Below are 63,346 nucleotides of genomic sequence, written 5' to 3'. Positions count from 1 at the left end.
CAAAACCAGCTTTCAGAAGGATTTGGATTATCTTTTCACCTTTCTCAAAAACTTCTTCTGCTGTGTTGCCCCATACAATGATGTCATCAATGTATTGCAAATGTTCTGGGGCATCACCCTGTTCCAGTGTGGTCTGGATCAGTCCATGGCAAATAGTGGGGCTGTGTTTCCACCCCTGGGGCAGTCGATTCCAGGTATACTGGATGCCCCTCCAAGTGAAAGCAAACTGTGGCCTGCATTCTGGTGCCAAAGGGATTGAGAAAAACACATCAGCAATATCAATTGTGGCGTACCACTTCGCTGCCTTTGACTCCGGCTTGTGTTGAAGTTCCAGCATGGCAGCACTTAGTGGCAGTGTGACTTCGTTCAGGCCACGATAGTCTACTGTCAGTCTCCACTTGCCATTGGACTTGCACACAGGCCATATGGGGCTGTTAAAAGGTGAGTGGGTCTTGGTGATCACTCCTTGGCTCTTCAGTTGTTGAATCAACTTATGGATAGGAATTAGAGAGTCTCGGTTGGTACGATATTGCCGTCGGTGCACTGTTGTAGTAGCGATTGGCACCTGTTGTTCTTCGACCCTCAGTAATCCCACAGCAGAAGGTCCTCTGAGAGACTGGGGAAGGTAGACAACTGTTCAATTTCCTCTGTCTCCAAGGCAGCTATGCTAAAAGCCTGCTTGATACCCTTTTGGGTCCTTGAAATACCCTCTCTTAAGGTAGTCTATGAGCAAGGAAAGGATTAATGGTAGGATTAACTCTCCCACTTGGTTTAGGAAACTGCACATTGGAGACTGGAGCAACAACCTTCCTTGAAGAACTGGAAAAGTTCATTTTTCTGTTTTTTCCTTGCAACTGGCATACCCATGCCTCTAGGGCCAAGGTAGGTTTTCCATTACAACTTCTCATGTCTTCTCCATGATCACCCAGGTAAAACCACAGTCTGCCCTGTGGTGTGTACCATCTCTCTTGAGTAGGGGAACACTTGTTTCTAATAGCTGAAATGCTGGAATATACAGGTGGGGGGGAGGACATTTCTTCTTTAAATTTTCAGAACTCCTGGGACAGTTTCTCCACAGCCAAGATACAGGCCCGTAGGGAAGTACTCTCTTCATATTGCTGGAGTTTGGTAACCACATCACCCATGGGTGGTGAGTCTTCTCTGAGATCCATTACTGTCAGTGAGGAAGAGTATGATGGTGGTGTGCCCTGTAGAACCTTCTGCCACATGGGTCGTGTGCACCAGACTTCATCCAGATCTTCAGATAACTACGTGTTTCTCAGGTCGTAACAAATCACCTCTCACACGGCTAGTTCCCTCTGGTACTGAATACTCTCTATGTTGACTCACTTGCCTGGATTACATGCAGTTTCTTCCTTGAAGGGATACCTTTCCCTGACACCTGCCAGGAGCCATCTCCAGAGGCTGTGGGCTTGTGCCCCTTTTCCAATCACTTTATCAATGCCTCCATCCCTAGCAAGAGATCCCAGCTGCCCGGCTTCTCTGCCACCTAAATCCAGGCTACTGGCCCCCATGTCCCAGCATCTGGGGAGATTCAGGTTGGATGTTAGGAAGTATTTCTTCTCTGAAAGGGTTGTCAGCCACTGGAATAGGCTGCCCAGGGAGGTGGTTGAGTCCCCATCCCTGGATGTGTTTAAGAATAGGGTGGATGATCTACTTGAGGATATGGTTTAATGGGGATTAGGGACGGTTGGACTCGATGATCTCTAAGGTCTTTTCCAACCTAGAAATCTATGAATCTATGAATCTGAGCAGCCAGGTGACAATGTGCTCACCTTGATGATGGCTGTAGTCTTTTCGAATGTCTTGCAGCTCATTCAGGGATAGGGATCATGTGGTTATCATCTCATCAATGAGATCTTCCTCTCTCCTCTGCCGAGTTCTTCCTTGAGGGGGAAGTGGGATGTTCCTCCTCTCTTTCCCATTGTTGTGACGGCCCTGCTTTAGAGTAGCCTGCCTCCTCCTCTTCTTCGGTCTCCAATTCTGTCTCTGCTCTCTTCCAGTGAGTTGCTGCTCGAGAAGAAGCGAAGAGGAGAGTTCTTCCTCCTGTTGTCATGATGGCCCTGCTTTCTTCTCCTTCATCCTTTTTTAAACATGCCAATTTTCATGTACGTTTTTTCTTCTGTATGGAGGCAACTGATAATGACACGGACCATGCAGTGCCTCTCATTGTGGTCTGAGTATCTGCAGTACTTGTGCTCAAGGTTTGAGTAGGCATAGCAGGTGTCAGGGGCTGAGTAGCTGTGGTGCTTATTGTGGGAGTTTGAGTACAGCACCTGCATTTGCACTGAGTACAAGTAGCAGAAGCTGGGGTTTGAGTAGCCACAGTGCTTGTTGTGGCGATTGAGGTAGAAAGTGAAGTAATACTGGTAATGAATTGGTAGAAATTTCTATATAGTTGATTAACCCCAATTATATACATTTGTATATTTGCATTATATGCAAAAACATGGGAAGCCGAAAGGTCCTTGCTGTCTCATTTACCAACTATAGACATTAATGCGCTATCAACATTCTTCTCATAACAACTCCTATACTAAATCCAGAACATGGAGCTCTTCTACCTGTTAAAAGGAAAAACTAGGTCTGTCCTAGTCGAAACCAGGAGAAAGGGCCTTTCTTGTCCTTTATTTGTGTGAAATGTTCTAGCAAGATGTCAATTTGTATGCTATTCTTATTAGCCAGTTTGTTAGCATTGCATTACTGCCTGGTATTAAAATGCTGGAAATCTGTGACTGGGATGGCTGTTACTGGTAAATCATGCTCCTGGAGCATCAGTGCCAGCTTCATGCAAGCAATTCTTTTTTTTTTTAGATATGTTTTTCCAAAAATCACCTTCATATTTGCCACTTGGAAATATATTTTTGGTCATTAAGATATTTTTTGCATTAATTCATTTCTCTCCTCCCCCAGTATATGACTCCTCAGAATTGCAGGCTGTACATCTTTCCTTTTGACATCATATGGCACCATAGACCTTGATCTGGCTGTCTCTTTGTTACTGCAGTATACATGTTTTTATTTTCTTTTTTACTTGGAAGCTTAGACATTATGAGCTGCTTTTTTGAAGACCATAGTGGTAATATTCACTTAAGTCATAGCTCATCACAAAGGATATTCTGCCTGTAAATTTGCTGACTTGCTTAGACCCTTCTAGAATATGTTACAATGGATAATGGTCAAGTTATCTTAAGATTCATAGCACAGATAGAAATGCTGTGTTGTACCTGGTGAATGCTATTAGACACACTTACCTTACGTTATCATCTTTAGCATCTCTCTATAATTTTTGTAGCACCAATCTTTAACACGGATATACCAGTACCAACATTTCTCAGACTTATATATTTATGTGCATCATAGAACGTTTTTGCATATCTGCTGCTAAAAATCTGTGTTCATGCTATTTAAAATAGAATAGTTCAGTTGGAAGGCACCTACAACAATCATGTATTGACGATCATTTGAAATAGTCTAAGGTGACACAGGACTGTTGTCTGATCAGTTTGTACAAAAAGATGGCAAATCTCTCTCTGCCTTTCTGTTTAAAGGCTTCCTGACCCTCAAATGTGTCATCTGATACTTAGCATTTGTAAAATCTTTTTTTCTTTGTTTTTTAACTTTGCAGACTAGTTGGATTTCCATTAGAACTGTTTCTTTCAGGCTTCTTGTGCATGTGGTTGCAAATCCATCTTGCATTCTTCATTTACTTCTGATGTGTCAGTGTATGCTGCATGCATGTTCCCCTGCCTCCTCTATTTGCTGATTTTTATCGGTCTTCCCCACTATCATCTCTGGACCTTCAGCACTGTGTCTGTATCTGCAGCCTCTTTTCTGAGCTGATGTGCAAGACTACTTCCCTTTCTCCATCAAAAGCTTTTCAAAGGGCAGCTGCTGCCCTGACACCTGCAGGAACTATTTTTCCAGTTGTGCCAAGGCTGTACTATATTTTTTTTCTTTAAATACAGCACTTCACAATTCTTAGCATCTTAGTTTTTAAAACAAAGTGTTACTTGATCACTCTTCATCACACTGCTTCTCATGTAATTTTTCCTGCAAACAACAAAATCTCCAAGACTCTCAAGTTGTCTCTTGTTTGGAAAATATCTAACTTTCTGGAGAAACTTAATGAATAAAATATATGCTAAGAAACTGATATGGAGAGGGTTTTGGCCTTTTGCCCATGTCTTAAAGCAATTATCCAGTGGCATTTGGACTGCCACATTTTTAGACTGAGTTTCTTGGTGAATTTGATCCCTCCGCAGCTGCGATTGGCTTGCACCCTACTGTAAATGAATAGGGTAGTGTACCGTATCAGCGTCGGGCCTGGATTAACCGTCTTGCCCAAGCTGTTGGATTGCTGATTGCCTGGATTGTATTCCTTTGGGCTACGTCCCTGACTTCCAGTTCTATCCATAACCACCTGTTTTGTCTGTGTAAGCATGCTATTTCGTTTTCTTGTTTGGGATTGATTGTTCTCCCAAAATTGCAAAGTGTGGCTTTTGTGAGAGGAGAGGGGGAAGATAAGACTTGTGAGTATAAAAATTATTAATTTAAGGTTGTTCTTAATATGTAGAAAATAATTTGAGTTCTTTTTAAGAAATCTGGATTTGTAACTTCTCATCAAATTTCAAACACAGAGAATTGGAAATGGGAATTGTTTGGAGGAAGGGATTTTTCAGATAAGCTTCAAAATTTACTTGACTGAATGGCTAAGGCACATTGACAGGTATTTAGATGAAGTCTTTGTATTTTTTAGCAGCCTCTGCCCTTATGTCTCAGTTGAGCTTTTGTACAACTGTAGTAATACCTCTGTAAAAGCAAGGAAATCAAGTCCATGTGTTTTTTCTAACCATCAAAAGCAGAAAAACTTTTTTATCTTTCTAAAACCTTTGTGCCTTCTTCAGACTGTGCATGCGTGTGTGCCTGTCTATGCATCTGCATGCTTTTTTGATGAAGAATTTCAAACTGAAATATACCTCAGCAACTCTTGGGCCTCATGTGAGGCCTTCCAAATGATCATATCTCTTAAATACCTAGTATGCTGCATGAAGAGTTGGTGCAAATATTTGGAAGCCATGACTCTTACTGTTTTTGTTACTCTTGGTTTTTGGCATGTAAAAGCACTTGTTCTTAAGCTGTGCTAGCTTATGATATTATCTTGCTGGTGCAGCTGAAGAGATACTGGCAAACAAGGTGGAATATGAATGTTCCATAAATGCATTGATTATCCCTTTGGTTGAGATCTCATCTACTTCATCTGCTTTTTGTACTTTGCTCCATTTTTGTCTAGTGGATCAGGAGCACCTTGCTTCCACAAGCAGGAATGCTTTCCTAGAGCTCTGAGCTAGCACTGGGTTTTCATAGCTTTTGCAGAAGATGCTGAACATTAATCCTGGTCTCTGTTTTCTAGTCATGCTAGTAAAATGATTGCTGTTTTGACAGAGAGAATGTAGCAGTTGATCTGGGAACAATGGAATAGTTTGAGTCAGTATGGTGCTTATTTTGCTTTCCTGCCCATAAGATAAATGTAAGTGCAATGAGGGCACTAATGTGAGAGCTCAGTAATGATACTTCCACATAGATAAGTCATTAATATATTTGATTTTAGTTATATGAGGTAGCATACTATTATAGATGCCTGTTTTTAGAATCTATTTATATTGTTCAGGTAAACATTTCTGGCAGAATTATCCACAGACATGAAAATGAGGCATGTGGCACCAGTGTTACATTTTTAATTTTAGACAGCTGCTTCGTGTTTTGAATTTCATTGTACAGGCTAAAAAGATACATCACCCTTCAGCAAGGCAGCCATAGGGATGGAATGGATGGAATAATTATGGTATTTGTTCAAGTCTGCATCAGTCTCGAAGGAAGAGTTTCAGTTAATGGTTACTTATCAGTTCTCTGAGATAGTAGCTTGTTTGCTACAGATCATCAAAGGTGTTTTTAATTATCTTAACTGCTTTTGTCTTTCAGATTTATATCCTCTTCAGAGGATCTTATTCTTGTTACAGTACTTAGACTACAGAACACTAGTTGTTCACTTGTTTTGTAACATACCTGTTAATACTTAGTTGTTGAAAGAAATAAATTGCTTTCTATAACATAATGAGGTATTTCTCTCTAACTTTGTAACTTGTTAGCATTTGACATTAGCTTGTCCCATTTTTTTTTTTCCTGTGTTCTGCTCACATCACACTATAGTAATAGATTTTTGTTCATTGGTAGGTGAAGCTGAGAGCTTTGCTACAAGCGCTGTCTCCTGCTGCTGCTTTTCTCGAGTTCCCTGTCTCTTCTCTCTGCCCCTTTTTCCTCCAAAGACATACTCTCACCCATTGCTGTTTCCATGAAATTCCTGGGTGGAGGGAAGTAAGAAGATCTTTGTTCAATATATTTGGTCCTACCTATTCTACTGTAAATCTAAGCTTGAGCTGTAGTGTTGGGATCACCTACTTGGGCAGGGGCTGTGCTAAGGAATGATTTTGAAGTTTCATGCTCACGTCAAATGTTGAATCACACAAGCATACTGTTGTTTTGTAGAATATCTAGCACTCCATGTCTGAGGGCATGATGGAACCTTATCTTCAAAGGCAATCTTCTAAAAACATAATACATTAAGATTGCGTTTTGCTTTTATTTGCACACATGAAAGTAATATAGTAAGAAGGTGTTAAGGCACTTCTTGAATGTGTGACAGTCAAAGATCACACATAATCACAGAATGTCAGGGATTGGAAGGGACCTCAAAGGATCATCTAGTCCAATCCCCCTGCCGGAGCAGGACCACCTAGATCAGATCCCACCAGAACGTGTCCAGACGGGTTTTGAACATCTCCAGAGAAGGAGACTCCACAACCTCTCTGGGCAGCCTGTCCCAGTGTTCTGGTACCCTTACTGGGAAGAAGTTCTTCCTCATGTTTAAGCGGAACCTCCTATGTTCCAGCTTAGATCCATTTCCCCTTGTCCTATCATTGGGTGCCACTGAGAAGAGCCTGGCTCCATCCTCATGGCAGTCACCCTTTCCATATTTATAAACATTCATGAGGTCCCCCCTCGGTCTCCTCCAAGCTAAAGAGACCCAGCTCCCTCAGCCTTTCCTCAGAAGGGAGATGCTCCACTCCCTTCATCATCTTTGTGGCCCTGCACTGGACTCTCTCCAGCAGTTCCTTGTCCTTCTTGAACTGAGGGGCCCAGAACTGGACAATAAAAACTATAATATTTATTTAAATGTTGTTACTAGGGGAAGAAAATAATCTTATCTAAAACTGTGCGAGCAGCGTCTTAAGCATGTTTTAGCTATCATGGGACAAGCAATGCAGTTTTTTCATGTGCTTTTAACATCCTACACTTATCTTGAAAATAAAAGAAAAAAGCCACAGACTTCCTTAGAAACATGATCTGCAATTTGTTACAAACAATTCTAATGTAGATATTTTTTTTCTTCCTAGGTTTTACCAAGAGACAGTACATCTAACACTTAACTTGGATCATCTCTTGTTCATCAGCTTGAAAATCATAACAGCCCCCAAAACTGACATTTGATCCGAAAGAGAAAGCTGTGACAAATGGACAATATGTCTATTACTAACACGCCAACAAGTAATGATGCTTGTCTGAGCATTGTTCACAGCTTGATGTGCCATCGACAAGGTGGAGAGAGTGAAACTTTTGCAAAACGCGCAATTGAAAGTTTAGTTAAAAAGCTAAAGGAGAAAAAAGATGAATTGGATTCTTTGATTACAGCTATAACCACAAATGGAGCTCATCCTAGCAAGTGTGTTACAATACAGAGAACGCTGGATGGGAGGCTTCAGGTTAGTACCAGTGAAAATCAGATGTTTTCCTCCTAGTGAAGCCGGAGCAGAAGTGAGTGACGCAGGATCCTAGAGTGTTGAGGAAGAGTAGCTCTTCTCTTGCGTCCCCCCTCGCCCCCATTTGTAGGCATGTCTTGTGGCTGGAGCTCTGGACTGCTGCAGTAGTTGATGATTTTTTTCAAAAGGAGCAGAAGGGATGAGATCAGCCGTTCTAAACGAGTGTGTGTGTGGCAGTAAAAAGCAGGGTCACGTAACAAATTCGGCTGTTTATCCTGGTGTTTTCACTACAAGCTTCTGTTAGCTCTGTGTTGGTCAGCAGTGTGAAGAAAGACCTGTGATCCCTTGCTAAGGTACTCCAAGGAGTCTGCGCTGAGGACTTACGTTAGCCTTATATCGTCAGTACTCAGTACCTGTATAGCTTGGGTCGCGAATTCCTTGTTCCAGGACAGATGTCATGTTTGCTGGCTAGCTTTCTGTCTACCCTAGGAGCATTGTTGGGGTTTTTTTCCCCCAGTATAATGAATTGGCATTCTTCTACTTGTAAATTCCTTATAGTGTAGCTTAGTGCTTCATTCCTCCTCTTCTGGGGCAAAGCTCCTTCATCATCCATGGTGGGGAAGGTGACCATACATACTACATAAAGCACAAATTCTGCTTCTGACGTTTTGTATCTAGTATTTTTTCTGAAGAATCACAGTGTTGACTTAACTGTAGCAAAACCTTAATAAAAATTTATTTCTGTTGAGTACAGAACTTGGGTAAGCTGTACACCAGCTTTTTTTTTCATATTTTGATGATGGAGAGAGGTTGTGGTATTGTTTGTCCTCTTCCAGCTTTGCTCCTCACTAAGTAAACCGAAATGCCTTGCTACTTTCCCAATCAAATTTTGTGTCTTAACTTTTTAGGTGGCTGGTCGCAAGGGATTCCCTCATGTGATTTACGCTCGTCTTTGGAGGTGGCCCGATCTTCATAAAAATGAACTCAAGCATGTTAAATATTGTCAGTATGCTTTTGACTTAAAATGTGACAGTGTCTGTGTAAATCCTTACCATTATGAGCGTGTAGTATCGCCTGGCATCGGTAAGTAGACTCTTGATTTAAAATGGAACAGTGGGAATAGAGTGCAAAATGTTTTCCTTTTGAGTGTAGAAAATACAGGCCTAAATTATAAACATTAACTTTTAATGATGATCTAATTATAAGTTACTCTCATATGCTCTTCTCTGTCTTCTTAATACAATTATTCTTTTACCTTTATTCCAAATTTGAAAGAACAGTTTGTGGCTTTTGTTTTAAGCCTTCCTGTTGGCTTTACACGTGGTTCTTAAAGTTAATGTGTATCCTAGGAATAACTTAGCATTGAGACACATGTGATGGAGGGGGTATAATATGTACAATCTGTAATACTAATTTGTAAAAGCTTATAAACTTAATGTTCAAACATTGTTAAAGATCTGTGCATATATAATCTTCCACATTCCCTTTTATTTTTCTTCTTTTTAAAGATCTCTCAGGACTGACACTACAGAGTTCTGGTAAGTAATTCTGTTTACTATTGCATTTCTATGGGCACAAACTGTGTTAAACTCTTCAGTATGTACACAGTTTATTCCTGTGTATCTCCTTGGGAGGGAGTATAGAGAGCAGATGGAAATTCATTTGTCTCTCTGGTTTTAGAAAACCAGGTAAGTAGCATATGAGAGGCAAGTATTGATAAATTTTTTTAAATTGAGGCTTCAGCTCAGCTTGTAGGTATGTTCTGTTTTCATTGCCTGCAACTTATAAACCCCAACAAAAAAGAAAAACACCTCACTGTTAAATGCTACTAATTGGAAAAAAAAAAGCACAACAAAAACCAAAACAAACACCCAAAAATGTGTGCACCTGTATGATTGAATTAATTGAATTGGGAATTGTCGTGGGTTAGGCCGATCTGGCAACTAAACCCCACGCAGCTCTCCCACTCCAGTAAAATGGAGAGGAGAAAAATATAATAAAAGAGCTGAGGGTCGAGACAGGAACAGAGAAGCACCCACCAACCATGGTCCCGGGCAAAAGAGGCTGTTTTCTTAAAGCAAAACTATTTATTAACAGCTACCTACAAAGAGAAAAGCAAACAAAAATGGTTACTTGAGAGGATAACAAGAAAACAAGGCCAGGTCTTAAAAACAACACCACTCCCCCCCTTTGCCTTTTCTTCCCAGCTCTACCTCCTCCCCCCAGCGGCGCAGGGGTACAGGGAATGGGGGGGTGCAGGTCAGTTCATCCCATGCTGTTACTGCTGCTTCCCTTAAAGGAGCAGGAGTCCTTACACCATTGTCCCTTGCTCCAGTGGATCCCCTACTCACGGCGAAAGCGTGAATCCTGCCCGCTGGGAGGCAAATCCTTACCCCATTGGATTTGCCCCAAGTGCGGGCTTTACCAGCCCTGGGCTTTAAGGAGCCGTAGCCACTCGCTCCGGTGTGGGTCATCATACAGACTTAGATGCGTAAACGCGCCTCGCCCTGTGCCCGTGAGTCACAACAGTCTCAGGCTCGGGCATCTCCTTTAACGAAACCCCTCCCCATCGGCGGGGGCATCCCACGGGCTCGAGATGCACCGTGCTCAGGCTCTGGCATCTCTGCTCGACGTGGGTCCTCCACGGGCTGCGAGTGGGTCTCTGCTTGCCCCACTGAGGGCTGGTTGCAAAGGGGCTGCTGGCAAGGGGGACTCAGCCGCGGCACACGTTGTCCCGTTCCATCTTCACTGACCTCTTATCTGTGTGGCCGTTTCTCCCAGATTTCAGTCCTCTCTGGGTGAACTCGGCCCGGTGGGCGCCCCGGGAGCGGGGCTCTCCCCGAGTGCCCCAAGCGGCTCCGTCGGGGCCATCCTCGACGGGTGGAGTACCAGCCCGGCCGGGAGCCGGGAGCGGGGGCCGTGCCCCCCTCCCTTCCCCTCGCCCCTGGGCACAGGCACACACCTTCCCGGTTCCTTTGTCCGACGTAAATAGGGCAATTCGCAGGGGCTCTGATTGGCTCAAGCCCCGAGGGGGACGGGAGTCCAGTCTGATGGGCAGCTTCTGCCACCCGGACCTCCCCCCCCACTTCAAACCATGACAGGAATAATAGATGCTTATGATTTAATAAGTACTTTAACAATAAAATAATAGAAATTCTGTAATTAATATGCAATTGAAGTTGTCTAATATTCTAGCTCTCCCTGAAACTTGAGAGAAACTGGACATTAAATGTCCAATGAACGTTATTCAGACATCTGAGATTGTGCAGCTGGTAACTGCTTTATTTCAAAACTGAATTTTTTTTTTTCCTTCTAGAAGAAATTCATAGAGAAGGAAACTTGGGTTATTCAATGCTTTTAGCATATTATTAGAAGTATTCAAACAAAAACTACTTAAAACCTACCAGACATTCCAACAAAGTGTTAACTTCACAAGTTTTAACTTGTGTGCTCATCTCTGCTAATTTGCATTGTTACCCGTGTCTTCTGAAAAATAATAATTTTGTACGGTATCAAAGTTTACTAGCCAGCAGTTAAATACATAATAAATGTTTCATTGTTGTGCTACTGTTTTTGCAACAAGAAACAGAAAATTACTGTCGGATTTTAATATATTTAAGGCTGCTTTAAAAATGAGCATGGGAGATAATATAGTGCGTTGTGCTTTAGTCCAACCAGCAGCAAAGCTACCATGCGGCCCATTGCTCGCTCACTCCTCCCCCTCAGTGAGGTGCACAGGAGAAAAATGTAACCAGAGGCCTGAGGGGTGAGATAAGAACAAGGAGGGATCACCTACCAATCGTGGCCCCGGGCAAAACGGACTCAGCTTGGGGACAAATCAATTTAATTCCTTAACAGTTACTTCAGAGAGGATAAGGAGAAACAAAGCCAGATCTTAAAAACACCTTCCCCCCTACCTCTCTCTTTTCCCTGGCTCTACCTCCTCCCCCAGCAGCCCAGGGGGACAGGCAATGGGGGCTGCAGGTCAGTTTGTCACATGTTGTTTCTGCCGCTCCTTTTCTTAAAGGAGGAGGAGTCCTTACACTCTTTTCCCCTGCTCCAATGGATCCCCTACTCACAGGACACAGTCCACAGACTTCTCCAACATCAGTCCTTCCCACAGGATGCAATCCTTACCCATCAGATTGCTCCAGTGCAGGCTTTTCCCACAGAGCCATTGCTTCTTAGGGTGCTGCCACCTGCTCCAGCATGGGGTCCTCCACTGACTTCAGATGCATCTTTGCTTTGTCATCAGTCTCCAGCAGCGTAGGGGGTCCTTCCCACAGAGACAATTCTCTATGACCTCCTTCAGACATAGGCATCTCTGTTCCAGCATGGGCTTCTCCATGGGCTGCAGGTGGATCTCTACTCCACTGTTAATCTCCATGGGCTGCAGGGGGGCCACCTGCTGTCTCATAGAATCATAGAATGGTTAGAGTTGGAAGGGACCTCAAAGATCATCTAGTTCCAACCCCCCTGCCATGGGCAGGAACACCCTCCACTACACCAGGTTGCTCAAAGCCTCATCCAACCTGGCCTTGAACACTTCCAGGGATGGGGCATCATCACGGGCTGCAGGGGAATCTCAGCTCTGACATGCCTCCTCCTGCCCCATCTTCACTGATCTTGGTGTCTGCGTAGCTGTTTCTCTCAGATATCATTCCTCTCTCTGCTGCAGCCATGTTGGGCCCAACCAGCCCAATGAACTTCCGCAGTCCCAGCAGGACAAATTCTGCCCAGCGGGCACCTCGGGAGTGGGGCATTTTGGAGCTCTCCAAGCAGTGACTGAGCATGAGCAGCCGCCTACCTGGTTGGCTGGGGGCCAGCCCCTTGCTTCCCCCCCTCTTCACTGTAGATCCAGGCTGGTTTGGGTTCCTTTGTCCCCATCTTAAATAAGACATTTGCAGAGACGCTGATTGGCTCAGCCCTGGCCTGAGGGGATGGGAGATCTGACCTGGACAGAGACCAGTCCAACTGGTTTTGGAGCTGGGGAAGCTTCTCACAGCTTCTTACAGGGGCTATCTCTGCAGCCCCTCTCCTGCTACCAAAACCCCACCACATAAACCCAGCACAAGTCTAAGAGTTTTACTTTAACATGCTCAATAGGATATATAGAAATAAATTCTTTTAGTGGTGATGGTAGTAATTTCCTTATGCTGTATGTGGAATATTCTGAATTACTGACTACATTGTTAAATATAGAGTAGTATTGTCTTTGTGAATTTGGTGGGTTTAGTCAATTTGGATGGTAGTTGCTTAAAATTACTTAAGGGATGCATGAAGTTTGTGCCATGTTCATGAATTACTTTTTTCTTAGGAGCTTGTTGTGGGTTAGGCTGCTCCAGGAACTGAACCCCCCCACACAGCCGGTCACTCCCCCTCCCCCACCCCCAGGGATGAGGGAGAGAATTAAAGGAGAAACGGGAAACCCGTGGGTTGAGATAAGAACAATTTAATACAGATGATTTAATACACAGTGTAGATGCTCACCACCCCCTCGTATGCGAAGCCCGTCTCGTCCCGAAGCTGCAATCCCGGACGAACGCGAGGCCCCGAAATAGAGAGGGGCAGAGAGGGAGAGAGAGAGAGAGAGTACTCCGAGAGTGGGAGTACTGGGAGAGAGAGGGGGAAAAAAAAAAAAGCAATAGAGCAACAGCGCAGCAAGTGCAAAAGAGCAAAAGCGGCGAAAGAGCCAAAGCGCAAAAGCCCTTCTGTCCGGCTGCCCCTCACTGTTATACTGGGCATGACGCTGCATGATATGGAATACTGATTGGCCAGTTTGGCCTCAGTCTTAAGTTCCACCACAAATCACAAGGGGAATCGTGTCCCCCTTGTCCCAGCTGTGCTCCCCCCTTATCCCGCCGTGCTTCTGCACTCCGGCACACGGAAAAGCCCTTGGAGTCTCAGGTCCAACCACAAACATCATCTTGCTATCAGCATTCTTCTCAGAGTGAGCCTCTGAGTAAAACCAAAACACGGAGCTCTTCTGGCTGCTAAAAAGAAGAGCTAACCTGGTCCCAGCTAAAACCAGGACAGAGCTTTATGTATGTTCTTATATACTAGGAATTGGTTTGTTGGCTATTGCATGAACGTATATTTAGGTGCTTAACAAAAAGCGTTTTTTTTCTCTTTTTATTAACCATGTCCAATCGCACAATGATGGACTAGAAAACAAAATGCTATTGGAGTCTGCTACTGTGGGACCAAACTGCTTGTTTGACAGCAGTAAGCAAAATAAACATTTTGCTTTTCTATCCAGTTATGCTTCAAAATCTTCTACTACTGGCTTGAAGTGTTTATTTGTAATTTAGAGGAGTACTTTAGCAATGTTTATATAGGTTAAATTCTTTCCCTAGTTGTTTTAATAACATTGTTATTGCTTGAAAGTAATAGTGCAATTTGTAGTTAAATGCTGAAAATAGATTTGCTTTGCATGTTTAACTGTTTGCTTCTTCACAGCTCCATCAAGTATGTTGGTAAAAGATGAGTATGTTCATGACTACGAGGGGCAGCCGTCGTTGTCTTCTGCTGAAGGCCATTCAGTCCAAACCATCCAGCATCCACCAAGTAACAGGGCATCTACAGAGCCTTATAGCACCCCGGCCATGTTAGCTCCTACTGAGGCTAGCACTACCAGCACCACTAATTTTCCTAACATTCCTGTGGCTTCAACAAGTAAGATCATTGAGATTATGTGAAATGCTAAACTGAAAATGTGAAAGCTCAAAGATAACCACTGATTTTTGCCAAAGTAGATCTTACACTGGAAATGTGCTGCTGCCACACTACACTGGTAAAGCATGTGGCAATATGATCTAGGCAGTCTCATAAGTGTTAATGTAAGGGTTTAATTTCGAGCATAATTTGAGTAATTTTTCCTGGTGACCCAGTCTTTTTCAGTAAGACTTGCACTACTTGAATGTTACAAGACTATTTTGGATATGCCAAAGGTTCAGTGATAGAACGTTAAAACAATTGACCACTGACAAAACATTATGGCTATTATTGGAATAATTGCTGTAGGAATGGAAGAATTTTATTATTTTATTACAACAGCAAGCAGGACAACAAATGGATATACTGTAAGGTGGCAGTATTGAGAGGTTTTCAGACAGTTCTTTAGTGTTCTGCAGCTGACAAAATGAGTCTTCCAGTTTTAACTTGATTACTTTTATAATGACCCACTGTACTACCAAAGTGACAGTCCTAATTAATATTTTCATGAGTCTGTTGGAGTGCTGCTTTGATATTTTTCTTACTTTTCTATGTGTATTTGGTACAAGTGGAAGAGTCTGGTTTACTAGCATCAAACCTCACACTTCACTCCAGCAGGACAGTAAAACAGTTATGTATGCAGTGTCCTGCAGCCCTAATGTAGGGAAATGTTGTGGTTTAGGCTGATCCGGCAACTAAACTCCACACAGCCACTCTCTCACTCCTTCCCCAGTGAAGTGGAGAGGAGAAAAATATAATAAAAGGACTGAGGGTCGAGTCAGAACAGAGGGAGCACCCACCAACCATGGTCCTGGGCAAAACAGACTCGGCTTGGGAATAAAGCAAAACAATTTATTAACAGTTACTTGAAAGGATAAAGAGAAACAAAACCAGTTACTTGAGAGGATAAAAAGAAACACAGCCAGATCTTAAAAACAACACCTTCTACCTCCTCCCCCAGCAGCGCAGGGGACAGGGACTGGGGGAGTGCAGGTCAGTTCATCCCATGTTGTTACTGCCACTCCTTTCTTAAAGGAGGAGGAGTCCTTACACCCTTTTCCCTTGCTCCAGTGGATCCCCTACTCACAAGGAAAATCCACAGACTTCTCCAGCGTGAGCCCTACCCGCAGGATGCAATCCTTCCCCATCGGATCGCTCCAGTGCGGGCTTTACCACAGTCATGGATTCTTAGGGAGCTGTTGCCACTCGCTCTGGCGTGGGTCGTCCCATGGACTCTGGATGCGTCTCTACCTTGTTGTGTGTCCCTTTCTCCACGACCTCTCTCAGGCTCAGGCATCTCTTCTCCGACATGGCTTCTCCGCGGGCTGTGAGTGGGTCTCTGCCCCACCGAGTCTGTCCTGGCTGCAGGGGGGCTGCCTGCCGTCTTGCCACCAGTTGCAGGGGAAACTCAGCTCCAGCACACCTCGTCCCATTCTATCTTCACTGACCTGGTGTCTGTGTGGCCGTTTCTCTCAGATCTCAGTCCTCTCTGGGTGAACTCAGCCCAGTGGGCACCCCGGGAGTGGGGCGCTCCCTGAGTTCCCCGGGTGGCGACGGCCTGGCGCAGGCAGCTGCCCAGCCAGGGAGCGGGGGCAGTGCTCTCCTCCCTTCTCTCCTCACTCCTGGGCAAAGCACCTTTTCTGGTTCCTTTGTCCCGACTTAAATAGGGCAATTCGCAGAGGCCCCGATTGGCTCAACCCTGAGGGGGATGGGAGTCTGATTTGGTGGCCAGAACCAGGTCTGACCCGATTCCAAAACCAGGGAAGTCACAGGGAGCAAATCCCCTCTCCTGCCACCAGAACCCCTTCACACAAACCCATGACATGAAACCATGAAGTTTGGAGGGGTTTCACATACTCTTTGTCACTTTAATATCAAAGATGTGTGAATATAATGGATTTCATGTTATCTAATTTGAATTATGGTGGTATGGTGTTTTGATAATATTCTTTAATTTTAGTTGATAACTTATTTTCTAAAACTAATGATTTTCCCAAGCTGAGGTATGACTTCTGTATTTGTCTCCAGTAGAGAAAAAAGGAAAAGGCAGTTTAATTGTATTGCCTTTGCACAACAGTTTATAGTCAATAAGTTTTTCTCATCAATGCTGTAATTGTTGGAGCCAAGTGGGCAAGAAAAAAACCTTACTTTTAGGTTTTAGTTCAAGCTTTCCGCGTGTTAAATTCTGCTAGCCAGACCAGTTTGAGAGTGCAAGTGTACTTGTGAAACTGCTGATCAGTTTGGTGTTGATGGCTGAGCTGAAGCCTTGTAAAATCAAATTGTTAACCCCTAACCCCTTCTGAAATATTTGTAGTTTTACTTCAAAGCTTAGACAATTCTTGAAATATTTATTTGGGAGAAAAAAAAAAACAAACCAGCAACTTTCTCAGGAAGGAGTCCAGTGATGTATGCAGCTCTATTCCAGCACACTCTTTAAAAATAAAATACTGTTCAGTATGTTCTGGAGGAATGTAAATTTAAGCAAGTGTCTTCCTTAGGAACAGTAGTTATAACATGCTGAAAATGAGCAACTTATTGGACCTACTGTTGGCCTCTTCGGATTCATACCAAATCTAGAACGAATGCTTCCAGGGATGGGGCATCTACAACTTCTCTGGGCGACCTGTGCCAGTGCCTCACCACCCTCAGAGTGAAGAATTTCTTCCTTAGATCTAATCTAAATCTCCCCTCTTTCAGTTTAAATCCGTTGCCCCTTGTCCTGTCACTACACACCCTTGTAAAAAGCCCCTCTCCAGCTTTGCTGTAGCCCCTTTAGGTACTGGAAGGCTGCAATAAGATCACCCTGGAGCCTTCTCTTCTCCGGGCTGAACAGCCCCAACTCTCTCAGCCTGTCTCCATAGCAGAGGTGCTCCAGCCCTCGGATCATCTTTCTGGCCCTCCTCTGGACCCGCTCCAGTAGCTCCATGTCCTTCTTGTGCTGGGGACCCCAGAGCTGAACACAGTATTCCAGGTGGGGTCTCAGGAGAGCAGAGCAGAGGGGCAGAATCCCCTCCCTCGCCCTGCTGCCCACGCTGCTCTGGATACAGCCCAGGACACGGTTGGCTTTCTGGGCTGCCAGCGCACGGTGCCGGCTCATGGTGAGCTTCTCATCCACCAGCACCCCCAAGTCCTTTTCCTACTATCTACTCCAACTATGTTATTCAATAAAACCTGTGACATCTCTTCTTTCCTTTTGAACTGAAAAATGAGATGTGAACAAAACAAAGATGTGGTTGATTAACAGTTCTCTGCATGCTTCTACTCCTAAAATATTTTGTCAGAGTCAGAATTAGCTGATGCAGAGCATCTTGCTTCAAGTTTCCTAAGACACTGGTGGGTGGAAAAAACTCCTGAAACCACACTTGTAGGAACTGTGCATTACAGCGCCTTTCGTTGGGTGTGTTTTCCTACCCAGTAGTGCTGAGCTCTTCTCAATTAAAATTTTGGAACGCTCACGAATAGGTAGTGTGTTCTTTTACCAGGTCAACCTACCAGTATATTGACAGGTAGCCATAGTGATGGACTCTTACAGATTGCATCAGGGCCTCAGCCAGGAGCTCAGCAGAATGGGTTTACAGCTCAGCCAGCTACTTACCATCACAGTGAGTATATACAGATGTGTGCTGCTCTTAGTTTTCTAAAACCAGTTTCCAAATGTTCAGGAGAAATAGAGGGTTGGAAGTGAGACGCAGGAAAACTCCCTTAAAAACCAACCACTGCTTTCATTTTTCTAGATAGTACTACAACTTGGACTGGAAGTCGGACGGCAGCCTACACACCCACCATACCTCACCACCAGAACGGCCATCTTCAGCATCATCCACCCATGCATCCTGGACATTATTGTAAGTAGTGCAGGTTTTCAGATCAGTTTGTTTTCAGTTTTGTTGAATGGTGGGGGCTCATTTGTGATTGTGATTATTCTTTACCTTCAAATCCTTTTTTTTTTTTAATTATAGAACTACTATTTCTGTGTTTAGTATATTCTGATGGTTAAATATAAGAGCTTGATGGACTTTCCTCTGTTAAAGAAGCAGAGATTAGAAATTTAGATAGCTGTAGTGATACCATCTATATTATAGATGTCTTACTATACCTAACAAAGCTAGCATTTCCTTTCTAAACTTCCGTTTTTAAAGCTTTGCAGTCTTGTAGTAAATATTTACTTTGCAGAAAAGGAAGTTGATTCAGAATATGTTGTTTGGATGTTTTTCTTTCAAAACTTGGAAGTTTCTGGCTGCGTTTATTTTCTAGAAATTTTGAAGTCATGCCTTAATGATATAACAATCTACATTAAGCTTTGGAAGACGTGTCTGTGTACACTAGCCAGTTTAAAAGAACTTTGTGAAAGCTCATGCAGTAAAGTATTTGTCAATTAAGTGGTCTTTCCGCAGCCTGATTCACGAATGCATTTGGCACACAAAATTGACAATCTTTTTCATCTAGAAAATAGGACCACAAATTCTTGTTTTAAGATACAGGATATGGGAAGGAAAAAAAAAAAGCGATCAAAGTTCTAGTGTAAGTGTCTAGCACAGTATATACATTATAAAAGTATAGTGCAAAAACAAACCCACCCAAATTAAAGGTTTTTTCTAATTTCTGTGGCAAAAAGCTTGAACAGTTCTTTATTTCCTAACATAGTACTTAACCAGATCACCTGTTTGCAGCAGTCATTGTTAGTAGAGGGGAGAATATTCTGTGAGTTAGTTAGAATAACTTTTCAGCTTGTCTCTATCAAGAAAATTGCGGTTTAGACTATTAAGTTTCATTATTTTGTTATGTTAGGATCCTGCTTCATTTATCTTATTTGTCAGAAATACCAGGATGTCAAAACTTCAGTGGTGCTGTAGATACTCTATAAATGTCTCAGTGCATGTATCTTTCCATAATTAATATTTGTAACTAGCTGGTGATGCCACACAGAGCTTTTCTTGGCTGCTGCCTCTTCTCACTTCAGAAAGTCGCATGTTTTGACACCTACCAGCGTTGTGCCTGTTTTGACATCTTGTTGCAAAAGCTGCTGTTAATTATAATACTATGTTTAAGTCTTTCCTTCTTGTTCTCTGCTGCCTGTAAGGGACCTAGTGAGTTTATAAAAGTGGAGAGAATAAACTGACCCAATACCAAGACCATATTCAGTATTTTTTTCTTTAGAAAGTGAGTTCTCTAGGGCTTTCTTCCATCTTCAGAGAGTGTTTCTTTTAAGGTTAAGTCCACAGCATGCTGGACAACTTGTTCTGTGATTGGTGAAACTAATGAAGTGTGGTTTCTGACAGATTTATATCACATTCCTTTATACAGTGATTCTCTCCTTGCCCAACTTGGGGGCAGATGTGAAGCCTGAGTCCTGTTTCTATTACATCTCCATGCTACATCTGTTTTCTGCTCTCTCCTGGATCTGGGTCTGGCTTGAGCAGCATGTAGCCTTTTCTCCAGGGATACTAATGGAGCTCTTTGCTCTACTCAACTTCTGAATTTTTAGGAAACCTCTAAGAGTGTAATTTTTCTGTGGGTGTTTTTCTCTCCTGTCAGATTTGGCCATTTGATTCAGAAATTACTGGGATTTGTAACATCTGGCATCCTGACAAGTCTCTTTTATAGGAAAACAAGTTCAGAAAGAAAACCTTATTGTTACTCATGTAAAACAAATTGCATGTTTTCTTTTAAAGGGCCAGTTCACAATGAACTTGCATTCCAGCCTCCTATATCAAATCATCCTGGTGAGTAAAATCTAACATGTAATGCTAAGTATTGTGAAAATTAATAACTTTCTGGTTTGAGTCTGATTTTTTTTTTTTTTTTTTTTTTTAGTATTGAGTACTCTGAAATTTGAGATACATATTTAAAAGGGGAGGAAAGAAGGAGAGGAACAATTTTGTGATGAGCCTTCTTTTGAATTCGAACCTCTCTGTTTTGAAATAGTGATGTGCTCTGTGAACTGAATTTAATTTAGATGCCCAAGTCAAAAATTGCAATCCTCAAACCCACACTAAGCTGGTTCCTACCCTGAAGGCATCTGAACTCTTAATGTCCTCAATCCTAAACTTTGCAGGGTGCCTGAAGTTGTACTTTTTGCCTGCTTAGAAACATCATGGAGTTTGGGTCATGCCAAAGCCCTCTTGGATCCATGATCTAGGAAGTCCATCATCACAGCCAGATACCCTGAAAGATAGGTATTGCCCTTCTTAGCATTTCAGTGCTGAAGTTAGTCTTTGGACCTTTGCATACAAGCTTGCTCTTTCCAAGAGTCTTCATTAATGGTAGCGGTTAATGGAACCAAAGAGGTCTTGTCTTGCGGTACAAGCTAGTTCCATTGCAGGTGCAAGGTGGTATTCTGTTTTTAACAACAGCAGAGCTGTTGCCTGCACAGGGAGAGTGACATAGTTGAAAAGCCTAAAAGTTGAACTCATTTATTCATTGGCCAGTGACCGAATCAGTGCCAGAAATAAAACTCTTGATAATTGCTGGCTGAATCCAACTGTAGCTAAATTGTATTTCATATTATTTAGTATGTCTTTTTCACCCTATTGATTTCACCCTATTCAGTCCTCAGAGACATGAGTTATTTGAAGATAAAAAAACTTAAAGGAGTTCAGGCACCTTGGTTTATTCTTTTCTAATAAAAGCAGAACAACAGTTTCTTAAGATAAGTAGCTGTGCTGTTGGATGCTGCAGTTTGTAATGAATGAGTACCACTTATGGCACTGAGAGCGCTCTCTTTCCTATTGGCTCATCAGGCTGCTGTGTTTAGGTTAGTTCTTCTGCTTCCTTTATTTTGAGTATGCTGTAGTGCTGATTTTTCTTTGCCCTACACAACAAGCTGCTTAAGTGCCAGCTGTGCTACACTTTTGTGGAAATGGGGCAAGTGCTGAGTCCCTGAAATCCCCAGTGACTTAAGCTTATGGCAACTTTAGGTTTTAATGTGTCTGAAGAGAGAAACTCTAACACTGAAAGCACACACAACAAACCATGCAGAAGGCTTGACAGGCCGTTTGCTCCCAGATAGCACACAAGCAGCAGATATACATATACAAAGTCACTTTGTGTGCTTTGTCAGGTTTCCTGACTTGAGTGTTTAGGTTTCAGTAGCATCCTCTTGGGAGCCAGGGTTTCCTTTCCTCACATGGTAGCTTCTTCCAAGTACCATCTTTCCTTTGTAGCCATTTTTTCTTTTTAAAATAGTATGAGTTAAAAGGCACCTCTTTGCTATTAAAACATGCCATTTTGTTCTGTTCCCTTGCTTAATACTTCCTTGTTTTATCCCATGCCTGACTTGTATGCAGACAAGATCAGTACGTGATCTTTGATGTTTTTTCCCTGTTGCCCTGCTTTCCAAATCTGATTTGCTTTGCAGGGAGGATAGAGAAAACTGACTTCACCTAGGAGGTAGTTACTCTTACATCTTAAGCCAGATCTGTTTGAGAGTTAGTTTCTATCAGCCTAACCATGAATATATGTATTACTACTTCATGCTAAAGGAGGACAAAATCAAGCTATAGTCATAAGGTGCAGGATTTTATAAAATCTAACTGGAATTATAAACTGTACAAAGACTTGTAAGATCTTACCTACAAAAAACCCTAGCATTGATGTGTGCTCAAATAAAAATGACAAGCCCATGTTTGTTGTAGTATGTAGTATTTTTTTGCGCTAGCAGACATGTCTCTGTCTATCTGAATTTGCTTCTGTGAATGTGCACTCTTACTCTGAATGACAAATGCAGTTGCAGAAGGCTTGTCTGGGAATGGATTTATAGGGGTTTTTTGTGCCTTTCAGTCAGTTAATTGTCTATGTTCTTTAGCTCCAGAATACTGGTGTTCAATCGCATATTTTGAAATGGACGTGCAAGTCGGGGAAACGTTTAAGGTCCCTTCAAGCTGTCCAGTTGTTACTGTTGATGGATACGTGGATCCTTCTGGAGGAGACCGTTTTTGCCTGGGCCAGCTTTCCAACGTCCATAGAACAGAAGCCATTGAGAGAGCAAGGTATTCTGCAGATCCCAAAAGCTCTGTCTGTGGTATTAGATAATATTTTGTTTTGCCTTCAATGTGTGTCTCCCTTTTGAAATTACAAGTATGATATGTTTCTTTTAACTAAATTAGCTATAGTAGAGTATATCTTTCTAGGCCGCTATTGTAATGTATTCAAAATGTGAACTGTGTGACAAAGACCTTCAGTGCTTTGCAATAGCACATTGCTTTCAAAGACTGCCTTCAAGGATAAAATTAGCAACTCATGCCATTATGTATGCAAGCTGAATATTAGCTCTTCACACCAGAGAGTGATGCGAGAATAACTGCAATATATAGATTTTTTTCAAAGGAGCAAAGAAAGATTGATAGAGAGCTAGTTGGATTTTCATTCATTCTCACCATGCATGTGCTAGGCTTTGATGTGGAAGCATAGAGAACTGAAGCAATCTTGCAACTTTTTTCTTCTTTGGAACAAGAAGGAATAAAATGATTCCATATCTTCAGAAATGTTGCATTATGACAGTCAAAATGCTAGATTGCTGTAATGTGATCCAAATGAACGTACAGTTCTGCATTAAAATGTGACTTTGTATATGTACTTGAGTGACTTTATATACTAGAATACTTGTGGGATTTTACACTTCTGAACAGAACTGAATGCATTTGGTATCCTAGCTCTATATTGAGAGTGAGTTAGTTGCTACTTGAATATCATTGCCTTCTACGTTTTGTGTTTCCCATAGATTTTTACATGGTATTACAGATGGCTTTTTGCTTTACAGATTTTGTGTAACTGTATACTAACTTATACCTAAGATAACTACAATTTCAAGTCCTTGTATGAGTGAAGTGTAAATTAAGATATCACAGATGACTGAGAGCTGGAGAATTGTTTATGGTTTATTTAGTAAAGGTCTGATTTATAGTATGTATACGCAAGTGCATTAGAACTGTTTTTAAGATTGCACATAGGTAAAGGGGTGCAGTTGGAGTGCAAAGGAGAAGGCGACGTGTGGGTGAGATGCCTCAGTGACCATGCGGTCTTCGTTCAAAGTTACTACCTGGACAGAGAAGCAGGGCGTGCACCAGGGGATGCTGTTCACAAGATTTACCCAAGTGCATATATAAAGGTTGGTTTGGTGTTCCTAGACGAAAATTGTGGGGGAAATGGCATATATTTGGTTCCCGTAAATCTTAGGGAAGCTATGAAACACTGAAATAAATGTAACTTTGCTTTTGATTATCCTTTAAAAAACCCTAAAACTTTCCATTTGACAAGTCACTTTTGGTCAAGATGGCTTTTTAAAATTACTCTAAACTAAAAGTATCATCTAGATACTATGAAAGTAACTAATTTTGTATTTTGTCACAAACAAATCTTGATAGCAATTTTTTGTATTTTTAGCCTTACAGTTTTAAATTAACTGCTACTAAAATTTTTAGCATAGGTTATCTGTTTCTTTATTCTCTCTCCAAAACAAGAAAAGTTGGGAAAGTATGTATAAATGCAGTAGAAGTGTAAAGTGTGCGTTAACATGTTATGAACATGAAGTGATCACAGAAAGTTGCATGGAAATAAATTATTTTCAGGGGATTATTACTTGGACAAAAAAATCATTCTTGAATTAGATATAAACTGCTTGAAGTTTGCAGTGTTTTTTTTGTTGGAATTTTTTTGGGATTTGTTTGTTTTGTTAGTTTTTTTTTTTAATCCTTAGTTTTGCAGTCAGATTGTATAATGAAGATGAAAGAAACCCCCACCGGCCTCCGTTATGAACTTTATCATAGAATCATAGAATGGGTTGGGTTGGAAGGGACCTCAAAGATCATCTAGTTCCAACCCCCCTGCCATGGGCAGGAACACCCTCCACTACACCAGGTTGCCCAAAGCCTCATCCAACCTGGCCTTGAACACTTCCAGGGATGAGACATCCACAACTTCTCTGGGCAACCTGTGCCAGTGCCTCACCACTCATAGTGAAGAATTTCTTCCTTAGATCTAATGTAAATCTCCCCTCTTTCAGTTTAAATCCATTGCCCCTTGTCCTGTCACTACACACCCTTGCAAAAAGTCCCTCTCCAGCTTTCCTGTAGGCCCCCTTCAGGTACTGTAAGGCTGCTATAAGATCACCCCGGAGCCTTCTCTTCTCCAGGCTGAACAGCCCCAACTCTCTCAGCCTGTCTCCATAGCAGAGGTGCTCCAGCTCTTGGATCATCTTTGTGGCCCTCCTCTGGACCTGCTCCAACAGCTCTAACAGATCTTTCTAGTATGAGAACAGAGCTCCTGTATATATTAGTGTCAAGCTTGATCACAAAGATATAAAATGCCACCAACCTGAAACCTAGCTGCTGAAACTTCAGGCCTATCAATTATTGATATTTCTTTTAAATAGACTAACCATTTCAGTAGAGCAGTGAAGAAGAATAAAGTCTGATAAAGTTAAGCAGGACTTGTTGACTTCCATTTTCATTTTTATGCCTATTTTCTGGAAATCATAGAATCATAGAATGGTTTGGGTTGGAAGGGACCTCAAAGATCATCTAGTTCCAACCCCCCTGCCATGGGCAGGGAAATCCTCCACTACACCAGGTTGCCCAAAGCCTCATCCAACCTGGCCTGGAACACCTCCAGGGATGGGGCAGCCACAGCTTCTCTGGGCAACCTGTTCCAGTACCTCACCACCCTCAATGTAAAGAATTTCTTTCTTATATCTAACCTAAATCTCCCCTCTTTCAGTTTAAGTCCATTGCCCCTTGTCCTGTCACTACACGCCCTTGTAAAAAGCCCCTCTCCAGCTTTCCTGTAGGCCCCCTTTAGGTACTGGAAAGCTGCTATAAGATCACCCCGGAGCCTTCTCTTCTCCAAGCTGAACAGCCCCAACTCTCTCAGCCTGTCTCCATAGCAGAGGTGCTCCAGCCCTCAGATCATCTTCGTGGCCTCCTCTGGACCCGCTCCAACAGCTCCGTGTCCTTCTTGTGTTGGGGACTCCAGAGCTGAACACAGTATTCCAGGTGGGGTATCACGAGAGCAGAGTAGAGGGGCAGAATCCCCTCCCTCGCCCTGCTGCCCACGCTGCTTTTGATACAGCCCAGGACACGGTTGGCTTTCTGGGCTGCCAGCGCATGGTGCCGGCTCATGTTGAGCTTCTCATCCACCAGCACCCCCAAGTCCTTCTCCTCAGGGCTGCTCTCAATCCATTCTCCGCCCAGCCTGTACTTGTGCATGGGATTGCCCCGACCCACGTGCAGGACCTTGCACTTGGCCTTGTTGAACTTCCTGAGGTTCTCACAGGCCCATCTCTCCAGCCTGTCAAGGTCCCTCTGGATGGCATCACTTCCCTCCAGCGTGTCCACAACACCACACAACTTGGTGTCATCTGCAAACTTGCTGAGGGTGCACTCAATCCCACTGTCCATGTCTCCAACAAAGATGTTAAATAGCACTGGTCCCAGTACTGATCCCTGAGGAACACCACTCGTCACTGGCCTCCACATGGACATTGAACCGTTGACCACAACTCTTTGAGTGCGACCATCCAGCCAATTCCTTATTCACCGAGTGGTCCATCCATCAAAACCATGCCTCTCCAGTTTAGAGACAAGGATGTCGTGTGGGACATTATCAAATGCTTTGGATAAGTCCAGGTAGAAAATGTCAGTTGCTCTTCCCCGATCCATCAATGCTGTCACCTCATCATAGAAGGCCACCAAATTTAAAAATCCTGGGATTTAACTAACAAGTCAGGATTTGAAGGATGCTACAGCCTGATAAGACTTTGATCCTGCAGTCAGTTCTGCACAGGGTACTGCTTTAGCCTGCTCAGCTCAGCCAGGTTCTGGTATTGCCAGTGGTAGTAACGTCACATAAGAGTCTCCAAGAATCAACTTTTAATGGATTATTTCTGTTAGAAATTAAACTAGTCAGGGAAGGTTTACTTTTACCCAAGTGTATGGTGAGACTGTAGAAGTTGCTTTGGGAGTGAAGAGAGGTCCATATTATTGAGGCTGGGAGTTGAGGAATTCTTTCCTTCATTGATTTCAGTAAGTCTACATAGTTCGATATTTAAATTTTTTTTTTTTAAAAGGTGTTTGATTTACGCCAGTGTCATCGCCAGATGCAACAGCAGGCTGCCACTGCCCAAGCTGCTGCTGCTGCTCAAGCTGCAGCAGTAGCCGGAAACATCCCTGGACCAGGATCAGTAGGTGGAATAGCCCCAGCCATTAGTAAGTACATGAACTGCTTGGTCTCCTTTTTCCCTTATCTGAAAATAAATAACATAGCGTGCTCTCATAACAGCATCCCTCCACCCATCCATCCACTACCCCTGTGACAGTACAAAGGAACTTGGAATGGGGTAGCAGGATTGGGGCTGGGGTGACATCATGGTAAATCTGTATTCATTCACTTTGTACCCGCTTCACACAACTGTTTTCACTCTGTTGTCTTCAGAGGATGTTGGATATGCAGTACGACAGAAAACATTTATATGCAAGGCCAAATAGCATAACCTTGTTACTTTTAAACAGATACACTTTTGGCTGCTTAGACCCGAGTTTGAAAAATGACCTTTGAGATCTAAGCTTATAAAAATGTTACTGAAAACAATGGGAATTACTGGGCGACAAAGTCCTGACTAGGTTTAGGGAAACTTAAGATTCCTGAGAAGAGGAAGAGGAGAGTGTGAGAATGTTTTTTCTCTTTCTTTTAAGTTATTCTAGGCTAGAGTTTTTTTAGTTACTAAATTCTAGATCCTTGAAATTGTACCTAAATACTTTGAAAAGTCTAAGTACTTACATGTCTCGGGCTGCTTTATGTGCCATAGTGTTTTCTGTATTCCTTGTATTGCCACGTGGCGCTCTCCAAATATCCTACAAATTGCTGAAGGCGTTTTGGGGAATGTATTTAACTTCCGTCTTAGCCATACTTGCAATTCGAAGTTTGCCAGCTGTATTCATCTTTTTATTTTATTAGATGTAAGTAGTGTAATTTGTTAATTCAGCTTTCTGCAGGTGGTCAGTCTGAGTTCTTATGCTGAAAATGCAGCATTCAGCAAACCTCAAGAATAAGAATTTTTTTAGTGTATTTCCTAAATAAGGTTTACATGCGTTGTATCACATAAGACGTTAGGTTTCATCATGTCTGCTTTATTATAAGGAGTTTTATATTTCAACGCCCTTTCAAGATTGCAGAACGATGAAAAAAAATGTAATTGGAAGAAACACAAAATAATTTGCTGTGTTCATTATAACAGAGATCTAGAGATACGGATTGGCCTTGGCCGTAGTGAGAGGGAATTGTACATGAGGAAACAGCCAAGCAAACAGAAACGGCTGAACAAACAGGTGATGAAAGAGCATGTCTGTAAACACTTACTTGAAACCTCTCCTGTTTAGGTTTGTCAGCTGCTGCTGGGATTGGTGTAGATGACCTGCGCCGCTTGTGCATACTCAGGATGAGTTTTGTAAAAGGTTGGGGACCTGACTACCCAAGGCAGAGCATCAAAGAGACGCCGTGCTGGATTGAAATTCACCTACACCGTGCTCTCCAGCTTCTAGATGAAGTTCTCCATACCATGCCTATTGCAGACCCACAACCTTTAGACTGAGATCCCTCTGCTGCACTGCTGTGGGCCGTTATATTGTGAGGATGGTGGATTGTAAAATACAATTCTGTTTATAACCTGAAGATATATTTTACTTTTGTTCTGCCTAATCTTCTAAAACCAGGTTTTAAAAATGTGTTTGCCACCTTGCTCTTAGCAGAAAGAAACTGAACATGCAGAATTTGGATTTCAGTTATTTTCAGGACTTAATTGTCATAATACATGGCTCAGGGCTTAAAGTGAAAGGTAAACGCCTTATAGAGACTTTACAGTATTTGAAACTTTCCTTCTCTATTATGGCATCTTGATGATAAGCCTCACAGGAGCCTTTTGTATGCAGAATATATATTTTATATATTTATATCTGAAAATTCCTTCTAATAGTTACAAACATTTGCCTTATAGCAACTTTAAAATTCCGACTGATTTGTGATGCTTTTTTTAGGGAACAATAGTTAACAGAAGACTTCTTTATTTTTTTTTTTACTATCTTTTTATGATTTTTCCAGATTAAAAAATAGAAGCTGCCAAAAAGTGAGGGATGAGACATGTTGTTGGCATTGATTAAAAATAGCGAGGAAAAGAAATGTGGCTCTTCCTTTACTAACTTTTTAAAAAAAAAATCTTAGACTTTTATTTAGACACATGAGTTTTAAAACACTAAAGGAAATGGAAACTTTCAGTGCTGGTACTCAGTTTAAATACAACATGAAATACTCAGTCTGCAAAGTTGCCCCTGAAGTTGCATAATGAGAACCTAATGGCAGGAACGTATTTTCATAACTACTACTGACTTCTGTGATTTTACTCAAGTAAAACTTGGTAGGTATTTTAAAAAGTTGCATGACTCTTTTTACTTGCATATACCATTAAATCATGTATAATATTACATCAATATTTGGTATCCAGTTTTTGTATCTGTTCATCATTTCCACTCAGGGCAAGATGGCAAACTTGTTTTTATACCTCTTGGTTATTTTAAGCCCTATGCCATCAATGACCGTATCACTTGGCAATGACTTTGTATAGAGAATTTATAGCAGGAAAAATGCAAATGTATTGACTGTATGACAGATACAATATGTATGCTTTCTCTCTATTTAATAGTATAAATAAAATTATGAAAACCCTGATTTTTATAAATTTAGTTTGCTTCTATTACGTAACTGCACCTTGAAACCGTTGATCTTGAGCGATGGATTATTTTCCTTCACAAGACCAGCAGCAGCAGCCAATAATGGTAGGAGTTTTTGATGGTTTGAACTTGCCAGGAAGCAAGTCCAATTTTTCTTACTTTCACTGCTTCTCAATAAAAGCGTGTCCTGAGGATATCTCTTTTGGCTATTGGATGGGGTAGGAAGAAGGAGCAGGAATTCCTTATTTTTAAGCATATGCGCAGGGAGTTGGAGCTTAGTTAAACAGGCTTAGAATTATGTAGACTCCAACTTAAGTCCTTCAAGCACTGCTAGTTCAATCTGCCTGCCATGCTGTACTGAGCTGACCTGGCAGCACAGCTGTAGTGGTGAACACGAGTAGAAGTCTTGGAAGAGATTATTCAAAAGCTTTTTGCCAAGTTGCTTGCATAGTTTCAGGAATCTGTAGAGGGCTGTGACACACAGTGTTTAGGTATTGCTTCCCCTATACACTGAAATTCTTATGAAAGAAGTCAGTAGTCATTGTTTCTGTTTTAGGCGTGGAAGTGCAGAAGACATAACTTTGGAGCAATGGCCAGAAACGAATTAGTTTTCTCTGTATTTTCATTAACAGTGTTGCCTTCTTCACACTAACTTCTAATGAGAACTTTTTTCCTCTCTTATGTGGCAACTTCTCGATGTTTGGAAAAACTAATGTTTGTTTTTCCCAAGACCTTCAGTTTAAAACCCTTTTCATTTTCCTTTTTCTCCTAATGATCTAGTTTGTCTGAAAAGCAAACTTCAGATTCTTGAGGAACGCTTTCAGTGGAGGATTCTGACTACATCCTTAGAGAAGCTTATTAACCAGCAGCTCGATTATGCTTCATCCACAACAGAAAACTTGATTTGGGAGAAGAAATGAAAAGCCTGACTACACGTTCTTCTTGTCAACCTCCCTTTTGAATTGTCTGCCCTGCTCTTATTGCTGGATACAAGGTGCCTCAGCTTTTGGGAAGTGTCTGGCCTTTCGAGTGATGAATTGCTTATAACAGACTGTTCATTTGATTATGATTCCATGAGCTTACTCCCTATTTACCTGTGTGGTTTTGCAAGGTGCTTATCTTGGTGGATGACTAATCTATATATGGCTACTTCGCAGAACACTCTCTGTACCAGTTGCTTATGTTTTGATTGTGCCAAACTTTGATAAAATAATGAAAGATTGCTTCTGTCTGCTGGTGTTCTTGCCTGTATTACAGTCTGAAAGAATTCAGCTGTTAAGACTAGGGTTTTTTGCAGATGTTTTGCAAGTCTCCTTAAGCCTCTACCTACCTACAGTGTAGTATTTAGATGGCCAAAAATATTCAGAATAGAACAACAAAATAATGTAAACGGAGTTTATCAGAACCAAGGAATCACAGGCCCCACATCAGGAGAAATCTGAATGTTGTGTGAGGCAGTAAAAATATAGAAATGGCATTCATCTTACCCACCAGGCAGTTACCGATAAAATGCAATTGTAACTGTTAAAGGGCAAAAGGAGAGAATCTTGTTCTGAGTTTTTAATATGCTTTTAACTTAATTTTTGTACTTTTATTTCTTACGACAAGGCGTAAAAGGCAGCGCATAATGGATTGGAAACCCTTCAGCAGCAGCACATTGAATCTTTGACAGTCTTGCGTTTGTGTCTTTTTCTGAGATTCAAAAAAGAGCCACGACAATCCCCATATACACTGTAGGCAGGGATGTCAATCAAGAACACCAGAATTGTGTCTCCTCTTCAGCTCTGAATATCTCAAATTCAGTGAATTCAACAAGTGTTGGTTTTTTTTTTTCAACTAGCAATCTCTTGCAATCTTGTTCCCATGTTTGCTCTGCTTAGTTCTTCCAATGAAATAATTACCCCTGTGTTTCTTACCCTCAATTATGCACTCCTCAAAAAAAGCATTGTGCTGGAGTACTTTGTAATTTCACTTCATGTACTGGAGAGCTGGGATTAGTACCAGAAGGTTTAGGTGACTTTAGCCGTGTGATTGTTAGTTTTGAAAGTTGAGGGCATTTGGAGTTAACATGGTAGAGGTGTAGGAGAAGAAACCTTTTTGCTGGAATGATTTAAAAATACTTAAAACAATTATAACAGGAATCCCTTGGAAGGAGCCATAATTGCTAAGCGGTGCTGGTTAGAAACGATAGTTCCTTACATCACTTTTCTGGGCTTGATGAAAATATGTTTGGGGACCTGCACCCCCTGGCTGTGGTATAAATCACTTCATTAATGGCTCTAGTGTACTGAAGACCTGAGAAGTACTCTGACTGCTTCATAGAGAGACACCTAAAGTACAAAGGAGACAATGCTCTCTCCCAGTCATGAAACAGGTCTTTAGTAGCAGTAGTCGTTGAATCTGTGTCCAACACTTGTGCCTTACCTTTGAGACCATCTTACCTCTTGTGACGCTTCTAAAGATGACATTGTCTTCTCTGCATAGCTCAGGAACAACTGCCTCAATTTTTACTAGGAACCATTAAAGAATTCCTATGCTAGTGTATATGGGGGGGGTTCTGACTCTGAACCCTTCAAATGTTGTTTATGTCTTGATGGTGGTCTTTATTGAGACATCTTTAATCTCTTTGAAGAGTAAGTGCTTTAGAAAGGACTGTCTTCTTGATTCGCATTTTTACTCTGCTATGCAGAGTGACTGGAATTGCTGGTCACTTCTTTAATGCAACTGATTAAGGACAGCCAGATGGATCTTCCTCTAAGTGGGATTCAGACTTAATTTAAGAAATCCTCTTTCCTCCCCCCTTCTGTCAGGCCCCATGCTACTTAACATCTACTCTATAAAATTATAAGATGCTTAGTTGTCAGGTATTGTTAAGGACACAATTTTTGAGATAACTTTTTTTTTTATTTAAAGCAAGACTTAAACATTAAAAGTGATGGTCTTGCCTGATCCTGCTGATAACAGGAGTTTTTCCATGACTTGTAACAGGTTTTTGAGGACCATGGCACTGTTCTTGGGACTGAGATTTGCAAATTGCCTATTGTAGGCATTTGTGTTATTCATGAGCACTACACCTGATGTGGATAGTCATTGCTTTGGTCCTAGACAGGGAAACGAAACCAATGGAAAGCATTTCACCAGTCATGTAGGAGCTGGATGCTAAATCGTTGTCATCCACCTCCAAAATGCTATTCTTGATTGTGTGTTTCTGAAAATGATCTGGGAGGTGTGACCATGCTGAGTCAAAGCTGCCACATATGATGCTGCTGAGGTCCCTGAGAACTGACTTGACTTTTAAGTTTCACTTGGTGAGACCTGGTGAAAAGCAAAACTACTGTTGACAAAATCTCCAGAGGTTTTGGTGCTGCTGGCTGCTGTTGTGCCTTGTTGAGTGATACATCACTCCTAAATTTACAGGACTTAATTCTTTCAAGCTCACCAAAATCACCTAGCGCTTTCTTGCTCCAGTACCTTTTTCTGTGTCTTTTTGGTGAAGTTTGGTAGCACTACTAAGTTGTGATTCAACTGGATTGAGAGCTGTGAAGTACCCATAACCCAAAACTCACCGTGAGAGGGTTTTTTGAGCATGAAAGCCTAGTTAAGTGTTTCTTCTTTTAGCCATTGCCTTTTGATGAGCGGTCAACAGAATTGTCAGTAGTTCCTTTGTAGCTTACTGTATGTTTTTCATTAGACCTAGTTTGTGGATAATATACTGTAGTTAACTTTCCTGAAATTCTGTAACAGAGTATGTTTTTGATTAAAAAAGGTAAAGATTCAAGTCTTTGGTTTCTTTATTTCATTCAGTGGAGAGCTTTCACCCTGTTTCTAGCTGGCTATCAAAACTACTAGCTGCAGTCTTGAACTGTGTTGTGGCTAGGAGAGCTCTCCGGGGCAGGACTGCAATTTCAGAGGATCCTCTTTTTGGAGTCCTATGTGTCAAATACTTTGGTGCAACCAGCATTGAACCCAAACTCAAGTGCTGTGTCCAGTGTTGTAGACTCTCTGGGCACCTGAAGGCACAACAGTTTTGTGCCATATTAATGGAAATTATTTCTTTAAAACCACCAGCCAAACTGTGTGTATGTGTATTGTGGTCTTGGAGCAAGGACCAGAGAGAATACCAGGTCTCTGTAGCTGTACGTGCTGGTGGACGATTGCCATCCTGTGTTAAAAGGTGCACGGAAGCTCAATTCCATTTGCTCCTGCAGTCACCAGGCTGCAAAACTCTTCCCAATAAATGAATAAAATACCAACCACCACTAGTCATGGAATGTAGGAATAAAGCAGGAGACAGGTGATGCATTTGCAGTGCTCTGAGTCTCCACTGATGTCAGTAAGCAACCGCATCTCATGGTTAGAGAAAGGGGAAAAAAAGCAAAACAACCCTCTGAACTCCGATGATTTATGAGCCTTAATAACTTGCCTAAAACTGGATTAGATATTGCCTTTAGCATAGCCCGTTCTAACCGACGTACTATACCTACCACATACAACGAATCTGAAACAATATTGATAGGTTGCTGAGTCCAGTTTGAAAATGTCCACACCACAGCTTGCAGTTCAAGAGTCTGTAACGAGTCCTTCGGGCCTCCTTTGGTGACATGTTCCTCCCAGGTACCTGTTGAAGATTGCCACGTACTCACAGCCTTTTTTGATTTCCGTCCTGCATCAGTGAATATTGTAAGTCCTTCCACCGGGACCTCCGACAGTTGTGGAGTTGAAACAAAATCTTGGTCAGTTAAAAATGTCAACATTTTGTGAGCAGGGAACTGATTACTTAATTGACCTGAAAACCCACATAGTGCTGTTTGGAATTCTAATGAGTGTCGTAAACTCCATTCAAGCCAGACAGATGCAATTGGTAATACTATTATTTCGGGATCTTTCCCTGCTATTTCCAATAGATGCATCCGTCCTTTCATTATCAGAAGGGCAAGCAATTCCATTCTTGTTGTAACGGGTTTGTGTGGTTGCATGGGTAGGAAAACCCATTCCAAAATTGATAAAGGATCTCTTTTTGATTTGTCCCATTGCATAAAAAGAGCAAATGGATACTTCCTGTTTTGATTAGAATTGACAATCATTAATGTTATCAGTTCATCTTTGATGAACCTCGATCCGTATTGAGAAGTTAATTTTGCTGAAATTGTTTGCAAAGCTATTTTTTGGGATGGTCCAATTTCTCTGGATTCATTTGCATGGCTGCTTGTCCCCAATAACTGAATTAGAGGACTTAGGTCATCATTTGTAATTCCACAAATATTGCGCACCCACTGAATATCACCGACCAACTTTTGCACATCTGACAATGTTTTAATGTTTGTTTTCAGCTCGACTTTTTGTGGTCTTATCTGGGATTCTGTGATAATCCATCCCAGATAATGCCACAGTGTCTTTTCTTGAACTTTCTCCGGAGCAATTTTTAGTCCCTTTCCTTCCAGCTGTGTAATAAGTTCAGATATAAGCGTTTTGGCTTCAAGTTCTTCCCCAGCAATCAATATATCATCCATATAGTGATATATTAAGTACTGTGGGTATCTCTTCCGAATTGGATCTAAGGCCCATGCAACGAACATCTGGCATATTGCAGGTGAATTTTTCATGCCTTGCGGTAACACAACCCAATGATATCTTTTCGCCGGCTCGGCTCTATTTACAGAAGGTACCGTAAACGCAAAACATTCCGCATCATCTGGATTTAATAGTATTGTGAAAAAACAATCTTTTAAGTCAATTACTACCAACTTCCACTTTTCTGGAATCATTGATGGGGACAGTAAACCTGGTTGTAAGCTTCCCGTGTCTTCCATTATTGCATTAACTGCTTGCAGATCATGCAACAATCTCCACTTTCTGTTCTTTTTTGGTATTGTGAAAATTGGAGTGTTCCAAGGACTTATTGACAGCACAATATGGCCTGCACACAACTGTTCGTATACTAGTTCCTGTACTTTGAGCAGCTTTTCTTGGGAGAGCGGCCACTGATCAATCCACACTGGGTTGTTTGTTTTTCAATGTTGTCGTGGTTTTAGGCTGATCCAGCAACTAAAACTCACACAGTCTCTCCTTCTCCAGTAAAGTGGAGAGGAGAAAAATATAATAAAGGGACTGAGGGATGAGACAAGAACAGAGGGAGCACCCACCAACCATGGTCCTGGGCAAAACAGACTTGGCTTTTCTTAAAAGCAAAACAATTTATTGACGGTTACTTAAAAGGACAAAGGGAAACAAAACCAGTTACGTGAGAGGATAAAAAGAAACAAAGCCAGATCTTAAAACCGACACCTTCCTCCCCTCCACCACCCCCCAGTGGCGCAGGGGGCAGGGACTGGGGGAGTGCAGGTCAGTTCATTCCGTGCTGTTACTGCTGCTTCTCTCTTAAAGGAGGAGGAGTCCTTACACCCTTTTCCCCTGCTCCAGTGGATCCCCTACCCACGAGGAAAAATCCACAAACTTCTCCAGCGTGAGTCCAGCCCACTGGAAACAATCCTTCCCCACAGATTGCTCCGGTGTGGGCTGCACCACAGTCTCGGGTACTTAGGGAGCTGTAGCCACTCGCTCCGTCGTGGGTCGTCACGCAGACTCCAGATGCCTCTCTGCCTTGTTGTGCGTCCCAACACGACCATCCTCAGGCTCAGGCATCTTCTCCCCACGGGCTGCGAGTGGGTCTCTGCTCCACCGAGGCCGTCCTGGTTGCAGGGGGGCCGCCTGCTATCTCACCATCAGCCGCAGGGGAAACTCGGCTCCGGCACCTCCTCCCGCTCCATCCTCACTGACCTGCTGTCGATGCGGCTGTTTCTCTCAGATCTCAGTCCTCTCCAGGTGAACTCAGCCCAGTGGGCACCCCGGGAGTGGGGTGCCCCCGAGTTCCCCAGCTGGCTCCGCCGCCACCATTCTCCGTGGGCAGCGCCGGCCCGACGCAGGCAGCCGCCCGGCCAGGAGCCAGGGAGCGGGGGCAGTGCCCTCCTCCCTTCTCTGCTCGATCCTGGGCAAAGCACCTTTTCCGGTCCCTTTGTCCTGACTTAAATAGGGCAATTCGCAGAGGTGCCCTATTGGCTCAACCCGAGGGGGATGGCAGTCTGATCCGGTGGCCAGAACTAAGCCTAACCCGGTTCCAAAACCGGGGAGGTCGCAGGGAGCAAAACCCCTCTCCTGCCACCAGAACCACCCCCCCCTCCACATCAAACCATGACATCTACCTATTTCCACGCCCCTTTGTAGTTTTTCCGCCTTCTCTTCCGAGTCCCCTTTTTCTGCCCACGTGCTGTCGCCATTTTGGCTGTCGCCATTTCGGCGCAGTTCCTCTTCTAAACGCGTGGTCCCTATGGGGTTCTTTTTTTCTCCTGAATTTGCAGTTTCTACTTTGATAGCAGGGGGTAATGGTGGTGGTGCAGGCACAGAAATTCGTGTAGAAAAGATAGAGGAAGTGTTCATAGTTGTTGGTAAAGAATCAATAGGAGAGGGGGTGAAGGCAGCAAAAGCAGCAGCAGCGACAGTTCGTTCGACTTCCATGGTATGCAACGTTTCTTTAATTAACTTCCACAGGGTGGCATATTTATTTGCCTCCTTCGCGCTCGCTCCTCCTGAACTGATATCCTCCCATAGCTCTGTGCCTATGGCTTCCCACGTAGTGAGTTCAAAAACGACTCCTACTGTTACCCAACAATAAAAGGGTTAAAGTTTTGTGTAGCAGTTTCATGAAGGGTTCAGTGGCAGTAGGTGATTTACACATACCTACAGAAACTAACAAGAGGTCCAGCCTTGAAGCTGTCAGCAGTGATTAAAACAGAGACTCTTTATCAAGAACTGTCTGCCCTTGGAGGGAACATCCCAGAAACTGCAGAAACTGCATAAACTTTGTTCTCATGTTTTTCTAAACTGTGAACATGCAGTGACTTGGGGGAAAAGGTAATTCCGGCAGGGGGAGATCGCAACCACCGACTCACGGACCACCTACCCTAATTACACCCCAGACCCAAAAGAAAGGGGCGGAGGAGGAAAACTGAGCATGTGAAGTAATTTACATGAAAAGCGAGAGAAAATTAACCAATTGTTTAAGAATATGTAAATATGTTATGAATTATGCATGACTGTAGTGTATAACTAATTTTCTGTCCAGAAGCCGGTGTGCACGCTAGGAGGAGAAATCCCCCGTGCACCCAGCGCTGCAATAAAGAATACCTGCTTTCTAAAACTCCAGATGGAGTCTTGGAAAGTTCAGTTTCCTTCTCAGGTATCACTACTGAGGGGATTAATTCTTTGTTCCATGCCCACAATAACAGCCCTTTAAGAGCTGAGGACTCATATTTAAGTCCTCTCACAGAGAGCATGTGTTGGAGCAGATTTAGGACAGCCTCTTGTTGCTTATCCAACCCCATCTGTCTCCCCGACCGCTCACCTCTTCTAGGCGAGATTCCAGTGTTGATCCAGCAACTAAACAGGTGCACCTTTTTCCACTCAGTGACTGGGCAGGTCACTGCTCATTCCGCCGGGGCAGCGGATCATTCGACCGGCCTTCCACCCCTCTCCTCGCCAAGTCTCACAACTTTGCCGTGAGGAATCTGAGGGTCTCTACTCTGGGTGCCATTTGCGGGAGATGAGTGAGGACACCTGACACGATCAATGTGATCAAACAAGTGAACCTTTATTTGTTTACACTCAGCGTGCTTTATAGCTTTCTAAACGAGACTTGGCAATCTCTGATTGGTTACAATACAAACAATAGCCCACCCCTTAGTACGATTGGTTGCATCACAGAAGCAACGTCATCATGGTGTCCAATTCCCATTCTGCATCCTGGCACGTGCTCTCAGGAAAGGCTGGATTGTTCACGTTAACCCTTAGGTATCCTTCCACACTAATATATTAATATGTATAATGATAATAACATATGCAAGCAAGTGATGCACAGTGTAATTGCTCACCACCTGGTGATCAACGCCTGTCTGGTCCTGGCAAACAATCTCAAAACAGATAAGTCCTGACACCGCAATCCCGGATGAGCGAGAGGCCCAAAAAGAGAGTGAGAGAGAGAGAGAGCACTCCAGGAGTCCAAGTGTGAGAGCCCTCAGGAGAGCAAAGGCACTTCTTCCCAGTCAACCCTCATCTATATACTGGGCATGACGCTGCATGATATGGAATACTTCATTGGTCAATTTGGCCCTCAATCCTAAGTCTAAGTACAAATCATAAGGAGAGTCATGGACCCCCTGTCCCGGCCATGCTCCCTCCTATCCTGTTGTGCTCCTGCACACTGGCAAGAACACGGCAGCTGAAAAGCCCTTGAGGCCTCAGTGCCAACTACAAACATCAGTGCACTGTCAGCGTTCTTCTCAGAGCAAGTCTCAGACTAAATCCAAAACACGGAGCTCTTCTGGCTGCTAAAAAGAAAAACTGACTCTGTCCCAGCAGAAACCAGGACAGCTCCTTACCTCTCCAGACAGCTTTCCAGACTGTCCCTCCCAGCGCTGTTAGCAACCCTTTTAGAACTGCTAGCTGGTCATGGACAATGTAAACCATTGGTTCTCACGCTGGTATTATCCTCTAGAACACTGAGCAACTATGTGCCAGCACATGATGCATGTTTAACTCTCCTGACATGACCATGCAGATGCAGGCTCAAGTTAAATCCATGCCATAAAGCTAAAGCAGGACCAAAAAGTCTTAGTCTGAGCACCAGCTCCTCCTGACCCGTCATCCTGCAGGTGAACTGTGGGCTTCCCATTCTTGGCAAAAAGATCATGAGTCTGGATTGTATTTTTTCATCTTTCCTTGGCCTGCACATACAAACACTGTAGAAACATATTATTTTCCCCACCAATAGCATGCACGCTGTAAAGGGTGGGGGAGATGCAGCACTGGGGATAAACTGCCTGTTACTCCCAGCTGAGCCATGGCCCCATTGCCAGTTGATGATACAGCGTGTGCCCATGGCGAAATCCCTCTGTCAGCTTCATCCGTAGCCTTGCTGCTAGTCAATGTGGTTCCCAGGCCCTGTTAATACCCTGCCAGTCCTGCTCCCCAGCTACAGCCCAGAGCCGTGCAAAACTGGGGAGGTTTGTACTGTCAGATGTCACCAGTGCTTGAATGGTGATCCTTCCTAAATGAGCTTGTTCATGCTTGTCTGCGCTGGCAATTGGAGGGAGCGGATGGCCGGGGTGGCTGTGAGGCCTCTGCGCTATCCCGGGTGTTCAACAGCTCTTGAGCAGCAGCTCAGGCTCATGAGCGCACCCAGCTTTGTGCTTATCCAACTGCTGGAGGTGGAAACCCCAATCCACCCCGGATTTAGGTAGAATGGTGTGGAGAAACCTTTTGGCTGCTGCAGCATCCTGTGAAAGTTCTTTCCCTATGCAGGCTGGCTAAGAAACACCTGTAGCTCGTTACACTGGGAAAGGTACCTTGAAACAGGTGCTGTAGCATTCAGCCAATCACTCTGGGAGATGGATGGTCAAGTGACCAATAGCCTTGACCCATCTAGCAAATCACATGACTCCTGACTATTTAAGGCAGGGCGTTTACTCCTAAGGGTGAGATATTTTCTCCTGAGCCTTGGAGGAGTGTGGGCCTTCCTTAGAGTAGAGCCTGAAGCCTTTGCATTAGAACATTGGTCTGCTTGGAGCTGCCTGAAGCCTTCCAGCTGCGACAACTGGTGACCCCGACGTGATCCAGCCACAACTAAGATCTGAAGGTACGTGCTTCCGTACACGGGGCTCCAAGGGATGAACTGCAAATTAGAATGATGGGACAAAGCTCCACAAAAGAAAGCATGATGTTTTCCATTCTCAAACCTGCAATGACAGTTGCAGGGGCTAAAATAAGTGATGAAGCTCTCTGTGAGCTGTTAGATTGGGCGGCAGAGCATGAATGCCTGACCGACCTCAACACCCCCTTTAGCTCAGAAGCGTGGAAGCAGCTAGGGGATAAGCTAATCTATGAAACAGTATTTGGATGAAAGAACCTGACCGGTCTGCTACGTATTTGGGGAACTGTATATGATGTAATGCAGAAATGGACGGTAGAAAGGAAGGAAAAAGTATTGCCAGATTCTGATGAATTTGCAAGTGAAGTTTCTGAAGGGGACGATGAGTTATCTGAAAGGGGACTGACCACGGGTAGTGCACCAGTTGTGCCCCTGCTGTCCTCAGATATGGAGAAAGTTGTGGGGACTGCACAGAAGCTTTACCCCTCCCTGCGAGATTATGTCCAACCCAAGTGTCCTCCTTGTGATTTTTTGTGGGAATGCTCCTCCGGACAAGACAAAGCATCGGAGCGTCCCCCACCCTTTGCCCCAACAGCCTCCCCTTCTTCTGCATCTCAACCGGCTACTTCAGCCATTACAGCAGAACGTGTTCTTCCTACTGCTCTGCCATTGGCCCCTCAACCAGACCAGGCACCACAAGGACAGTTCCCGGGCATGGCACCCTGGTTTACCGCAACTTCATGTCCTGCGGCATCACCCATAGTGCCCGGCTATCTGTCACGGGCACAAATGAGCAACCCCGAACAACGCATTTCATAATACACCAGGTTATGGCAGGTTTGCAAGGAATGTCGCAACAACTAACAGTATTGATGGAAATGTTGCGGCAGGTTACTGCTGCCGAATCCGTACCGGGACAACCTGGGCTGGCCGTGCCAACCGGCCCAGCAACGACCCCGGAAGTGGCGCCAAGCATGCCACTGACAACAGCAGTGGCACCTTCACAGACAGTGGTGCCGACACAAGTTTCCGCAACCCAGACTGCATCTCCATAGACTGTTCCACAACCGGCCACAGCCTCCGCCTTTACACGACCCGTTGGCCCAGAGTCTGCATCCTGTCAGAAGCCATTGGACACACCCCTGCCTGATGATGTTTCATCACTGCAGGAAGCCGTGGCGACGGTCAGACAACAACAAACATGGCCGGCCCACAACTGTCCCTGGACGCTTCCTGAATGTAAGGTGACTGCGTCCAAAAAATTCAAAACGGTTCTGGAAAGAAGTCAAGAGGCGGGCTCTGGAGGCTGGCGACTGGGATCTAATAGAAAAAGTTGGGTTGCCTGAAAAGGGGTCTGAGCAGATTGTTCAGGGAAGTAATGAATGAACAGAGGATCTTATCCAAGCCTTCCCAGGACAAAAGGTGCTTCCCAACTCAGGTCAAATCGACAAACACGAAACCATCGCCTGGAAGGTAGTCCAAGACCTGCAAACCAAGGTAGCACAATATGGGCTAGACTCCCCTCAGGTCATGCAGATCATCAGGATATTAAATACTGACCTACTCTCCCCATTCGACATTAAACATCTAGGTCAGGTATTATTTCAACCAGTACAATATATGGTCTTTGAGGCCAATTGGAGAAGAATGGCTGAGAGAGCTGCAGCCGGAAACATGCAATTACCCCCAACTGACCCCAGATACGGAGCTCCAGCAGATGCTCTACTGGGAGCCAATGCTTTCGCTGACCCCGATTTTCAAGCTACATGGCACCCCCAAGTTCTTGAGCAAGCCCAAAAGATCGGCGTGGGAGCTCTATTAAAGGGCATAGATATGGCTGCCCCAAAAACACGGTATGTGAAGATTTATCAGGGGCAGAAAGAACACTTTTTATCTTTTGTAGAGAAAGTTGCTGCAGCCCTTGAAAAAACAGGTCGAAGATGAAAACCTGAGACAACTACTATGTAAGCAGCTGGCAAAAGACAATGCCAATGAAGAATGTAGAAAAATCATAAATTCCATGCCAGGGGAGCCTACACTAACAGAAATGATCGAAGCATGCTCTAAGCTAGAATCTGAAAGCTATAAGTCTGCTCTGGCCACAATTCTACGGCCTATGCAACCCAAAAATGCTGACCCAGAACCGAAAAGACAACCTAAGAGGGACAATAGACAAGACAGACGAGACAAAGAAGAAACAAGGATAACAGGAGACCTGCTCGCCGCATAAGATGCGATAAGCCAGGCCATTCTGCGAGATATTGTGAATCGTTATACCATGCCAATGGCCGACCCCTGACACGTTCGGGAAACTTGCCCAGGAGCGCAATGGGGATGTGCGCTCAGACAGAAATGTTTCCCCAGAGCATGATACCAACCCAGGCTTACTCAGCCAGCTTTCAGCCAGCACAAAGGGATCAGCCGGGGTGGATGTATGCACCGCAACAACAGTCGTCTTAGAATCCTGTCGGGTCTATAAGGTTCCCTTGGATGCGTTTGGGCCTCTAGGACATGGGCTAAGTGCATTATTGGTGGGAAGATCTAGTACCACCATTCAAGGGATCTTTGTTCACCCAGGAGTTATTGACGCTGACTTCACAAGACAAATTTGTGCGATGATTTCCACGCCCACCCCCCCCCCCGTCACAATACTGGAAAAGACTCGGATTGCTCAACTTGTACCCTTCAAATCAAGTGTCCCTAAGGCAAAACAACAGAGTCGTGAAGGTGGTGGCTTTGGTTCCACAGGACTTCTGCAAGTTTACTGGACTGCGGATATCTCCAGCCAAAAGCCACAGATGACTTGCACCTTAATATTGCCAGATGCCCAGCCGTCCAGGATTCAGCTCCGAGGTTTGATTGACACAGGGGCTGATGTGACAATCATCTCCTTTTCCGCATGGCCTCCTACATGGCCTTTAGCCCCCGCGGGGTCAGCCATTGCAGGACTGGGAGGAACCGCACAGAGTTATCGAAGCGAACGACCTGTGGTGGTAAAGAACGCAGAGGGTCAAACAGCTACAATTCTGCCCTATGTCACTACAGCTCCACTCAACCTCTGGGGGCGGGATGTCTTGGCGGCCTGGGGAGTACGTATCGGGACAAATTTTTGATGGGGGCCACTGTACTGAAGGGCACACAGTATCCTACGTTGCCTTTGCGATGGTTAGCAAACAAACCCATCTGGCAACCCCAGTGGCCCCTACCGAAAGAAAAATTAGTCGCCCTTCATCAACTAGTTAAGGAACAATTACAACAGGGACACCTTGAACCTTCTACCAGTCCCTGGAATATGCCTGTCTTTGTAATTAAGAAGAAATCAGGAAAATGGAGATTGCTACAAGATCTCCGAAAAATCAATGCAGTAATGGAAAGCATGGGGGCATTGCAGCCTGGTATGCCCTCACCCACCATGATTCCAGCAGGGTGGGAAATCTTGATCATTGACTTGAAGGACTGTTTTTTCACGATCCCCTTACATCCTAATGACAAACCAAAATTTGCCTTTACTGTACCTGCAGTTAACAACGCTGAACCTGCAAAGAGATATCAATGGAAGGTCCTACCTCAGGGCATGAAGAACAGCCCGACTATCTGTCAATGGTACGTTGCTCAAGCTTTGTCCGGAATCCGTAAGCAGTTCCCTGAAGCATACTGCTACCATTACATGGATGATATCCTGGTAGCAGCATCCATCCAGGACGAGCTGCTGAGGATACAGCCTCGGCTGCTCGCTGCTCTGCATTCTTATGGATTGCAGGTGGCTCCGGAGAAAGTTCAACAGCATCCTCCTTGGAGATATTTAGGAGTCAAAATTTTGGACCAAACTATACAACACCAAGAGGTGCAATTCTCGAGTTCTATTAAGACCTTGAATGATGCTCAGAAACTGTTGGGCATCATCAATTGGTTACGTCCCTATCTAGGGCTAACCACGGCGCAACTTGCGCCGCTCTTTAATATTTTAAAGGGGGACCCTGAGTTGAATTCACCTCGAAAATTGACTCCTGAAGCGCGACGGGCACTAGAGGAGGTTCAACAGGCCATTTCTGCTCGTCAGGTTTACCGAATAGATCCCTCCATTGATATTAGTGTTTTTATTACCACTCCAGATTCTCATCCAACAGGTATCATTGGCCAATGGAACAAACAGTGGTCTGACCCCTTGCATATTCTGGAATGGGTCTTTTTGCCGCACCAACCAAAAAAGACAGCATCTAGGCTATTTGAATTAATTGCTTGTCTGATAATCAAATGCCGTCAGCGCTGTCTACAATTGGTGGCAGCAGATCCTGCAATAATTGTTCTGCCAATACAGCAGGAATACTTTGAGTGGAGCCTTACTAACAGTGCTCCTCTCCAAAGTGCGCTGGAAAATTTCTCAGGACAAATTGCATACCATCTGCCTAGCCATAAATTGCTGCAATTGGCAAGATCGACAAGCTTTACCTTGCGGCCAAAAAATAGCCGAGTGCCAGTACAAGGACCCACCGTCTTCACTGATGTGTCTGGGAAAACTGGGAAAGCTATTGTTACCTGGAAGGAGGAATCTGAGTGGCAGGTGCTGGAAGGCCATGAGTCAGGCTCAGCCCAGTTGGTTGAACTAAGGGCTGTTGCCATGGCCTTTCAACGGTTCTCGCAGGTACCCTTGAATTTGGTCACAGATTCTGCTTATGTGGCTGATATAACGCAACGCTTAGATTGTTCACTTCTGAAAGAAGTGAATAATGTGGCTCTGTTTTCTCTGTTAAAAACCTTATGGTGTGCAATTCAAGCTCGAGTTCACCCATATTACATCCTGCATATCCATAGTCATACTAATTTGCCAGGCTTTATAACGGAAGGCAACGCCAGGGCTGACATGCTAGCTAACCCCGCATGGGTAGCCCCTCAGCCCGATAAAATCGCACAAGCCAAGGCATCGCATAATTTCTTCCATCAAAGTGCACATACCCTGCAGAAACAGTTCCACTTAACGCCCACTGAGGCTCGGGACATTGTCAGCGCTTGCGCTGACTGCCACGGACTTGCAGCACCTCTGCCATCGGGGGTAAACCCCAGAGGCCTAAAGGCCCTGCAGCTTTGGCAGACGGATGTAACACATGTTCCTGAATTTGGCAGGTTTAAGTATGTGCACGTGTCTGTTGACACTTTCTCCTCAGCTATGTGGGCAACTGCTCATACTGGGGAGAAAGGTCACGATGCCATTGCCCATTGGAAACTCGCTTTTGCGGTCTTGGGCGTGCCTTTTTCTGTGAAAACCGATAATGGCCCGGCCTACGTCTCACAGAAGACGCGGCAGTTTTTACACCTATGGGGTGTAAATCATACTTTGGGTATTCCGCATTCTCCTACTGGCCAAGCCATTGTTGAACACGCTCATGGCACCTTGAAGCGTGTTTTAGAAAAACAAAAAGGGGGAATGCATGGAGAAACCCCACAGAGTCGCCTAGAAAAAGCGTTATACACAATTAACCATCTTACGGTGCCATCAAACTCAAATAATCCCATTATTTTGAATCACTTTCTTTCGTTGCAGTCTTCAGGCGAGACGCACCTGCCCCGAGCAAAAGTCTGGATACGGGACCTACTCACCAAGACATGGGAAGGCCCATATGAGCTTATTGCTTGGGGTCGTGGGTATGCTTGCGTTTCCACAGATACTGGGGTACGATGGCTACCTGCAAGATGCGTCTGCCCTGACCTGCAACATCAGAAACAGAACAGGCAACGTCCGAACGATGGCCAGAACGGAGATCATCCATCAAATGACCCTTCTAATGGAAATAATGACATTGGCCATCAACCTGTTCCTTCCACGAGTAGAGACTAAATTTCAAGTCTCTGTCGGAGTCAGAATGTTAGAATTAATAACTAAATGTATGACTGGTTTGCTAGATTTATCTCCCATGGTATTGCTGAAAAATCTCCCTGCTTGATTTAAACTAATCTTAAAACAAAAAGGGGGAATTGTGGAGAAACCTTTTGGCTGCTGCAGCATCCTGTGAAAGTTCTTTCCCTATGCAGGCTAACTAAGAAACACCTGTGGCTCGTTACACTGGGAAAGGTACCTTGAAACAGGTGCTGTAGCATTCAGCCAATCACTCTGGGAGATGGATGGTCAAGTGACCAATAGCCTTGACCCATCTAGCAAATCACATGACTCCTGACTATTTAAGGCAGGGTGTTTACTCCTAAGGGTGAGTCATTTCCTCTTGAGCCTTGGAGGAGTGTGGGCCTTCCTTAGAGTAGAGCCTAAAGCCTTTGCATTAGAACATTGGTCTGCTTGGAGCTGCCTGAAGCCTTCCAGCTGCGACAGAATGGTGCCAGCCTGGCACAGTGAGCTGCAGCAATTTGAAATCCTGCAAAAACTAAGGGATTTGGGGGTTGTTTTGGTGGTTTTTGGTGTTTGGTTTTTGGTTTTTTTCACCTGCAGCTGCACCACAGCAGAACCAAAACTATGGATGTGCTGCTCCATAGCTACTCCCACAGAGGTGTGTGTGGAAACAGTGTCACATGCATGTGCCCTCGGGAGTCTTTAAGGGACATGAGGCTGGCAGCTTCTGCCACTACTGGGACTCCCCTGACATGGAAGGGCTGGGGACAGGCATCATCAAAGCCAACCTGAGTTGACAGGTGCTGCAGCTCCACAATGATGTCCTGGTGTTCACGGCACTGTCCCACCTCACATTTATGCCTCATGTCTGGGTCAAGAGGGCCTCTGCACTGCCGGACGGGCTGGGGACATCCTCATCCGCGTGCCAGACTCCTGCTCACCTTCCAGTGCCATTTGCATTCCCCTGGAAACACTGGGGTGACCCAAGGGGCCCAAGGCTGCCATCCTGGGTAGCCTGGCTGGGATTCATAGATTCATAGATTTCTAGGTTGGAAAAGACCTTAGAGATCATCGAGTCCAACCATCCCTAATCCCCATTAAACCATATCCTCAAGTAGATCATCCACCCTATTCTTAAACACATCCAGGGATGGGGACTCAACCACCTCCCTGGGCAGCCTATTCCAGTGGCTGACAACCCTTTCAGAGAAGAAATACTTCCTAACATCCAACCTGAATCTCCCCTGACTAAGCTTATACCCATTTCCTCTTGTTCTATCACCCATCACTGATGTAAAGAGCCCTTCCCCCACCTCCCCACCATCCCTTCTCAAGTATTTGTAGGCTGTAATCAGGTCTCCCCTCAGCCTCCTCTTCTCCAGGCTAAACAGCCTCAACTCCCTCAGCCGCTCCCCATAAGTTTTATTTTCCAGCCCCTTGACCAGTTTAGTCGCCCTTCTTTGGACTCGCTCCAGGAGCTCAATATCTCTCTTAAAGCGAGGGGCCCAAAACTGGACACAATATTCCAGGTGCGGCCTCACCAGTGCCGAGTACAGGGGCAGGATCACTTCCCTGTTCCTGCTGGTCACACTATTCTTGATACACGCCAGTATCCCATTGGCCTTTTTGGCCACCTGGGCACACTGCTGGCTCATATCAAGCCGGTAGTCAACCAACACCCCCAGGTCCTTCTCCGCCAGGCAGCTCTCCAGCCACTCTTCCCCGAGCCTGTAGCGATGCTTGGGGTTTTTATACCCCAAGTGAAGGACTCTGCACTTGGCCTTGTTAAAGCTCATGCCATTGGCCTCAGCCCAACGATCCAGTCTGTTCAAATCCCTCTGAAGGGCCTCCCTACCCTCGAGCAGATCGACACAGCCTCCCAGCTTGGTGTCGTCCGCAAACTTACTGAGGGTACATTCAATCCCCTCATCCAGGTCATTGATAAAGATGTTAAACAGAACTGGACCCAGCACTGAGCCCTGGGGAACCCCACTGGTGACCGGCCTCCAGCCGGATTTAGCCCCATTTACCACCACTCTTTGGGCCCGGCCATCCAGCCAGTTTTTAACCCAAAGGAGGGTGTGCCTGTCCAGGCCAGCAGTTACCAGTTTCTCAACCAGAACACTATGAGAAACTGTATCAAAGGCTTTACTGAGGTCAAGGAAAACTACATCCACAGCCCTTCCCTCGTCAACCAGGCGGGTCACCCATTCATAGAAGGTGATCAGGTTTGATTGGCAAGACCTGCCTTTCATAAACCCATGTTGACTGGGCCTGATCACCCGGTTAACCTGTATGTGCTCATTAATAGCACTCAAGATAACCTGTTCCATGACTTTGCCCGTCACCGAGGTCAGGCTGACAGGCCTGTAGTTCCCCGGATCCTCCTTCCGCCCTTTTTTGTAAATGGGGGTAACATCCGCCAGCCTCCAGTCCAGCGGAACTTCCCCAGTGAGCCAAGGCTGCCCAAAGATAATGGACAGGGGTTTGGCAATGACATCCGCCAGCTCTCTCAGGACTCTCGGGTGGATACCATCAGGCCCCATAGACTTGTGGGCATCCAGCCGAAGGAGCAGATCCTTGACCTGTTCCTCTTGGATCACAGGAGCTTCGATTTGCTCTCCCTCCCTGCTCTCAGACACCATAGGCCAGCTCACCTGGGAACTGCTGACCTTATTATTAAAGACTGAGGCAAAGAAGGCATTAAGGACCTCAGCCTTGTCCTCATCCCTAGTGACTAACGTACCCCCTGTGTCCAGTAGGGGCTGGAGGTGATCTTTAGCCCTCCTTTTGTTATTAATGTATTTATAGAAGGACTTTTTGTTGTCCCTTACGGAGCAGGCTAGTCTAAGTTCCAATTGGGCTTTTGCCCCCCTGATTATCTCCCTACATGCCCTGACTTCCTCCCTGTATTGATTCCTGGATGCCTGCCCATTCTTCCAAGACTTATAGACTTCCCTTTTTCTTTTGAGATGTTCCCAAATCTCCTTTGTCATCCAAGCTGGTTTTCTACCCCGGCGGCTCGACTTCCGGCACACAGGGACAGCTCGCTCCTGTGCCTCCAGAATTTCCTTTTTGAGTAGTAACCATCCCTCCTGCGCCCCCTTACCCTTGAGAGCTGTCTCCCATTGGACTTTGTTAACCAGACTTCTAAACAGCCCAAAGTCAGCTCTCCCAAAGTCCAGCTTGGCCGTTTTAGTGTTCCCCCTCCTAACTTCCCCTAGAATTGAGAATTCTATTATCTCGTGGTCACTATGCCCCAGGCGTCCTCCAACCTTCACATCTCCCACAAGACCTTCTCTGTTCACAAACAGCAGGTCTAGGGGAGCACCTTCTCTAGTCAGTTCACTGACCAGTTGTGATAGGAAGTTGTCCTCCACACACTGCAGGAACCGCCTAGACTGTTTCCTGACTGCCATGTTATACTTCCAACAGACATCAGGTAGGTTAAAGTCACCCACAAGGACAAGGGCTAGTGAGCGCGAGACTTCCCCCAGTTGTTTAAAGAATAGTTCATCAGTCTCACTGTCCTGATAGGGTGGCCTGTAGCAGATTCCCACTACAATATCCGCCTTCATAGGCCCCCCTTTGATTTTCACCCACAGACATTCTACCAAGTCATCCCCAACATTAAACTCTAAGCAGTTTAGACCTTCCCTTACATACAGGGCAACCCCGCCACCCCTCCTACCTCTCCTATCCGTCCTGAGAGCTTGTAGCCATCCATGGTAGCGCTCCAGTTATACGAGTCATCCCACCATGTTTCAGTGATGGCAGCTATGTCATAGTTTCCCCGGATAACAAGGGCTTCCAGTTCCTCTTGTTTATTGCCCATACTGTGTGCGTTCGTATAGAAGCACGTAAGTTGGGCTTTCGACCCCACTGCACCCCTAGGGGGGGAAGCTTTATTTCCTGAGCTGTTATTTTTGGGATTTTCTTTTACCTCAAGGCAACTTGTGTGTTGCCCCTGACTACGCATATCACCCCCTACTATCACTGAGGCAGCAGGCCGAAGGTACCTGCCTACACTCCTCTCATCAGACACTGGAGGGCCGTCCTCGGCTGTTAATCCTCCAAGTCTGGCAATGCCCCCCACCCCCTTCACATCTAGTTTAAAGCCCTGTTGATGATCCCAGCTAGTTCTGTAGCAAGAAGCCTTTTCCCCCATGGAGACAAACCCGCCCCATCCCTGGATAGAAGGTCTGGCATTAAGGTCAGCCCGTGGTTAAAGAACCCTAGGTTGTTTTCCTCACACCACTTATGTAGCCAATTATTTAAATCCTCGCTCTTTGTTTTCCATCCCGTGTCATGTCCCGAAGTCGGTATGATAGAAGAGAATATCACTTGGGCCCCCAATCCCTTCAACATTCTTCCCAAAACCCTGAGATCCCTCTTAATTGTCCGGATGTTTCTTTTCCTAAAGTCATCAATACCAACTTGGAAAATAAGAAGATAGTAATCCGTGGGCCTGACTATAGACAGGAGTTTTTTTATCACATCCCTAATTGTTGCCCCAGGAAGGGAGCAGACCTCCCTATGTAAAGGGTCAGGTCTACAAATCTGGCCCTCCACACCCCTCAAAAGGGAGTCACCTAAAACAATCACCCGCCTTTTCTTCTTAACTGAGGATGTCTTGATGATATGTGTGGTCCTTGGGAAGGATACTAGCGTGTGTGTATCATCATCCTCCCTGGAGGTCGGTTCCACTTGCAGAGCTTCATATCTGTTGTGCAACGGAACCTGGGAGGTAGTTGCAGGAGCAGAGGGGGCAGGCTTGCCGCGCCGGGCAGGGACCTGCTGCCATTGCTCATTCCCACCTGGATTCCTCTTCCCGGCCAGGTGGGGAGAGGGTGGGGGCTCCTCAGTCTGAGAAGCTGTGGTAGCCTGTTGGGTCTGCGGGAGGGAGCACAGGGTACTGGTCCATTGGTCAATCTCCCTCTCGCACTCCCTGATGGCCCTCAGCCTGTTCACCACCTCTCTGAGCTCCGTCACCAGGCGGAGGAGTTCCTCCACCCTGGCACAGCTCCCACAAGTGAATTCCCCGGTGGCGACCTGAGACAATACACTTGGGGGACAAGTCCTGCAGCTTACCTGGGTGGCAGCGTGCACCCAGCGGGGGACTGTCTGGGAGGCTGCGTCGGTCCTGGCTGGCCCCGGGCTGGATGCAGCCTTTGCTTTATGCCTAGTGACCACCATGTTAGTCAGGGACTATCGACCGGGCTCGACGCTCTGCCTGCTTGCTCTGTCTGCTCTCCCTGCCTGCGCGAACTGCCGCGCGAACTGCCGCGCCCCTCAGGGATGCTACTGTGGGACCATGGCCATGCACCAGGGGGATTTTGGGGCTGCTATATGATGACGGATGCCTTGGGGCCTCTGGGGCAGGTGCAGCTGGGGCAGATGTCATTAGTGCTCCATCTGCTGCTACGGGAAACATCTGCTATATAATATTCAAGGATCACCTCCTCCAAGCTCAGGAGCAGTTCATCCCAACAAAGAGGAAGTCAGGTAGGAACACCAGGAGGCCTGCATGGATGAACAAGGAGCTCCTGGACCAACTTGGACACAAAAGAAAGCCTATAGGGGGTGGAAGCAAGGACAGGTAGCCTGGGAAGAATACAGAGCGATTGTCCGAGCAACCAGAGATCAGGTTAGGAAAGCTAAAGCCCTGATAGAGTTAAATCTGGCCAGGGACATCAAGGGCAACAAGAAAAACTTCTATAGATATGTCAGTGATAAAAAGAGATCTAGGGAAAATGTAGACCCTCTCCAGAAGGAAACAGGGGACCTGGCTACCCAGGATATGGAGAAGGCTGAGGTTCTCAGTGACTTCTTTGCCTCAGTGGCAAGAGCTCCAGCGGCACAGCCCAAGTCCCAGAAAGCAAAGGCAGGGACTGGGAGAATGAAGAACTGCCCACTGTAGGAGAAGATCAGGTTCGAGACCATCTAAGGAACTGAAGGTGGACAAGTCATAGAATCATAGAATCATAGAATGGTTAGGGTTGGAAGGGACCTCAAAGATCATCTAGTTCCAACTCCCCTGCCATGGGCAGGGAAATCCTCCACTACACCAGGTTGCCCAAAGCCTCATCCAACCTGGCCTTGAACACTTCCAGGGATGGGGCAGCCACAACTTCTCTGGGCAACCTGTTCCAGTACCTCACCACCCTTAATGCAAAGAATTTCTTTCTTATATCTAACCTAAATCTCCCCTCTTTCAGTTTAAAGCCATTGCCCCTTGTCCTGTCACTACACACCCTTGTAAAAAGTCCCTCTCCAGCTTTCCTGTAGCCCCCTTTAGGTACTGGAAGGCTGCAATAAGATCACCCCGGAGCCTTCTCTTCTCCAGGCTGAACAGCCCCAACTCTCTCAGCCTGTCTCCATAGCAGAGGTGCTCCAGCCCTCGGATCATCTGTCGTGGGTTAGGTTGAAAACTTCCTCCCCCACACAGCCAGTCACTCCCCCCTCCCCCACCCCCAGGAATGAGGGAGAGAATTAAAGGAGAAACGGGAAACCCGTGGGTTGAGATAAGAACAATTTAATACAGATGATTTAATACGCAGTGTAGATGCTCACCACCCCCTCGTATGCGAAGCCCGTCTCGTCCCGAAGCTGCAATCCCGGACGAACGCGAGGCCCTGAAATAGAGAGGGGCAGAGAGAGAGAGAGAGAGAAAAGAAAGAAAAACAGCAGAGCAACAGCGCAGCAAGCGCAAAAGAGCAAAAGTGCAAAAGCCCTTCTTCCCGGCTGACCCTCACCTTTATACTGGGCATGACGCTGCATGATATGGAATACTGATTGGCCAGTTTGGCCTCAATCTTAAGTTCCACCACAAATCACAAGGAGAATCGTGTCCCCCTTGTCCCAACTATGCTCCCCCCTTATCCCGCCGTGCTTCTGCACTCCGGCACACTGAAAAGTCCTTGGCAGCTTGTTATCAGCGTTCTTCTCAGAGCGAGCCTCTGAGTAAAACCAAAACACGGAGCTCTTCTAGCTGTTAAAAAAAACCTCTGTCCCAGCTAAAACTAGGACATCATCTTTGTGGCCCTCCTCTGGACTCGTTCCAGCAGCTCCATGTCCTTCTTGTGCTGGGGACTCCAGAGCTGAACACAGTATTCCAGGTGGGGTCTCAGGAGAGCAGAGCAGAGGGGCAGAATCCCCTCCCTCGCCCTGCTGCCCACGCTGCTTTTGATACAGCCCAGGACACGGTTGGCTTTCTGGGCTGCCAGTGCACATTGCCGGCTCATGTTGAGCTTCTCACCCACCAGCACCCCCAAGTCCTTCTCCTCAGGGCTGCTCTCAATCCATTCTCCACCCAGCCCGTACTTGTGCATGGGATTGCCCCGACCCATGTGCAGGACCTTGCACTTGGCCTTGTTGAACTTCATGAGGTTCTCACAGGCCCACCTCTCCAGCCTGTCCATGTCCCTCTGGATGGCATCCCTTCCCTCCAGCGTGTCCACAACACCACACAACTTGGTGTCATCTGCAAACTTGCTGAGGGTGCACTCGATCCCACTGTCCATGTCTCCAACAAAAGATGTTAAATAGCACTGGTATTTAGTCCATGGGACCTGATGAGGTGCATCCATGGGTCCTGAGGGAACTGGCAGATGAAGTTGCTAAGCCACTATCCATCATATTTCAGAAGTCATGGCAATCTGGTGAAGTTCCCACTGACTGGAAAAGGGGAAACATAGCCTCCATCTTTAAAAAGGGGAAAAAAGAAGACCCAGAAGACCCAGGGAACTGCAGGCCAGTCAGTCTCACCTCTGTGCCTGGTGTGATCATGGAGCAGATCCTCCTGGTGACTATGCTAAGGCACTTAGAAAATAAGAAGGTGATTTGTTGGCCAGGGCTGAGCCAATCAGCACCTCTGTGAATGCCCTATTTAAGATGGGGACAAAGAAACCCGAATCAGGCTAGACCTGCAGTGAAGAGAGGGAGGAGGTGAGGGGCTGACCTCCTCCTGGGCGGGCAGTGACCTGCCCGCACTGGACCACTGCCATGTGACTGGAGATGGCCATGGCTCTGAGAAGGCTCCGGGGTGATCTTATAGCCGCCTTCCAGTACCTAAAGGGGCTACAGGAAAGCTGGAGAGGGGCTTTTTACAAGGGCGTGTAGTGACAGGACAAGGGGCAATGGCTTTAAACTGGAAGAGGGGAGATTTAGATTAGATATAAGGAAGAAATATTTTACATTAAGGGTGGTGAGGCACTGGCACAGGTTGCCCAGAGGAGTTGTGGCTGCCCCATCCCTGGAAGTGTTCCAGGCCAGGTTGGATGAGGCTTTGGGCAACCTGGTGTAGTGGAAGGTGTCCTTGCCCATGGCAGGGGAGTTGGAACTAGATGATCTTTGAGGTCCCTTCTGACTCAAATCATTCTATGATTCTATGAATCTATGTGTGGGGAAGTTTGCCAAAGCCCACCCAGGCCCACAGCAGCCCCATAGGCCCAGCTGAGTGGGCTCATAGTGGGGATGGTGTTGTGGGGACTTGGTGGCTTCAGGAGTGGAGGCATCCCACAGCCAGTGAGGACCACATCCCCTTTCAGTCATGTTTTCTATGGCCACATGATGTTAGCAGGGGACAGGGGCATCCCAAGGCAGCACCTGGCAATTTGGGGTGGTTTTGTTGATTTGAGGAGTCAGAGTGAAGCTCTTTCTTGCTGTAAATGCAGACAAAGCAGCATTAAGCAGCATGACCAGGCCCAGAGCAGGCAAGCTGTACCACAGAACCAAGGGTGACAGATTTGGGTGCTGGGGCCAGCATTGCAGTGCTCAGGGTGAGGCTGCCCCCTGGCACAGGGAGATGACCAAGGACAACCGGCATGGTGGTGGCAGAAGTGGGAACGGTGGCTCTGGGTGGGAACACTAGGGCAGCCTGAGGCAGTGGCAGGGGGAGGGGACATGCCACTGTGTGATGGGTTGATGTAAACGGGTTCTGGTGGCAGGAGAGGGGATTTGCTCCCTGTGACGTCCCTGTTTTCAGAACCTGGTCAGACTTGGTTCTGGCCACCAGATTGGACCTCCATCCCCCTCGGGGATGAGCCAATCGGAGCCTCTGCGAATTGCCCTATTTAAGTTGGGACAAAGGAACTGGAAAAGGTGCTTTGCCCAGCAGTGAGGAGAGAAGGGAGGAGGGCACTACCCTGCTCCCTGGCTCCCAGCCGGGCAGCTGCCCGCACCGGGCCGGCGCCATCCACTGAAGATGGCAGCAGCGGAGCCACCTGGGGAACTCAAGGAGAGCCCCGCTCCTGGGGTGCCCGCTGGGCCAAGTTCACCCAGAGAGGACTGAGATCTGAGAGAAACGGCCACACAGACACCAGGTCAGTGAAGATGGAACGGGATGAGGTGCTGGAGCTGAGTTTCCCCTGCAATCGGTGGCGAGACGGCAGCGGCCCCCTGCAGCCAGGATGGACTCGGTGGAGCAGAGACCCACTCACAGCCCGTGGAGAAGCCCACGTTGGAGAAGAGATGCCTGAGCCTGAGAGAGGTCGTGGAGAATGGGACACACAACAAGGTAGAGACGCATCTAAAGTCCGTGGGACAACCCACGCCGGAGCGAGTGGCAACAGCTCCCTAAGAATCCGAGACTGTGGTAAAGCCTGAACTGGAGCGATCCGATGGGGAAGGATTGCATCCTGCGGGTAGGACTCACACTGGAGAAGTCTGTGGATTTTCCTTGTGAGTAGGGGATCCACTGGAGCAAGGGAAAGGGTGTAAGGACTCCTCCTCCTTTAAGAAAAGGAGCGGCAGTAACAACATGGGATGAACTGACCTGCACTCCCCCAGTCCCTGCCCCCTGCGCCGCTGGGGGAGGAGGTAGAAGGCGTTGTTTTTAAGATCTGGCTGTGTTTCCTTTTATCCTCTCAAGTAACTGTTAATAAAAAGTTTTGCTTTATTCCCAAGCCTGTCTGTTTTGCCCAGGACCATGGTCGGTGGGTGCTCCCTCTCTGTTCTTGTCTCAACCCTCAGTCCTTTTTATTATATTTTTCTCCTCTCCACTTCACTGGGGAAGGACTGAGAGAGCAGCTGTGTGGAGTTTAGTTGCCGGATCAGCCTAAACCACAATACACTGAAACACTGCTCTCAGGTTAACATGGGCTGGTGGAGCAGACTCCAAGGAGGGGGTGGGCACAGAGCATCCTCCCTGGGTGCTCCTGGGCAACTGCCATGATCAAGTCAATTCATGTATTTTTTTTAGCCCCTTGAATTATGGACACACGGTTGATGAACCAATTTCACTCTTCCCTGACTTCAGGCAGCCTGACCTGCCTGACTGCACTGAAACACAGCCTCAGCCTCCACCTGCACATTGCTCCTCCTCCTCAAAGCATTGTTTTCAGAAAACAAAAAGCTTAGACTTTCCTTTTGCAGATTTGTCATCCTCCCCATCCCTAACACTCCCATGCTGTAGTTCATACCATGGAGCAGTCAGCTGTCAGCCTCAGCGTGTGGGATTTCCTACAGCCCCGTGGCACAGCTCATCTGCCCAAAATCCATTTGTTTTCTTTGCAGCAACCTGCCCCCCCAGCTCATTCAGCTCCTTCTGCATTTATTTATTTTAAACTTTACCCAAGCAGCTCCTGGAAATGCATTGCAGCTTTGGAAAAAGTTGGACCAAGGACATTTTGGGGAAAAGAAACATCCCCCCTTTTTTTTTTAATACCAGTTATGCTTCTGTGGTGGGTTGACTCTGGCTGGATGCCAGGTGCCCACCTGTCGTGGTTTAGGCTGCTCTAGCAACTAAACTCCACATGGCTGCTCGCTTACCCTCCCCACCCCCTGGTGATGGGGAAGGGAATTAAAGGAGAAAAGGGAAAGAGACCTGTGGGTTGCGATAAGAACAATTTACTACTAATATATGAATATATATATATGTACAATGATAAATATATACAAACAAGTGATGCACAGTGTAATTGCTTACCGCCCGGTGACCAAGGCCCGTCCCGGTCCAAATTAACTATCCCGAAACAGATAAATCCCGATACCACAATCCCAGACAAGCAAGAGGCCCAAAAAGAGAGAGAGAGAGAGAGAGAGAAAAAAACCAACAGTTGGGAACAGACCATAAAGAAGCAATCTGTGGCATCTCTGAGCCAAGAAATATTTATGAACTGAGCACCTTCTTGGGAATGGCTGGGTGGTGCCGACTCTGGATCATGAATTACGGTCTGATAGCTAAACCGTTGTATGAAGCCCAAAAGGTTGTACCATTTGTATGGGGCCCAGAACAACAAAGGGCCTTTCAGGAATTAAAATGTGCCTTGATGACGGCACCAGCATTGGGACTCCCAGACCAAACCAAAGATTTCCAGTTGTTTGTTCATGAAAGGCAACATCTTGCCCTCGGAGTGTTGACCCAGAAGATGGGGAGATGGAAAAGACCGGTTGGGTATTTCTCCAAACAACTGGACACTGTAAGTAGGGGGTGGCCTACTTGCCTCCAAGCAGTTGCTGCGACAGTGATGCTCATATCAGAGGCTCAGAAACTGACTTTCAGAAGAACAATGATGGTATATGTGCCACATATGGTAACCACTGTGTTAGCACAAAAAGGGGGTCATTGGCTATCCCCTAGTAGAATGATGAAATACCAAGTAGTCCTGACAGAGCAGGATGATGTAATTTTGAAAACAACTAACCTGATAAACCCTGCAGTCTTTTTAAGTTCTGCACAGGAAGAAGGACAAATAGAACATGACTGTCTGGCGACCATCAAACACGTGTGTTCCAGTCGAGAGGACTTAAAGGACACACTGCTGGAAAATGCTGATTGGGAGCTGTGCACAGATGGCAGCAGCTTTGTGGAAAACAGAATTCGTTACGCAGGATATGTGGTGACAACTGAAAATTCTGTTATAGAAGCATATTAATGACCTTGCACAGCTTCAGCTCAAAAGGCAGAGCTGATAGCCTTGACCAGAGCATTAGAACTAAGCAAGAAAAAGAAAATAAATATTTGGACTGATTCGAAATATGCCTTTGGTGTAGTACATGTCCATGGAATCTTATGGAAAGAAAGAGGATTACTGTCCTCTCAAGGGGCAAACATCAAATATAAAGAAGAAATTTTACAATTAATACAAGCAGTTCAGAAACCACCTAAGGCAGCAATCATGCACTGTAAAGCACCAGTCAGGAAATACTAAAACAATTATAGGAAATAATTTGGCAGATAGAACTGCAAGGGAGCTTGCAAAAAGAAATGCTTTACAAATGGCATTAATTCCTACTAAAACCATTACATTACCGAGAGATAAATCTAAATACTCAGAAGAAGATGAAAAATTAGGAAAGTTAGTAAATGCAAAGAAAAATTTGGCAGGATGGTGGGTGACATTAACAGGTCAAGTAGTAATCCCATCACTTGTAATGAGGGAAATAATACAGCCAAAACATAAGGAATGTCATTGGAGAGCAGAAGCGTTGGTAGCTCTCCTAAGGAGACACATAGTCTCAGTAAAAATGCTAGAAATAGCCAAAATGACAACTGCAGAATTTGAGATATGTTTGAAAAACAATCCAGTTATAAAAAGAAAAGTTCAAATGGGATTACTGAAATCAGGGATGGAACCAGGAGATTACTGGCAAGTAGATTTTTCAGAACTACCCCGGCAACATGGGTATCGATACATTCTGGTAGGGATTGACATTTTTACAGGATGGCCAGAAGCTTTTCCCTGTCGAACCAATCAAGCAAAGGAAATCATTAAATGGCTATTGCAAGAAATTATCCCGAGATTTGGGGTACCCATTGGAATTTCCTCGGATAGAGGTTCACATTTCATTGCAGAAATAGCACACAGTGTTAGTAAAATTTTGGGAATCACTTGGAATTTGCACACACCTTGGAGACCACAGTTCAGCAGGAAAGTAGAAAGAATGAATCAAATGTTAAAAAAACAAATTAGTAAAATATGTCAGGAAACTAATTTGAGATGGCCTCAGGCACTGCCACCAGCCCTTTTACGAATTCAAGTTCAACCAAAAAGCGGAACATTGGTCAGTCCATATGAGTTATTGTATGGAAAGTCTTAGGAGTCCCCTGAGCCAAATTTGAATATGCATTTGAAAGGAAAACAAGCTGTATATAACTATCTGCTTTCTTGAGGAAAAACTCTAACTGCGCTTCGGGGTGCGATTGTCTGGAACAGGCCTCTGTCTTTGGAGAATCCAGGACACGACTTCCTACCAGGAGATTATGTCTATGTGAAGACGTGGACTTTTGAACCTCTTCAGGAAGGTTGGAAGGGACCTTTTCAAGTATTGCTGACTACCTTCACCGCCATCAAGATTGCTGAATTGTATGCTTGGATACACTACAGGGGGTTGGAACTAGATGATCTTTGAGGTCCCTTCCAATCCTAACCATTCTATGATTCTATGATTACACAAAGGTAAAGAAAGCCCCACTGTCATGGAGAAGTATAAATAGGGATCCTGAGACTTCAAAATTGACTTTGAAATATATTTAATTTTGTGTATCATTCTGAAATTTTCGGAAAATGGATACTGTGGTAGAAATTAATGTTAGTGGGAGCCTGATTCGAGATGAAAATTAAACAACAACAAAAAAGTCAGTGAAATATGCAAGTCCATTAAAATTGAAATGTAATTTTACTCAAATTCCAGATTTTAATCTTGACAAATTACAGGTGCTTAACCATACTTTGAAAGATGAAAGTCAATATTATTATTGGCCAGGTTATGAGAAATCAGACTACAAAACCTCTACAATAAAAACCCAGGTCCCTTTAGAGGTCACAAAGGAAAAAAAAAAGAAATAAAAGAGAAATAGAAACAGAACAATTAATATACCTCCCAAGAAAAACTAAAGAAGAAAATATAATGTTAAGACTGATCAAGGAATTTGCCAAATTGCAAAACGTGTCACAAATCACTGCTTGTTTACCCATACCAAGAGCAATAGGTGGCTCAATTCCATAAGGAATTCTAACCATGAATCTAACTAAATTAAAACATAAAAATAAAACTACACAATATGAACAAAAAACAGTTATTAAATTGCAAGGAAAAGTGGAAATTATTAGAAAACAATTAAAAACTCCAGGAGATCAAGCTAATTGTGAGAAACTACTAAATCATGTTTTTACTAAGATAAGAAAGTTTTCGAATATAGGATGATATTCTTATGATCAGCCAATAAAGAAAAATATAAGCCAGATAATCATACAATAGAAATAAAATAAAACTAATCAAACATCAAATAAGATGACAAGTGTCCTGGTTTTAGCTGGGACAGAGTCAGCTCTTCTTTTTAGCAGCTGGAAGAGCTCCGTGTTTTGGTTTCACTCAGAGGCTCACTCTGAGAAGAATGCTGATAGCAAGTTGATGTTTGTGGTTGGACCTGAGACTCCAAGGGCTTTTCAGTGTGCCGGAGTGCAGAAGCACGGCGGGATAAGGGGGGAGCACAGCTGGGACAAGGGGGACACGATTCCCCTTGTGATTTGTGGTGGAACTTAAGACTGAGGCCAAACTGGCCAATCAGTATTCCATATCATGCAGCGTCATGCCCAGTATAACAGTGAGGGGCAGCCGGACAGAAGGGCTTTTGCGCTTTGGCTCTTTCGCCGCTTTTGCTCTTTTGCGCTTGCTGCGCTGTTGCTCTATTGCTTTTTTTTTTTCCCCTCTCTCTCCCAGTACTCCCACTCTCGGAGTACTATCTCTCTCTCTCTCTCTCTCTCTCTCTCTGCCCCTCTCTATTTCGGGGCCTCACGTTCGTCCGGGATTGCAGCTTCGGGACGAGACGGGCTTCGCATACGAGGGGGTGGTGAGCATCTACCCTGTGTATTAAATCATCTGTATTAAATTGTTCTTATCTCAACCCACGGGTTTCCCATTTCTCCTTTAATTCTCTCCCTCATCCCTGGGGCTGGGGGAGGGGGAGTGACCGACTGTGTGGGTTCAGTTGCTGGAGTGGCCTAACCCATGACAACAAGTTGGGACTCTCTTTGGTCAATGACCATTTTATCACAATTCCAGTACATGGCTATGGCTACTTGGTGTCTTACTTGGGACGGGTCAATTTTTACAACTTGGCCATCAGTACAGGATAAAGGAAGCTCAACATGAGAGAAGGAAAATCTAGTGTCATGGTGGAAATGTGAAAAGATATAGAATTGCAGTACTGTTGATAGAATAATCCAGGATATTTCCCCTCTAGCTGCTGCTCTAAAATATAGATATCTTTGTCAAGGCCCTAAAAAAAGCCTTGTATTGACTGAAACATATACTCCTAAAAGAAGAACAATATTCAGTTATAAAAAATCTTCAATTCAAAGTCCAGGACACTTGGTTTGGGCAATGAGTGATGGAACCTGGACAACACATTTACCTCTGGATGACAAAGTAAAACAAATAACTCTAGGCATGACAACATTATGTCCGATTTGGAAAAAACTCCTTTCAAAGGAACTTTAGAAAATTTGAAATTAGAACGAACAAAAAGATCAGAAATAAGTGAAGAATAGAATGAACCTCCATTGGGGTAAAAATTAATTAGGCACTAGAATCCTTATTGACTCCTTTAACAATATATAGAAACAGGGAATAGATATATCAACTAACAGGTCAGGTAGAAAAGCTGGCAAATGTGACCAGAAAGGGATGCAAGGATTTCAATATACAATTACAAGCCACTTCAAAGATGAATTTACAAAATAGAATGGCTTTAGATCTGCTCTTACTCAAAGAGCATGGGGCCTGTGGATACCTGAAAGATAAAATTGACCATTGTTGTGTACACATTCCAAATGTGAGTCAAATTGTAGAATATGACTTAGACTTACTAGAGAAAGTGGAAGAAAACACTCAAGAACTTCAGCAGAACATACAAGAAAGTTGGATAGATAAAATTTTTAATGGATTAAAATGGAATTTGAGTTCTTGGGTAAAATCACTAGCACTACAATTGTCTTGTTAATATTCTTTTTGGCGATTATTTAATTTATTATTGTTTGAAAAGACAAATAACAATCTGCATTTAATTGAATAATTAGCCAGACAGTAGTCAGACAAGCAGGATGAAATAGAAAAAATCCCAAGGCTCCCACCAGCATATAGTGAAGTGAATAAAGTACTAATAATAAACTATAGAAAATATTCAACTTTTAACATTAAAATAAAAATATTGAAATTGTTTTCAAAACTTTCAAAGGGGGGAAATGTTACAAAACTTTGACAAAATAATCAAGATTTAATCAAGTAAAAACAAAGTTAGGTAGAAAACTGGAAAGCACAATGTACAAGTTCGGATTGTTAAGTTTAATAAGTAACTATAGAGACGTCACTAGGAAATTACTGGATCTTGTTTTAAACCAAGGAACCATGGATACCTCATCACCCAGCTACTGCATTTTTCTGTGTTTTGTTTTAAGAAACTTAGGGACCCGTCACGGACACCAGTTATGCTGCTTGGAAACCCCCCTTGCCCCTTCCCATCTTGATTTGAATATCAAGGATTCTAATCAGCAAAATTAAGTAGAATTAACCAATGATTGTTATAGAATAAGAATATTGATAAGGTGATGTAACTAGCAGAACCAATCACTTCAAAGGTCAAATTTAAGAGCGAGAATAATATGCAATTTTATGTAAAAGAACTTATGTAAGGATGATTCAACAAAACAAGTGTATAAAACCCTATGGATTTTGATGCTGGGGTGGACACACTTGGACGGAGCTATCCCCTGTGTCCCCAGCGCTGCAATAAAGGAGTGTCTGTTTATCTACCTTGTTGTCGTGGTTTAGGCCGATCTGGCAACTAAACTCCAACTCCACGCAGCCGCTCTCTCACTCCAGTAAAGTGGAGAGGAGAAAAATACAATAAAAGAGCTGAGGGTCGAGACAAGAACAGAGAGGGAGCACCCACCAACCATGGTCCCGGGCAAAACAGACTCAGCTTGGGAATAAAGCAAAACAATTTATTAACAGTTACTTGAAAAGATAGAGACAAAGAAAACCAGTTAATCGAGAGGATAACAGGAAAACAAAGCCAGATCTTAAGAACAACACCTCCCCCCCTTTTCTTTTCTTCCCGGCTCTACCTCCTCCCCCCAGCAGCGCAGGGGGCAGGGACTGGGGGAGTGCAGGTCAGTTCATTCCATGTTGTTCCTGCTGCTCCTTTCTTAAAGGAGGAGGAGTCCTTACACCCTTTCCCTTGCTCCAGTGGATCCCCTACTCACGAGGAAAATCCACAAACTTCTCCAGTGTGAGTCCTACCTGCAGGATGCAATCCTTCCCCATCGGATTGCTCCAGTGCGGGCTTTACCACAGTCAAGGATTCTTAGGGAGCTGCTGCCACTCGCTCTGGCGTGGGTCGTCCCACGGACTCTAGATGCATCTCTACCTTGTCATTTGTCCCATGCTTCACGACCGTCCTCAGGCCCAGGCATCTCTTCCCCGATGTGGGCTTCTCCACAGGCTGCAAGTGGGTCTCTGCTCCACCGAGTCCATCCTGGCTGCAGGGGGGCCGCCTGCCGTCTCGTCACCGGTTGCAGGGGAAACTCAGCTCCAGCACCTC

At 44.8% G+C, this 63,346-nt stretch overlaps 1 protein-coding gene across 2 annotated transcripts; it reads left to right on the top strand.

Annotated features, from left to right (window-relative positions):
- Positions 1 to 7,481: 7,481 nt before the first annotated feature.
- On the top strand, positions 7,482 to 30,488 carry LOC147526050 (SMAD family member 4). Of its 2 annotated transcripts, XM_086630577.1 has the most exons (12): positions 7,482 to 7,841; positions 8,747 to 8,921; positions 9,347 to 9,376; positions 14,298 to 14,513; positions 18,035 to 18,154; positions 18,287 to 18,397; positions 20,225 to 20,275; positions 22,357 to 22,540; positions 23,490 to 23,658; positions 26,614 to 26,752; positions 27,923 to 28,169; positions 30,047 to 30,488. In XM_086630577.1, exons 1-11 carry the CDS (start codon positions 7,593 to 7,595, stop codon positions 28,132 to 28,134), a joined length of 1,656 nt encoding a protein of 551 aa, XP_086486703.1. In that variant the 5' UTR covers positions 7,482 to 7,592; the 3' UTR covers positions 28,135 to 28,169; positions 30,047 to 30,488. The 2 variants fall into 2 exon arrangements, with proteins under 2 accessions (XP_086486703.1, XP_086486704.1); XM_086630578.1 differs by lacking the exons at positions 18,035 to 18,154; positions 30,047 to 30,488 and having other exon boundaries at positions 27,923 to 28,404.
- Positions 30,489 to 63,346: the final 32,858 nt, after the last annotated feature.

Source organism: Tauraco erythrolophus, unplaced genomic scaffold (assembly GCF_009769465.1).
Source record: "Tauraco erythrolophus isolate bTauEry1 unplaced genomic scaffold, bTauEry1.pri scaffold_37_arrow_ctg1, whole genome shotgun sequence".
In the NCBI taxonomy this organism is placed as follows: domain Eukaryota; kingdom Metazoa; phylum Chordata; class Aves; order Musophagiformes; family Musophagidae; genus Tauraco; species Tauraco erythrolophus.
This window is presented reverse-complemented; position numbering and strand designations above follow the sequence as displayed.

Bases quoted from the DNA above. Each gene is read 5' to 3' on its own strand.
- LOC147526050 (XM_086630577.1), top strand. From the start codon at position 7,593: ATGGACAATATGTCTATTACTAACACGCCAACAAGTAATGATGCTTGT. The intron at 9,377-14,297 runs GTAAGTAATTCT...GCTTCTTCACAG, and splicing joins ACTGACACTACAGAGTTCTG to CTCCATCAAGTATGTTGGTA. The intron at 22,541-23,489 runs GTATTCTGCAGA...ACTGTTTTTAAG, and splicing joins GAAGCCATTGAGAGAGCAAG to ATTGCACATAGGTAAAGGGG.